The sequence below is a fragment of the Thamnophis elegans genome, chromosome Z, assembly GCF_009769535.1.
Source record: "Thamnophis elegans isolate rThaEle1 chromosome Z, rThaEle1.pri, whole genome shotgun sequence".
NCBI lineage: Eukaryota > Metazoa > Chordata > Lepidosauria > Squamata > Colubridae > Thamnophis > Thamnophis elegans.
In genome coordinates this window covers 108,514,749-108,586,837 of record NC_045558.1, presented here as the reverse complement: position 1 = coordinate 108,586,837, position 72,089 = coordinate 108,514,749, and the positions used below count along the sequence as shown (strand labels likewise).

Genomic DNA, 72,089 nt, shown 5'->3' with positions numbered 1-72,089 from the left:
GACTAGTATAGATCTATTTCAAGCTATTTAGCTCTCATCAGCTAGCCATACCCTTACTGGAATTAGAATGGAAGCAGTAGACTTCCTCCCATATTTGGGCATACCAGGGGTTGTGACTTTAAATATATACCTTTCTCCCTGGCTCAGGGAGAGCCTGTGGCTTAATGGTTAATACATCTGCCTAATATGTAATACAGCCCAGGTTTGAATCCCAGTAAGGTTATGGCTAGCTGATGAGAGCTAAATAGCTTGAAATAGATCTATACTAGTCTCCCTTTATTTATTTATCAGCACAAATACACACACACAGACACGGACAGACAAACAGACACACACACACACACACACACACACACACATTCATACAGAATGTACAAAAGCCAGTGGAAACATGACTTCTGGTCATAATGGCAAGAATAACTGAACAGTTGAAGTCACACATTTTTGGATGTGCTCACTCAGGCTATACCCAATATTTTGGCTTTGGGGGCACCTTTCCCTCCCCCAAAAAACAGCCCCAATGTTAACTGGACACTTTTATATATAATGGGGGGGAGGTGTCAAAAAAATCTTAAAAAATTTAGAAAGGAAAAGGATTGAGATGGATCTGGGGTGTCAAATTCAATTTCATTGAGGGCTGCATCAGGATTGTGTTTGACCTTGGGGAGATCAAATATTTAGATTGAAAACAGCTACGCCAAGACTCAACAGGAAGTTTGTCAGCTGGACAGATGTGGGGGTTGGGGCTCTTAAGAGCATCACAGGAACCCTGTCTGACAAACCACTGCCGAGATCCTTTTTGGATCAGAACCTCCCCCCTGGAGGGGGGTGAAGAAGGGCAACATCTCATCAGACCCAGAGGGAGGCGACAGGTCACTCGCAAGTCATAGATTTGCCCTATGAATCGGACTTGGGGCGGCAGCCTCTAACATGGCTGACAAGATGCTGGCTTCTTGTCAAAGTAGATGAACAGGATGGTGTGGAAGAGATGAAAGACCGGTAATAAAATTTATCCAACCCACAACCATAAATCAAACCTGGAAAAGGCAAAGAAATCTTGTGAACATAAATAATATTGATGGTCAGATTGTGATTTTTTCAGAAAGAAAGAAAAAAGAAGGAAAGAAAGAAAGAAAGAAAGAAAGAAAGAAAGAAAGAAAGAAAGAAAGAAGAACGAAAGAAATAAACAAAATAAAATAAAATAAAAATGGAGGGTTGAAACACCAGCCTCTCCCAAAAGCTAATTATTTGAAATAATTTCAGACAGAAAAGGAGAAAGCAGAGAAGTGACAAACCCTCTCAAATATAAATTCTAAACTTGGGTTTGGATTTGAAATAGAAACCAAGCATTCCAAAGGATTTACTCTGTTTGAATTTTTTCCAGCTAATATATCTTAACTTTTAAAAAAAGCATTTCTTACTGATAACTGATAACCTAACCTTGACTGTGCAGGAAGTTTTAATTAACCAACTGCCATAAATCAGAATTTGGAAAAGTAGGAGGCAATGAGAAATACCCTAATCTGGCTGTTTGCAAATGGCCAGACCTGGAAGGTGGCAAGGGAAAGAATAATAACAGAAAAATAACAGAATCAAGAACTGGGAAATACGAAGGGTTTTTTCTTCCTTCTTCTTTTTTTTCTCTCGGCAAAGGATTAAGATGCCCCCAGTTTCTCTTCCAGTTTGAATTAAATTTATGGTGGACCAGAATTTTAAAATAAGACTTGTATAACTAACTGCAATTTTGGAACTGGACATTAAGGAAGAACAAAAGACCCAGGATAGTTCCCATCATTCTTCACCACAGCAACTGAAGTAGATAAATTTAAGGTGGAACAGAACTCTGAAATAAGAACTGTATAACTAACTGTAACTTTGGAACTGGACATCATGGAAAACTGGGAATTTGAAGAACTATGGAAAATTATAAAAAAAATATGCATAAATCATTAATATCAATCCTAAATAGAACTCTGAATCCAGAGAAGCAGATATCTAAAGAAGTATTCAAAGAAGAAGGGGGGCAAAACAATGAAGGGGTAGAAATGGAGGAAAATAAAAAGCAGACAAAAAACTCCATTGGTCCTGGCAGTGGCGTAAGGAAAATTATAAAAAGGGGAGGTGTCCCAACAAAAGGGAATAAAAAGCCACAAAACAACCCCACTCTCCAGCCAGGCAGAGCTCCACTAACTGACCTAGTGGTATCCCAAAGGTGCCAAGCCATGGGAGCCAGGGGCACCTTCGGGATACCACTGAGTCAGTGAATGGTGCTCTGCCCAGCTGGAGAGGGGCATTGGACAGGTGCCAACTCTCCCTGCAGAACCAGGGTGCCGGCACCACCAGGGCAAAGACTCTTCTGGCAGTGGCTGCTCTGGAAATGAGCTTCCCACTCTTTGATTGTAGGGTGGCTGCCAGAAAACTCTGCCCCGGTGCTGTGATGTCAGCAGCGGTGCCCTGGCCCTGCAGGAAGAGCTAGCCCAGGTTGTGGTGAGGCTGGGAGGCATGTGAGGGGGGGCAGAACAGACAGTCACGTAACCCCTCTCTCCAGCCAGGCAGAGTGTCATTCACTGACCCAGTGGTATCCTGAAGTCACCAAGCCCGCAAGTGTATGTGTCCCCACTCCCATGGCTTGGCGCTTTTGGGATACTGCTAGGTCAGTGAGTGGCACTCTGCCAGGCTAGAGAGGGTGGTTGCTGGGCAACTGCTCATAAGCATGGTCACCTCATGGCTGCTGTGAGGCACTGCTGTGATAGTGCAACACAGCCATTTGCCCTTGAGGCTATGCCCGCATCTTCCCGTCCCAGCAACAGGCTCTTCAGGAACTTTCTCACAAGAGAGCAGCCACTCGGTAACCCCAAAACAATAAAGGTCCTCTCCAATAAAGCCAAGGCCATATTTGGGGAGGGGTCAAAAGAAAATAAGACCCTGTGTTTTCAGGACAACTCCTCCTTCTCTGCAGTTTGACAATTGGAACAGTCTCCTGCCGGCGAGAGCCTATGAACTCTCCTCTTCTCCTGCTCCAATCTGGCTGAACCAACAGTTTCTTCCCCGTTCTCAGTGAAGTCTGAGTGCATAAATAGAAGCATCAGCAGAGGAATAAAGGAGGGTATAACAAGCAGCAATAGTGGTCATTGCAGAGACTGAAGACAGTAATTGGAAAAAAAAGAAAAAAAACACTAAGCAATTCAAAACTGTATTCAAACATGCTGAACTGTACTTCCAAAATCCAGCCTGCTCACAACTTAAGTGCAGCTCAAAACTCCTAGGACTGCAACCAACCCAATCCACTCCAAATGAATGTCCAGCCATGCCGCTGTCTAGACTAAACCCTTTCCTCCTGTGCCTGGTGTCTGAGGAAGAATTGAGAAGCACCTTGCTCTGCCTATTTTGCCACCCTCCATCAGCTTTCTGTGATTGACAGGAATTGGACAGAGGGCATCCTGCTTCTAAGCAGCTTTGTAGCAGCAGGACAGATGTTCCATTCATACCATCCCATTTGTCATCTAGGAGAGGGAGAACTTCAAGGAAGCTGGACATGATTTGAAATTGTGAACAAAGATGTCAAGAGGGAGTTTCTGTCATCCAGCCTGAAGAGATAAATAGCTTTAAAAATGTAATTGAACGGATTAATATTTGCCTGCAGAAAGGAAGGGAAACATTTCAAAAATGAAAAGTTTATTTTCTGTGCTACGGGAAACATGCCCTTCTGAATAGAAAAGTAAATATTTAGGTTTTCTATTCACTGTGTTTTTATATATGATTCTTACATACCATTAAGTTAATATTGATTTTTCACAAACAAATTGACGTTCTCCAGCATTACTCAGCCTCAACCTGACCTCTTAGATTACACAGCATTGTACCCATGGCCTTTGTAATCAAATCTCTCTACCTTGTTGTTGGTCTTCGTCTCCCCCTCCCTTCCTTTCCATTTTCCCAGCATTATGAATTTCTCAAAAAAACTACATCTTCAAATAATACGTCACAAATATAATTATCTGATTGTGGCTATTTGAGTTTCTACTGAAATTTGTTTTGTGATGCATTAGTTTGTTTTCTTGGCAATCCATTTCATTCTCACCTTTCCTCAACAAAAACATTTAAGATTCTTTTCACTTTGCTTCCAACTTTTGCTTCCACAGACTGTTACAGGTAAAATCATTGCCTGCACATTCTGATCTTTGTAGTAACAGATGCATTAAAACCTCTGAATACCTTTTTGAAAGCCTTCATGGATAGGTGCTAGTCTGCAGTCTATTCATTTACTGTCTTTTCCCTTACAGTTGATAGTCAATTCTAAAATATCATTATTGTAAATTTTAAGACTTGTTGCTATACCCATTGTCATTGATTTGGTTTTTATATATCATTGTAATCCTTTTTACTGGATTCCTTGACTTTCATCACTACAGCTTCTTGATAATTTGCATTTTTAGCAATGAAAATTGTATCATTTATATTTCTCCCTCAAATGTTATAACTATACACATCTTTTGATACACCTTCCCTTGTAAAAGGAGTTTAAAAAATCCAAAACTAACACATATGCAGGCAGTGGCCTCTCTTATGCTCTTTAGTGAAATGTATTTAGAAGAATGGAATAGATTACAAGAATCCCAGCAATTAAAATTTTCAGGTTAAAATTAACAGATACCCCATACACTAAAATAAAGGGTCTTTCTAATTGACTTCCAGCAAACTAGTGAGGAAGCAGGTCCTTCATTCATAATAGAAAAGTTTGCAGCTGGCTGTTAATAAGTTAGGAATATAACTGATGCATGGCAGGAGCTTCTACAGTTCATCACGGGATTAGCTCTGTTATCTCTCAATCATTATGTTGAATGGGGGCTTCCAAGGGTCCCATGAATTCATAAATCCTATGCCAGATTGGGTTTATGTAAACTTTAGTCACATAGGTGTTTGTTAGAAATTTTGTCTCAGAGCATTTGGTAGCCGATCTAAAGATGGAGAACATTGTGGTAGGTCCTTTGCTATGATTAGTTCACCCCTTAACGATTGAGAATAGCCACAACTCCAAAATATGAGTCAATCATCAAAATGGCCCTTCCCAGATATCTTTTCAATCCTACTGAATTCTACTGAATTCTTGCAGATTTCGCCAGCAACTTGATAAGCAGTTCTGTCAAGTGTAGATTTCTGGAATATTGAGATAATCAGAGTACTTGATTGGAATACGCCTGAGCTCCCCACATCTGGTGGAGGCAGTATTGGTTTACCAAGGAACTAGAGAGATGAAATGGCAGAGGAGGTGATGCCTGAAATGTTGTCAGAGTAATACTGAAAGTAAATTTGGCCATGCACAGCTTTGAGCTCATATTTACATCTACACTGTAGTGTTATGGGAGGTAAGGAATCTGTCTTTTTCTGTCTGTCTATCTCAGAATTGTGCTCCCTTGTGAGCTACTTTCCAATGCAAGAATGAAACATAGCAATGCACCAGAAGAGGCCAGAAATAAAAATGGGATGATGAGATAGTACATTCCATTATCCAATATTCTATGATGGGCAATACCTCTGGCTCAGAATGGTAGGAGGGGGAGGATTAATGGTAGAGATGTGATGATAAGTAGGGAGATATATTGTGGGAATCTGAGGGTGGGACACATGGGGAAGTCAGAATCAATGTTTGAAATTTATTCAAATTATGGACAGACCGGCTCTGTTTGGGGGAGTACATCATGGTAAAAAGGATGGAAAATTATGTTTATTTTTCCTTTTTATTGCATCTGTAGATAGCAAGCCAGTAACATTTTTCCAAGATGACCCACCTTCTATTTGGAGGGAGGCATCTGTGAAAAACATTTTAGGCATCTTCTGGAAAAAGTCACTCAGATCCACCCCCACTTGGACTACAGTTGGATGAATCCATATGAATTGATTGAGGAACTATCTTGTCTTATTATCTAAGAGGTATTCGACCCATTCACTACTGAACAAATAATTGAAATTATTGGACAACTAACTCAATCATGTTTACTTGGATACTAGCATCTGCTTTGGATATACGTAATACTTCTCCTCCTCCTATTATCCCAACAATAAGCCTGTGAAGTTAGTTGGGTTGAGAGAGAATTAATACCCAAAATCACCATTTCGCTTTCATGCCTAAGGCAGGATTTCAATTCACAATATAGCCTGCTTCCTTAAACATTAGTTATGAGACTGTATAATCTACCCTTCTTATTTAAAAGGGGCTAAATTACTGTTACTACTAGCTATCCCTACATTCTTCATTTTAGAAGCCTTGACTATATCTTTCTTAAATTTCCTGTTCCTTCTTTTGACATAAGAGCAATAAAATAAGATTTTGTTGGTAGTCCATTCAGGATATAAATGAGTCTATCCTATGAACACAAGTTAAAGAAAGCTAAACTAAAATGGGAAACATTGCTTATTCTTACTAGTTATTAGCAAATGTAATTGAGCACAGAAGAGGAAGATAAGCCCCTTTTTAATCTTTAATGCAGAGCAACTGGTAGAGAAAAATAGAGTTCACTTCTTCTCTCCAACATTTGATATTTATATATAAATCAGTCACTGAAGAAATAACATACTTACATTTAACTTTGTACTTAACTAGTGTGATTCAAACTACCTGTTGAATGGCTATGAATATATAGTACTGAGCAGATGTATGTAATGTATAGTCACTGTGCTTTACCCTTTTTGATAATAAGAATCAGGATAGTTTTTTTTTAAAAAATGTACTATTTCTAGTGGCACATAAGTCTTTGAAAGGTGAAAACTGAGTAGGAACAAAAGCCCTGAAAAGGCTGAATTTGGTTGAGGAATGAGTATTAAAATTGTCTATCATAATACAGGGTATTATGCAAATATTGGAAAAGGACACACTCTTTAAAAAAATTACAAACATGTAAAATACACATTCACTACAAAACTTAGATGTAAACCACATTTACACCATACAATACGGAGAGGAGCTTCCTGTCCTTTCTAATAGCAATTTCCAATCTACATCGCTCACCTTATATTGTTTCCCCTTCTATTATATTTCATTTGCATTTCACCATTCTTAACCCTCTTATCTTACTCATCTGTTTGCTATATTGGCTGATTACCCCTAGTAAATTTAAACCACTTGGATACATATATATGTGTTAATTCTCCTTAACTACTATTTTTGGGCTTTGTTGTCTTCCTTCATTGATCCTTGTTTCTTTCCTCCATCCACCTATACCATTTATCCCATATCTGGTAGTATTGTGTTTCTTCTTTTCCCTGGATTTCTTTGGTTAATTTGTCCATTTCAGCACCATACATAACCTTTCTTATTATTTCATCTTCACTTGGAATTAATTTGTTTTTCCATTTCTGGGCAAAGAAATGGCCATAATTATATGTAATACTAAATACTGAATTTCTTTTTTATATTTTGCAGTCATTATTCCTAATTAAAAAAACTTCAGGTTTCCATTCTATTTTAACACTTGTTATTACCTCTAGCCACTTTTTGATCCTTTTGCAAAAAAATTTAGCCTCCTCACAGGCAATGTTCCCTCTAATTTTTTTTCAGTGTGAGCAGAAAAGTATTGTGATTGAGCGGCATATTTTCATGCCTGAGCACCTGAATTTTTTTCACAGATGTCACCCAAGACAACAACGAAATCAGTATTATTTGAAACTCAAAGTTATGTTTATTCAAGGTACTCGCTTAATTAAAAGTGTTATATAATATCAGTATCACTTAACAACGGTCCTGCTTAGCAACCAAAATGTTGGCTCCGGAACTCTGGCATTGAAGTGTGCAAGTCTTAAAGCTGTCAAGTTACAAGATCTTTGCACCCCTAACCCTTTAGGGAAAAAAAACCCAGGGGTCTTCAAACCTGACAGCTTTAAGCCTTGTGGACTTCAACTCCCAGAATTCCTCCTCCAGTCATATTGCAGCAATGTCATCTGCGTGGATCTGCTCCATCTTCGGTTTTTTTCACAGGGGGCAGGGCTGCCACTGAAGATGCCAACGAGCCCCCGCCGCCACTAGAATAGCTGCTGCCTCCTCCTCCTCCTCCTCCTCCTCCTCCTCCTCCTCCTCCTCCTCCTCCTCCTCCTCCAACAGCACCAACATATTTGCTGCCCAGCGCTGCAGCCGAGGTGAAGCCTCCAAAGCTCCCACAGGCACCCCGCCCATGGCAGCAGCGGTGGTGCCTCCCCCTCTGCTCGGAGCACCTCAGTTGGGCTCTGGGTCACCCCTGCCGCCGCCTCCACCTCCACGGTTTTTCAGAAGCCATGAGGCCTTTTTCCTGCTCCCCCCCTCCGCCCCCTTCCTACTAGCTCCCGTGGCCAAATGGCTCTTCAAAAGCACGGCGGAGGAGGGAGAGGGAGAGGGATAACGTGGGGGCCAGCTCAGGTGCTCTGCGTGGAGGCTAAGTCAAGGACTGACTGTATTGCAGAGGAGCTGGGAGCCACCCAAGGATTTCACGGCGCTACGAGGAGGAGAGCGAGCCTCTGAGCAGCTGCAGGGAGCCTGCCTGGCCAGGAACAACCTTCGGCTGGATGGAAGGGCAAGGGCTGCCTGGAGAAATAGCGAGGGCCCTTTTGAGCTAGTGAGCAAGAACATTTGTGGAGCACACTGGTTATATGTGGAGGCTCCACGCAGAGCACCTGAGCAATTATTCTTGTATGGGGAGTGCATGTGGTATGTATGTATTTGATTGAATGAGCCCACACTTTTTAACTTTGTAATTTGTTTAATTCCTTTTTATATTATATTGCTGTATTTTAAATTTTTGTAGGGGTGTGAGTGAGTGAGTGTTTGGGTGTGTAAGCGAGATTGGGATGGGAACCATGTTCCCCCACTCTGAGTTCTTTGCAGAGGTGTTGGAGGGATCTGGGCCTACTCCAATCTCAGGATGACTGATTCGAAGGGCCTGTCAGGAAATGCAGGGGCTATGGGGGTGGGTGGAGGGACTACGGACACGGGAGTGGGCTGGAGCATTACGGTCTTAACAGGGAGGGGCAGATATAGCGGGGACTTTAGGGCTGGCCATTACCGGGGAAGGAAGGCTCGCTACGTCACAGAGATCCCTCCTTCCGGCCCTATGAGTCCCATTCCAAGGCCAGATGGCGTGAGTAATCAGGACCCTGGTCTCAGGCTGCTGTCGCTAAATGCCAGGTCTGTATTTCACAAGGCTCCCCTTGTCCAGGACCTAATTTTAGATGAGAGGGCAGACCTGGCATGTATTACTGAAACCTGGCTGGGCCCGGAGGGAGGAGTCCCCCTCACTGAAATGTGCCCAGAGGGTTTTCAGGTGCTTCATCAGCCGCGACCCCAGAAAAAGGGGTGGGGGTGTGGCTATTGTTATCCGAGAGTCTCTAGTACCTCTTAGGATCCCTGCTCTGGAGCTTGTCGGGTGTGAGTCCTTGCTGGTGAAGTTGGACCTCAAGGGTCAAGTGGGCTTGCTGTTAACGTACCTGCCTCCCAACAGCATTGCAGCAGCCCTCCCCTCACTCCTCGAGTCAGTAGCTGAGCTGGCAATTGAGTTCCCCAGGCTTATGGTTCTGGGGGATTTCAATTTGCCTTCACTCGGGAAACACTCTGAGGGAGTGCAGGAGTTCATGGCTTCCATGACAGCCATGGGCTTGACCCAAGTAATTCGGGGCCCGACTCATTCGGCGGGTCACACACTCGACCTCGTATTCATCTCGGAGCAGTGGAGTTGTGATCTTGGTTTGAGGGGTAGTGAGACCTTACCCCCGTCATGGTCGGACCACTACCTATTGAGGCTTGATTTTCGGAGACCAAACCCCCACTGTAGGGAGGAGGAACCAATTAGGTGGTTCCACCCCAGGCACCTTATGGACCCTTTGGGCTTTCAGACGGAGCTTGGGGTTGTTCCTGATATCCTCACTCGCAGTCTGGCGGAGACTCTGGTTGCTACCTGGAATTCAGCAGTGGCAGAGGCTCTTAACCAGATTGCGCCTTTACAGTCGATCCGAGGCAGTGGATCCAGGAGGGCTCCTTGGTTTACTGATGAACTCCGGGAGATGAAGCGCCGTAAGAGACGCCTAGAGCAACGATGGAGATCCAGTAAGTCTGAGTCAGACCGAGCGCTTTTAACATCCAGCATCAGAGTCTACCTCCAGGCAATTAGGACGATCAAAAGAACACACATTGCCTCTCTGATTGCTTCCGCTGAGTCGCGCCCAGCTGCCTTGTTCAGGATAACCCATTCCCTCCTAAACAGGAGGGATACGGGCGACCCTTTGCAAGGCAGAGCTGAGGATTACGTCCAATTCCTCGCGGATAAAGTTGCTCGGCTTCGGATGGACCTGGACTCCAATTGCGCAGAACCAGCTGAGGCACCAGGGGAGAATCTGGATGGACATCACTGGATTGATTTTCAAGCTGTTACCCCTGAGGACGTGGACAAGGCCATGGGAGCCGTAAGTGCCTCCACATGTGTGCTGGACCCGTGCCCCTCCTGGCTGGTTGTTAACAGCAGGGAGGTGACACAGGGCTGGATCCAGGCGGTTGTTACTGCCTCTCTTCGGGAGGGTTTCTTTCCCCCCGCTTTAAAGGCGGCGGTGGTGAGACCCCTCCTGAAGAAGCCATCTTTGGATCCAGCTGTTTTAAACAACTATCGTCCAGTCTCCAACCTCCTCTTCATGGAGAAGGTTGTTGAGAAAGTGGTGGCCTTTCAGCTCCGGTGGTCCTTGGAGGAAACCAATTATCTAGATCCCTTCCAGTCGGGATTTAGGCCTGGCTACAGCACGGAAACCGCTTTGGTCACACTGATCGATGATCTCTGGAGAGCCAGGGATGGAGGTCATGCCTCCGTCCTAGTGCTCCTTGACCTCTCAGTGGCCTTCGATACCATCGACCATGGTATCCTTCTGCGACGACTGCGGGAGGTGGGGGTGGGAGACACTGTTCTACGGTGGTTCTCCTCTTACCTCTCGGACAGGTCGCAGTCGGTGTTGGTTGGAGGGCAGAGATCGACCTCTAGGCCCCTGAACTACAGGGTGCCGCAGGGTTCGGTCCTCTCCCCCCTCCTGTTTAATATCTACATGAAGCCACTGGGTGAGATCATTCGACAGCAAGGGATAAAATACCATCAGTATGCGGACGATACACAGTTGTATCTGTCCGCCCCGTGCCAACTCAGTGAAGCAGTTGACGTGATGTGCCAGTGCCTCAAGGCTGTTAGGGACTGGATGGGGGTTAACAAGCTTGTACTCAATCCGGATAAGACCGAGTGGCTGGTGTGTTTCCCTCCTACTAATTGGCCAAGTTTTCCATCTCTCAGGCTGGGGGGTCAAACAGTACGCCCCTCAGACAGGGTTCGCAATTTGGGAGTCCTCCTGAACCCACAGCTGACTTTTGAACACCATCTGTCGGCTGTGACCAGGGGGGCATTTGCCCAGATTCGCCTGGTGCGCCAGTTGCGTCCCTACCTGAACCGGGAGGCCCTCACAACAGTCACTCGTGCCCTTGTGACCTCTAGACTGGACTACTGCAACGTGCTCTACATGGGGCAGCCCTTGAAGAGCATTCGGAGACTTCAGCTTGTCCAGAATGCAGCCGTGCAAGTGATCGTGGGTACACTTCAGTTCACCCACGTAACATCTATCCTCCGCGAGCTGCACTGGCTGTCTATTGGTCTTCGGATATGCTTCAAGGTGCTAGTCGTCACTTATAAAGCCCTTCATGGTATTGGACCTGGGTACTTGAGAGACCGCCTGCTACCAATTACCTCCAATAGACCGATTAGATCCCACAGATTAGGCCTCCTCCGAATTCCATCCGCTGGCCAATGCCGACTGGCGACTACCCGGAGGAGAGCCTTCTCTGTGGCTGCTCCGACCCTCTGGAATGAACTCCCCTAACCCTAACCCTAACCCTAACCCTCACCACCCTCCAGGCCTTCCGCAAAGCCCTTAAAACCTGGCTATTCCGGTAGGCCTGGGGCTAAAGAGCTTCTGCCCCCCCCCTTCTCGAATAGTATGGTTGTTGTGTGTTTTAAATTGTGTATTGTTTGTTTGTCTTTTATCCCCTGTTTGTACCTCCTTTCCCTTGACTGAGTTGTGAGCCGCCCTGAGTCCCCTTCGGGGAAAAGGGCAGCATATAAATGAAATAAATCCTAATCCTAATCCTGAGCTGGCCCCCGTGTTATCCTTCCTCCTCCGCCGTGCTTTTGAGGAGCCATTTGGCCACGGGAGCTAGTAGGAAGACGGCGGAGAGGGGGAGCAGGGAAAAAGCTGCTATGGGCGGGGGCACCTGCGGGAGCTTTGGAGGCTTCACCTCGGCTGCAGCATTGGGGGAAAATCTGGCAGTGCTGTTGGAGGAGGAGGAGGTGGCAGGAGCTATTCCCCTCATCTTCCGGAACCTGTGGCAGAAATCACTGCGCGCAGTTAAAAACGGCTGTGCAGTGTTTTCTTTCCACGTGCGCGGCCGCGCAGCCGCGCACCTTAGAGGGAACAGTGCTCAAAGGTCCACCATAAGTGGTAGTATGTTCCATGTATTGATTCACATTTCCAGCATTTTGTGGAGGTGTTTGTTGAGATTTTAGCTAACCTTGTTGGTGCCAAGTGCCATCTGTAAAACATTTTGTACTGATTTTCCTTGTAAACTGATAGTGTCATTTTTAAGTTTGTTCCCCAAAATTTTTCCCATTTATCCAATTCAATATTATAGCCAAAGTTCTGTGCCCATTTTATCATTTGTTCTTTCACGATTTCCTCTTCCGTTTTATGCTTCAGAAAAAATTTATACATTCTCTCTATCATCTTTCTATCTGAGTTGTGAATTATTTTATCCAATTCATGTGGTTCTATTTCGATGTCATATATTTTAGTATCATTATTGTGTTTAGTTTTGATTTGCAAGTAGGTTAGCCAGTCAACTTTCATGTTTTGTTCTGCCAATTCTTCAATTGTTTTTAAATTTTCCTGTCCGTCAATTATGTCTCTGTATCTTAGCATTTTATTCATATCTATAAAATTTGGATGGATCATTCTTTCTGTTGATGATAGCCAATTCAGGAGTTTCACATAGTGAATTTTTTTTATTTTGAGCCAGTTTTTCAATAACGCTCTTCTAATTAAATGTTTTTTAAAGAATTTGTGCATTTTATTTTTATCATCCCATAGGGATGTATGCCAACCTGCTTGCAAATCATGGCCTTCTAAGGTCAATTTTTTTTTATTTTTTAGCTCTATCCAATCTTTCACCCATGTTATTGTTAATGTGTATAATTCCCAATTTGGTAATGCTAAACCTCCCCTCTCCTTGCTATCTTGCATTGACTTTAGTTTAATCCTTCCTTTTCATCCTTGCCAAATGAACCTAGCGGTTATTTTGTTTAATTCTTGAAAGAAAGTTTGAAGTTTTTCTATCATTTTCATCCTGTCTGATAATGTTATTATAAATTTCCAAATTATGTTGTCGAATGCTTTTTATGCATCAAGGAAAACCAGTACCATTTGTTTATCTGGATGTGCCTCATAAAATTCTATTATGTCTAGGATGACTCTTGTTTTATTTTTAATGTGTCTGTGAGGTAAAAATCCATTTTGGGCCAGGATGTATTCGTTCATTTAAAACCTGTTTAATACTTACTGCCATAATTGCTGCAAATATTTTATAATCAGAATTTAGTAATGAAATTGGTCTGTAGTTTTGGATTTTTTGTAGATTGGTTTCTTCTTTTGGGATTAGCGATATTATTGCTTCTGTCCATGATTCAGACATCTTGGCTTTTCCTAAAACTTCGTTAAACATTTCCACTCCTATTTCTTCCAATATTATTTTATTATAATTGTATAGCTCCACCGGTATTCCGTCTGGTCCTGAGCTTTATTATTTTTCTGGTTTTTCAAGACTAATTCTACTTCAGCTAATGTTCTTGGCTTGTTTATCATCTCCCTTTATTCTCTTGAAATTGGTGTTAAATTTTCTGTGTTTAAATAATGTTTTATTTTGTTTTCCTCCATACTATCTTGCACATATAGTTTTGCGAAGTATTTATGAATAATATGCTTTTCTTCTTCTGCTTTGTATTGAATTCTTCCCTCATCATCTTTTAATTGGTATATCATCCTTTTTTCTCTTTCATTCTTCAATCTGTATGCCAGCCATCATGCAACCTGTATACAGGAAGTGCATATTAAAATGGAACATTTTAACAAGTCTTAAAATTTACAATAATGATATTTTAGAATTGACTATCAACTTTAAGGGAAAAGATAGTAAATGAATAGACTGCAGACTAGCACTGATCCATGAAGGCTTTCAAAAAGGTATTTAGAGGTCTTAATGCATGTGTTTCTACAAAGATCAGAATATTCAGGCAATGATTTTACCTGAACAGTCTGTGGAAGCAAAAGTTGGAAGCAAAGTGAAAAGAATCTTAAATGTTTTTGTTGAGGAAAGGTGAGAATGAAATGGATTGCCAAGAAAACAAACTAATGCATCACAAAACAAATTTCAGTAGAAACTCAAATAGCCACAATCAGATAATTATATTTGTGACGTATTATTTGAAGATGTAGTTTTCTTGAAAAATTCATACTGCTGGGAAAATGGAAGGAAAGGGAGACGAAGACCAACAACAAGGTGGAGAGATTTGATTACAAAGGTCATGGGTACAATGCTGTGTAATCTAAGAGGTCAGATTGAGGCTGAGTAATGCTTTGTTTGTGAAAAATCAATATTAACTTAATGGTATGTAAAAATCATATATAAAAACACAGTGAATAGAAAACCTAAATATTTACTTTTCTATTCAGAAGGGCATGTTTCCCTTAGCAGAGAAAATAAACTTTTCATTTTTGAAATGTTTCCCTTCCATTCTGCAGGCAAATACTAATCAATTCAATTACATTTTTGAAGCTATTTATCTCTTCAGGCTGGATGACAGAAACTCCCTCTTGACATCTTTGTTCACAATTTCAAATCATGTCCAGCTTCCTTGAAGTTCTCCCTCTCCTAGATGACAAATGGGATGGTATGAATGGAACATCTGTCCTGCTGCTACAAAGCTGCTTAGAAGCAGGATGCCCTCTGTCCAATTCCTGTCAATCACAGAAAGCTGATGGAGGGTGGCAAAATAGGCAGAGCAAGGTGCTTCTCAATTCTTCCTCAGACACCAGGCACAGGAGGAAAGGATTTAGCCTAGATAGCGGCATGGCTGGACATTCATTTGGAGTGGATTGGGTTGGTTGCAGTCCTAGGAGTTTTGAGCTGCACTTAAATTGTGAGCAGGCTGGATTTTGGAAGTACAGTTCAGCAGGCTGGAATACAGTTTTGAATTGCTCAGTGTTTCTTTCTTTCTTTTTTTTTACAATTACTGTCTTCAGTCTCTGCAATGACCACTATTGTTGCTTGTAATGCCCTCCTTTATTCCTCTGCTGATGCTTCTATTTATGCACTCAGACTTCACTGAGAAGGGGGAAGAAACTGTTGCTCCAGCCAGATTGGAGCAGGAGAACAGGAGAGTTCATAGGCTCCCGCAGGCAGAAGACTGTTGCAATTGTCAAACTGCAGAGAAGGAGGGAGAGGTTTGCAGAGAGGAGAGTAAATGACAATTATGTGTCATGAAAAGAAGGACTATTTAATGAAAAGAAAGATTAGAGATATGATAATAGTACCATGTTTTCCTGAAAAAAATACCGGATCTTATTTTCTTTTGACACACACACACACCCCAAATATGGCCTTGGCTTTATTGGAGGGGACCCTTTATGTTTTGGGGTTACCGAGTGGCCGCTCTCTTGCGAGCAAGTTCCTGAAGAGCCTGTTGCTGGGATGGAAAGATGCGGGCATAACCTCAAGGGCAAATGGTCATGAGGTGACCATGCTTATGAGCAGTTGCCCAGCAACCACCCTCTCTAGCCTGGCAGAGTGCCACTCACCGACCTAGAAGTATCCCAAAAGCGCCAAGCCATGGGAGCGGGGACACACACATTTGCGGGCTTGGCAACTTCAGGATACCACTGGGTCAGTGAATGATACTCTGCCTGGCTGGAGAGAGAGGTTGCGTGACTGTCTGTTCTGCCCCCCCTCACACACCTCCCAGCCTCACCACAACCTGAGCCAGCTCTTCCTGCAGGGCCAGGGCACTGCTGCTGACATCACAGCACTGGGGCAGAGTCTTCTGACAGCCACCCTACAACCACAGAGTGGGAATAGCAATAGCAATAGCAGTAGACTTATATACCGCTTCATAGGGCTTTCAGCCCTCTCTAAGCGGTTTACAGAGAGTCAGCATATTGCCCCCAACAATCTGGGTCCTCATTTTACCCACCTCGGAAGGATGGAAGGCTGAGTCAACCCTGAGCCGGTGAGATTTGAACCGCTGAACTGCTGATCTAGCAGTAGCCTGCAGTGCTGCATTTTAACCACTGCGCCACCTTGGCTCATAAGCTCACTCCCAGAGCAGCCACTGCTGGAAGAGTCTTTGCCCTGGTGGCGCTTGCACCCTGGTTCTGCAGGGAGAGCTGGCACTTGTGGGGAGAGGGGCATTCACTGACTCAGCGGTATCCTGAAGGCACCAAGCCACATGAGTATGTATCCCCTGGCTCCTGTGGCTTGGCGCCTTTGGGATACCACTAGGTCAGTTAGTGGTGGTAGCCTGGCTGGAGAGGGGGATTGCCGGGTGGCTACTCATGAGCATGGTAACTCATGGCTGCTGTGTTGTGCTGCTGTGACAGTGTAACACAGCTGTTCGCCCCTGAGGCTGTGCCCACGTCCTCCCATCCCAACATCAGGCTCTTTGGGTGTCCACTTGCAAGAGAGCAGCTACCCGAAAACCCCCCTCTCCAGCTGGGCAGAGCACCACTCACTGACCTAGTTGTATCCCAAAGGTGCCAAGCTGTGCGAGCATCTGTTTCCCCCAACTCCTGTGACTTGGAGCCTTCAGGATACTCTACATCAGTGAGTTGCGCTCTGCCTGGCTGGAGGGAGGGTTGTCCAAGGGGCTATTTTGGGGGGAGGGCTTATATTTTTGCTCATCCTAAAAATCTGGTATGGCCTTATTTTCAGGACATGCCATGTTTTCTGGGAAATATGGTAGTGTTCCATTGGCTACGGTCGCTATCACAAAGAAGAGGGGAGAGTCAATCTATTCTCCAAAACTAATCAAAGAGAGGAACCAGCTTCAAATAAAGAAAATTTCCTGAGAGTTAGAGCATTATTCAGTAGAATAGCTTATGTTCAGAAGTTGTGGGAATCCCATCACTGGAGGTTTTTAAGAAGAGATTAGAAAATGGTATACGATCTTCTGCTTGAGCATAAGTAGAAAACTTATAGATAAGTAGCAAAAGTTTTTGTATTCTGAACCGGCAGTAACACTGGCTGCAATCCACCCCTGGAGTTACTGCACTGACACAAATAAGATCATTGGAAGGCATTCATTTAGAGAGCTTATCACAATGTGGGACATTTGCATCTGTTTTCAGAGAATCTTAGGCAAATATTTGGCACTCCTCCCAATTTTATTCTCAAGAGCAATGACATGAAGCGAGGCTGTGTTTATTTAAAGGAGAAATATTAATCACCTAGATTGATAAAAGGGCCTAGCTGTTTTTTTTTTCTAATAAAGTTTTTTATTTTTTCATTTTCATAACATATACTATTACATAACCAACATCATATTGTATTATTAAATGTCTACATCAATTCATCTTACTAACAACTCCCCAAACCAATTATTCTGCTCTCCATACACCATATTTGTACTTTACTTTCTTCTCCCTTTCTCCTCCCCCTCCCTACCTCCTTTCTTCCCTCTGTTGTCCTTCCTTTCTCTACTTTCCCTTCCTCTCCCCTTTCCCTCCCTCCCCTTACCACTCCTCATTTCTCTCCCCCTTCCCCCCCCTGCCCTCTCTCCTATCCCTCTCTTCTTCCCTTATCTTTCTCCTCAACTTCCCACTCTTCATCTCATTTACTTGGTATATTTCAGCTTCTGATCAAGCTCCATTTTGATGGTATTTATAATTCCTTTTCAATGCAATATTTTAATTTTAACCTGGATTCTCTTCCCTTTTAGTAAAGAAATCCAATATAACAGAAAAGTATACATATATAGTCATGGTGTTTTTAACCACCCTTCATCCTAATTTTGGCTGAGATGTAGACCTGGTTACAGTTTTCCGCTATTCTCATCATTATCTTTATATAATGATGCATCCTTACATGCCTCCAATTTGTGATTCTGTCTTTTTATCTCAATAGTTTCCCATTGTAGGTAAATTTCACATTCCCTCTCCATTTTTCCATATCTTGGATTAGATTACCCTTAATTGTCTCTAGATGGCAATCCTCACTGTTCAATTTTTGTTACACTTCTGTTAACTTATCATATATAATAACAAGCGGTAAATCTCTCACTTTATTCAAAATCTTAAAAGTTCTGTATATGACCATGTTTCATATATTATGACCCATGCTTAGTTGGCCTTCTATTATCATATTCAATCAATTCAAACTCAATTTAATTATCATGTATGAAAGTGGATCACAATCCTTTGCTTTACAACCTCCCCATGTCAGTTTAATATTTATCTATATTCATATATTTTAACCTTTATTTAGCTATCTTTCCATTAGCATATTCAACAAGTTAACAACTCCATTTTCTTGTCATATTTAGGAATAAAGCCCTTATCTTAACTTTATATTTTCCTATATAATAGTTTCTAATTATCTGATTTTTCCCCTAGTAAGTCTTTTCTCCCACTTCTCTGTTCCTGTCTTTTCCCTTTTCTTTATTTTGACACATCCACTCTCTTCAATTTTCCCCAGGTCACCATCAAAAGGATATTTTGTATTTCTATTTGTTGGGGAATAATATCCTACTTCAATTTTCCTTATGCCATTAACAACCACCAAAACCACTTTTGTCTGCTTTTTATCCCCTTTTGTTGGGACACCTCCCCTTTTTATAATTTTCCTTACACCACTGCCAGGACCAATGGGGTGTTTTGTCTGCTTTCTCTCCATTTCTACCCCTTCATTGTTTTGCCATCCCCTCTCTTCTTTGAATATTTCTTTAGATATCTGCTTCTCTGGATTCAGAGTTCTATTTAGGATTGATATTAATGATTTATGCATATTTTTTTATAATTTTCCATAGTTCTTCAAATTCCCAGTTTTCCATGATGTCCAGTTCCAAAGTTATAGTTAGTTATACAGTTCTTATTTCAGAGTTCTGTTCCACCTTAAATTTATCTACTTCACTTGCTGTGGGGAAGAATGATGGGAACCATCCTGGGTCTTTTGTTCTTCCTTAATGTCCAGTTCCAAAATTGCAGTTAGTTATACAAGTCTTATTTTGAAATTCTGGTCCACCTTAAATTTATTTCAAAGTGGAAGAGAAACTGGGGGCATCTTAATCTTTTGCTGAGAGAAAAAAAGGAGGAAAAAACCCTTCGTATTTTCCAGTTCTTGCTTCTGTTATTATTCTATTATTATTCTTTCCCTTGCCACTTTCCTAGTCTGGCCATTTGCAAACAGCCAGATTAGGGTATTTCTCTTTGTCTCCTACTTTTCCAAATTCTGATTTATGGCAGTTGGTTAATTAAAACTTCCTGCACAGTCAAGGTTAGGTTATCAGTTATCAGTAAGAAATGCTTTTTTTTTTAAGTTAAGATATATTAGCTGGAAGAAATTCAAACCGAGTAAATCCTTTGGAATGCTTGGTTTCTATTTCAAATCCAAGTTTAGAGTTTATATTTGAGTGGGTCTGTCACTTCTCTGCTTTCTCCTTTTCTGTCTGAAATTGTTTCAAATAATTAGCTTTTAGGAGAGGCTGGTGTTTCAACCCTCCATTTTTCTTTTCTTTTATTTCATTTATTTCTTTCCTTCCTTCCTTCTTTCTATCTTTCTTTCCTTCTTTTTTCTTTCTTTCTGAAAAAATCACAATCTGACCATCAATATTATTTATGTTCTCAAGATTTCTTTGTCTTTTCCAGGTTTGATTTATGGTTGTGGGTTGGATAAATTTTCTTACTAGTCTTGCATCTCTTCCACACCATCCTGTTCATCTACTTTGACAAGAAGCTAGCATCTTGTCAGCCATGTTAGAGGCTGCTGCCCCAAGTCCGATTCATAGGGCAAATCTATGACTTGTGAGTGACCTGTCGCCTCCCTCTGGGTCTGATGAGATGTTGCCCTTCTTCACCCCCCTCCAGGGGGGAGGTTCTGATCCAAAAAGGATCTCGGCAGTGGTTTGTCAGACAGGGTTCATGTGATGCTCTTAAGAGCCCCAACCCCCACATCTGTCCAGCTGACAAACTTCCTGTTGACTCTTGGGCCTAGCTTTTAATCTAAATATTTGACCTCCCCAAGGTCAAAGAAAACCCTGATGCAGCCCTCAATGAAATTGAATTTGACACCCCGGATCCATCTCATTCTTCTTCCTTTCTAAATTTTCTTAGATTTTTTTGACCCTCCCCATTATATCTAAAAGTGTCCAGTTAACATTGGGGCTGTTTGTTGGTGGGGGAAAGGTGCCCCGAAAGCCAAAATATTGGGTATAGCCTGAGTGAGCACATCCAAAAATGTGTGACTTCAACTGTTCAGTTATTCTTGCCATTATGACCAGAAGTCATACTTCCACTGGGTTTTGTACATTCTGTATGAAATGCTATAGTCCATCTACATTAACTATAATTATATATCTATAATTATATCTATATCTATATCTATATCTATATCTATATCTATATCTATATATCTATATCTATATCTATGTCTGTCTGTCTGTCTGTCTGTCTGTCTATCTATATCTATATCTATATCTATATCTATATCTATATCTATATCTATATCTATATCTATATCTATATCTATATCTATATCTATATCTATATCTATATCTATATCTATCTATCTATCTATCTATCTATCTATCTATCTATCTATCTATATATATATATATATATATATATATATATATATGCACATAGACACACATACTCAAAAAGACACACCCATATAAAATAATTGGCTTATTGAATTTAGAGTGTAAGAGACTAGCACCTCATAGAATTGCCTTGAGTGCCTTTGAAAAGATAGACAAATGCTTTGATGCATTTATAACTACAAACATTAGAATATGCAGGTCATGGATTTCCTCTGATAATCTATGGAAGTAAAATTCTGAAGGCTAGAAAATATATTAAAGCTTTTTGGACATTTGTGCTAGTGAAATCTTCTGAACATGCCTTGAGCAGCCAAGAAAAGAAAAAAGTCTTTTCAAGAGACCAAGGAGATTATAGAATTTCCAGTGCTGGTCAGCTCTATAACTTGAAAAAAGCAAAAGCATGTTGTGCCCCTTGATGCTGCTGTTAGAAACATATTGTTGGTTAAATAGACAAACTGTTTATCGTTTTGCAATGTTCTGAGGTAATGAAGTAATTACTTTGGGGAAAACCTCACTCCCTTTTAGAGGTTCCCTAGTATGATTTCCTTGTGGGCTCCACAGTCTACTAAGAAGCTCCCTTTTAAGGATTATCTTTATTTGCACTTTTGGTTGTTTTTATTCAGTCACTAAATTGTATCTGACTTTTTTCGATCCCATGGATTATGGCATACCAGGCCTCACTGTTTTCTATTGTCTTCCAAAGTTTGCACAAATCCTTGTTCATTGCATCAATGACAATATCTAACCATCTCATACTCTGCCATCACTTTCTCCTTTTGCCTTCAACTCTTCCCAGCATAAAGGTCTTTTCCAATGAGTCCTCTCTTCTCGTCTTTATTTGCATATAAGTAGCAATGTTCACAAACAGAATCAAAATTAGCAAGATGATGGCTAGAGTAGATGGTGACCTCTTTGATATATGTTCTGATAACATGTTCAGAGGAAGTAGAAGACAATAATCTCTCTGTCATTTTACTAATTTTGACATCTATTTGATCCCCAACCCAGAATCTTATTTCATCTCCTTGTAAGTTACCATCTTATACAACCAGTTGCTTAGCATTCAGATTCTTCATATTTCTGCTGAGAAAAAGGCATTTCCTAATGATGCCACAACCTTCTAGATTATGCTTCTTTTGCAGATCTTGGGCAAAACTATAGAAATTTAATCCAACATATTTGGAGGGTTCTAGATTTTTCGGGGTGGAGTCTGATTTAAAACCTTTGATGCAACAGCAAGACACATATTGTAACTGGAATAAGCTATGGCCCTTTTACAGCAATATCTGGATTTTGACTCAATTCAAGGAAATCATATTACTTGTTTGCTCTCAGCATTGAATGTCTGGTGGGAAAAATAAATTTATTTCTAGTGAGAAGTTGGTCACCTTGAATACATTTCTGAGAAAATGCTCCTGTATAAAGAAAAAAAGCCACAGTGGCTGCCAAATCACATGTCCTATTCCTAAAGGTTATGTAGACATTGGAATCTGAGATACCTTTGTAGAACATATAAAAACATGGTACTCTCCAGGGCTATCAAGTGCATTTAGAGAGAAAATGGTCTCAACCACAGCATTCCTTTTGTTCTGCACTCTTTTTCAGTTGCTCATTGCAGCAGGTAAGGGAAATATTCAAAATTTCAAATATTGTGGGTTGATTCATTTCACTTGGGATAGTATATCCATAATGTTTGCATTAAAAGATTAATTTTCAGAGATTATTAATTTAGAAAATTTATATGCTGCTTGGATCAATTACATAGCTTGTTTCCTGATTCCAAATCAAAGGAATGAATGAATACTTAGCAAATAGTTTTTTCAGTTCTGATCGTGTCTTCTTTTACCATTTTAGACCCTCGTCACTGTGTCTTCCCATTTATTTACCGTGGGAAATCCTATTATACTTGCACTGAAGTTGATAGCCAGAACCATCCATGGTGTGCCACAACTGCAAACTATGATAAATCTCCTCAATGGAAATATTGTGCCAAAACAGGTCTGACAAAGATATTTATGAAATAGGAATTTTACTGATTTTAAGAGATATAACAATTGTCTTGAAATAGTCAACTGATTTCCAGTTTAGGGTTTCTGAGCGTAATCTCATATAGAATTGAAACAAAAATTAAGGGTGTCTGTCTGCACAAGAACTATATAATATTTAGTGAGAAAAAATGTTTTGCCACATTGGGAAGTTTAAATGTGTGGACTTTTAAAGCCCTCTGAGACATTCTGGGAGTTGATGGCCACACACCTTAGAGTTAATAAGGTGAAGAAACTTGGCTTAAAAAATGAATGGCATCCTTCCCTGTGGTCTCAGGAAACTCCTCTAACTATAAAAGATGGTTTAGGGGTTTTGCTATTTTGAGTAAAACAATTACAAAAAAAACTGAAGTGTTTTTGTATAATTTTTCTGTTTTGTGTCATCAGTTCTGATCGTGTCTTCCTTTATCATTTTAGACACTCCTCCCTGCGTGTTCCCATTTATTTACGGTGGGAAATCCTATTATACTTGCACTGAAGATGCATTTATACGGAGGAGCCACCCCTGGTGTGCCACAACTGAAAACTATGATAAATCTGGTCAATGGAGATATTGTGAAACTACAGGTTTGACAAAGTTACATTTATGAAATATATTATTCTGTAGGTTTAGGAGAAATAACAACTGTCCTGAAATAGTTAACTGATTCCTATTATAAAGTCTATGAGACTAATCTGGTATAGAATTAAGAAAAGCATTGCAGAGTGTTTGTGTGCACCTTTAGTGAGCTTCATAAACTATACATTATAATTACTGATAAAACTACTAAAAGTTTTCCATGATGCCTTCCTAGCATTACAGTCAGTACCCTAAAATGACATATATTGGGGCTTCAGTATACATTGAATGCATTGGTCTTTTACCTTTCTGAAAAGCAAGGAATGTGTTTTACTAATATGAAATTAAAATCTGAAGTTATGTGACAAATATTGCTAAAACAATTTATATGTTTTAATGTTTTCCTTTGTGTTTAGAATATGGAGGTAATTCTCTTGGGCAACCTTGTGAATTCCCCTTTAAGTACAAAGGCTGTATGGTTTACTCTTGCATCAATAAAGATAATGAAAGTGGAAGATTCTGGTGTGCAACAACCAGTAATTATGATAAACATAAGCTATGGAACTACTGCGCTGATACCAGTAAGATAGCTCTGTGATGTTAGCTTTTTTTGTTATTATTGGCAAGGTTAGGCTGCCTGTACACAAAGGAAAATAAGGAGACTTTTTAAGTCATAAGAAAAAGCAGAAACAAAATTTCAGCAAGATGTAGAAATAAGGAAGGTTTTTAGGAAAAAAGGAAGGATATAGTTTAGAACCAGGGTGTATAATCAAGGTCTGGGATCGTTTCAATCTTCGGAAGTAGGTTCAATAAAATCATACCAGCTGATAATGTTCAATGTAAAAGGTCAATGTAAAAACTTGAGTTATATTAGTGTCCCAGACCTGAATGGTTATAGATTAAGAAACAGGTTAATAGATCAATTAGCCAAAAAAGAGAGAGAGAAATATCACCTAGTTTTATATTCTCATGTTCTCCTCAGATTGATCAAAATAGTTCTGGATACAATAGCTATGAAAAGGAAAGAGATCAAGAACATTAGCAAAGTCACTTGACAATGGAACAAAACAATTATGAGAATAATTTATATTTTGAGATATTTTAGAAGAATTAGTATAGACTCAAATCAATTAATGCAGCATCTGTATCAATGTAGCCATTCCTACTGCTACATTGTAGCAATAGGAAATAAGAAATTCTGTTTCTTTTTTACTTTGAAAACTGCTGAACTGTATTTGTGCATATTAAAAAAAATGACCAGTTACCATTCTTTCTAGGACTAGGTTCATATAAACCAATGTGGCCTGTCAAAATATAGTTGGGATTCCTCAGGTAAGACAAAAAAAAAGGAGCTTTAGTGGCTCAGTTCGGGTGGCTATGGAAGTTTCTCAAATGCTAATAGATTGCTTTCATATGAGATATAATGTATTACAATCTTTCTAATATTGTTGCCCCCCCCCCCCAATTATCTCCTATGTAAGATGGGCAAGTGCTGTTGTTTGGCAAGGCTCATGAAAGTTTCTAGTTCTCATTTTGCAAACACCAACATTCCCCAAGTTTGCAGCTGATGAAAAGTCAGAATTGTAGTCTATGCACTTAAGAAGCTTAGCGCTGGAACCTGGAACATTAGCACTGGAACAAAAATATCTGTCTGCATTTTTCTCTTCTATTCCGTAGAACAGTTCTTCTCTTATATAATAGCACTAATATAGTTCAGATATCTGTTTGAGGCCAAAACAGTCTGAAACATTGACTTGACATTTGTACAAAATGGATTCTAAGGTGCAACTGATAGGATTGACTACAAGGAATAAAATAGTATATAATATAGGTTGACTTCTGTCCACAAATTCTTTTAGCGCTCCAAGTCTCCCTTTTAATAAAATACATTCATCTAAAGATTATTAATTCTCTAATCATTTTAGACTTTTTGCAGTGTGAATCTTTTGAGTAGTATAGTTTCCTTAATGCAGCTGGATTTTGCCAAATTCTGCAGCAGATAAATTTAAACTGTATTATTGGAATCAAAGCAATAATCTCCAGAGCAGATTGCATTCAAGACCAGCCTTTCAAAGTTTGGTTTGAGCACAACTCCATGTAGTGCCCCCAAATCATTCTAAAGTATTAAATTTATTAAATATTTCATTCACTTGTAGGCACATTTCTTGCCATTAAAAAATAAAAATAATAGCAATTTATATCTGTGCTTCATGCACTTCCATTATGTGGTACACAATTTGTATATTGCATGTGGTAGCCCAGCTGGACATCTCTGTGATGGTTGAGTAATAATGCAAATCACTTCTTGCCTTTTGTAGTAAATGCAACCTAGGTAGCATATTTATCCCTTCTAACAGAATTGGCTATGATTTTTGTTTCTGTGAAATAAAACAGATTGCAAAAAGTCTCTAAACTGTCTTTGAGTTATCATAATTTCCTATAAGTAGAAATCTTGAACTCTCTTGAACTTTATGATGTAACTGTATTGTTTTCCCTTTTCCCTCAGATTACCAAAATCAAGGACATTTGGGATGATTTGATTCCAGAGATGACAATTTTCTAATCAAAGCTATGATATTTGCCATCTGATACCTTTGCTAACATTATTAGTCCAGGCTTTCTAGAAGCTAGTAGACTTTGTATTACTTAAGAAATTATTTTATTGCCAGATGTGACCAGATTCCAAACTCCACGTGTTTGCTGTTATCATTTTAAGCAGTTTCCAGGGAACCTTCTTCTGTGCCATCAAACTTTGGAAAAAATCCATGAATTTTCTGCCATTTTATGGTTAGATTAAAGTTATTATCTTCAGAATATTGTAGCCTTAATGGTTTAAGATATAGATTTTTTTAAAAAATGATTTGCCATATAATGTTTAAAAAACTGGTTAAAATGTTTTTATGTGGCTTTATTAATTGTGGGACTCAACACTGGAAAGCATAACAGAAGGAATGCATATTCAACTCCTGAAGTTTTTATAGCTGAAGTTTAAGCTATAAACTTGATTGCTCAATCTGTCTGAATGTCCATTTACTGGCATTTATCCATTCTTATGCAAATACATGTGATTATGGTGTTTTCTTTTTGCTTTGAGTTGCTGTACTGTTCCTGATCATTTCTGCATTGATGATTCTTTGTAATAAATATTCCAAGCATCAAACTAAAGTGTATATATTTTTGCATTGCCTGGATTGGTTTACATGGCCTCCTTAAATGACCTTCACAAATAGGAGCCAGTAAAAAAGCTGCCATGGATGTGTTGCCAGTATTAAGACTATATCCAGGAAGATAAGACAGGAAAATAACGCATGCCAAAAGAGAGACACTCTCAAAAATATAGAATGAAAATTAGAATGGGAAACGTAGCAGTGGCTGGGAGGAATCAATTGATCAAAAAGATGAATTTGCTACAGTTGATTCCCCCCCCCCCCCTCAAATGATGCTCCAGACATAGATCATTTTCTTCAGTCTTTGGCTTTTTATTTAGATGAAAAAGTAGTGTTAGTATGTGTGTCTTGCATAACTGAACCCAAGGGAGATCTATGCTCTGGCCACATAACCTGGGTAAGTATGACCTTAGAAGACCTTTTGAACTCCACTCCTCTAAAACAGCACATCTTGAGATAGTTTCATATCTGCACAATGAAACTTGAATCAGTCCTGCTAACAGATTTTAAGGTCAGCCATAAACTAAAAAAGCTGAACGTAATCAACATACATCAAAGCAATACTTTGACAAGAACTACAAGAAAATAACAACGAAAACAGCTGAGAACCGTTGGCTGTTTTAGCAACTATAGCCAAAACCAACCCAGGTTCAAATATTTTCATTAAGAAAAAGCATTTAAATCTTAGTTTTTACAGAAAAGAGGGAGCTGGTACATGAAACATGAACAGAACAGACTATGGAAAAGACTTTTTAAAAACAACAACAACAAAATTATGATTTTCCTGCTGAGGTTAAAATACAATTCCAGAAAAAGAAAAGAAAGGGGGTGGGGGAAACAAAACAGAATAGGACAAAATCGGAAAAATGTGCATAAAGACAAAGGAACAAAGATACACGTAGACTCTTCCTTCTGGTTGAATACTGATAAATCTTTCAATAGCAATAGTTTTCCCCCTTTGTAAATCACAATTTAGGAACTTCTACATCTCTGTTTCATAAATTACTACATGTCATTAAAATATTATAAATATGAGACTATATTAACCACCAACCAATTTGACCTACCACAAATCTGTTGTAAAAAAGCAATTAATAGGCAACTACAGCAACAAGCTGAACTTCATAGTCCTCTGTTGAGATCTATTATTGCATTTAAGTTGCAGAGAGTCTACCAACAGCTTCTAATCTACCATAAACCCATTGAAATCATAATATTTGATCTGCCCAGAATTAACTGATTTTGATAATAAAAATTTTCCTTGAAATAATTCTGGGATCTTTCCAAATAGTTGCATCACATTCCCAAAATCTTGGTTGATAATATTTGTGCAGCATTTGCTGCTCAGTAGGCTTTCCAAACATCCCCCCAAAGTTGCCATCTGGCTCCATATAATGAGTCTATTCTGCAATCTGCATCAGCTTTCCTAAGAAGATCCAGTCTCCCACCTGTAGACTCCATCATCTATGATTACATCTTTTAAATTGATGCCCCTGTCAGCCTCCTCTAGGAAGTTTCCAATTCTCAAACAAAATTTCTTCTCTTTCAAATCTGTTGGGAGGAGGAGCCACCATCGCAATGTTACTGTCAGCGTTCCAAATATCATGCAGAATTAAATCAGAGTCAAAGGCAAAACTATGCTTAAAGTTCCAATTTAATAAGGCAGGCATGTTGGCATTGTACTGTGGGCTCCCAATTCTGGAAGTTACATCAGAATCCCACCCAGTTAAAAGTTCATGATCTTATCCCCACACCCACAGTCCATCACATGGTCCAATCTTCTTCTTCCATGCTAGCACCTACAGCCAACTGCTTCCAATCAGGTGCAAAAGTTTGGGAGACAAAAGATGACCTTGAACTTCTAGGAAGGATTTTTTTATTTTGAAAATAACACATTCTATCCCTTCCTAAATCCCCCCCTTAATGAGAGTGTGGCAGGCCAAAGATTCTTAAAGGAACTGCTACAGGCCTAACAGATACATTGTGTGGATTCAACTGTCCAAATCCGCCGATGACACTTTTGCCCCTGGACTGTCCGGCAGGACCTAATCCGTCCTGAAGAGATAGTGACTGGGAAGACAAGTGTAAGCTTTCCAAATACCATGTAAAATTAAATCAAAGTGGAAGACAAAACTATGCTTAAAGTTCCAATTTAATAAAGCAGGCATGTTGGCATAGAGCTATGCAATTCCGACTCTGGAAGTTACATCAGAATCCCACCCAATTAAAAGTTCATGATCTTGCCCCCACACCCACAGTCCATCACATGGTCCAATCTCCTTCTTCCACGCTGGCGTCCATGACTAACTGCTTCCGCCCAGGTGTTCAGATTTGGAAGACAAAAGATGACCTTAAGCTTCTAGGAAAGAATTTCTTATTTTGAAAACAACACATTCTACCCTTTGCTAAATCCCCCCCTAAATAAGAGTGTGACAGGCCAAAGATTCTTAAAGGAACCACTGCAGGCCTCACAGGCAGCCTCTCCTCAAAAGAAAAATATTTTCTGGAAAATTAAAGAAAAGTTACTAATATATATATACATACATATACATATACATATACGTGTACGTGTACGTGTACGTGTACGTGTACATATACATATACATATACATATACATATACATACATACATACACACACACACACACACACACACACACACACACACACACTCCTTCCTCCCCCAGGGGGACCCTTTGACTTATCAGGGAACTTCTCATGGAATTGTTTCACCAATTCATCTGCTTTTAAATCCCAACTTTTCACCCATGTAGCTTCAGACAAAGGGTTACCCTTCCAATACACCAAATATTGTAAACGACCTCTATACATCCTGGAATCCAAGATTTTTTTCACTTCATAATGTGTTTCCCCTTCTACCACTACAGGAGGAGGGGGAGCTTGGAAGGATGGCCTTATGCTAGATCCCCTTACAGGTTTTAACAAGCTACAATGAAATACTGGATAAATTTTTCCTAGAATTCTAGGTAGGCTGACTCTAACTGTAACTGGGTTAATTATCTTTTCTATTGGGAAAGATCCTGGGAATTTTGGACCCAGTTTTTTACTAGGCATCCTCAATCTTATGTATTTTGTAGATAAAAAAACTTTGTCCCCCACCCTAAAGGGGAGTTGGAGGGAACAATGTTTATCGGCTTGCTTCTTGTAGGCTTCTGGCGCATCAGTTAGAGACTTCTTCGTATTTTCCCATCCCTTCTTCAGTGTGTCCATCCATTCATTTAGAGACATGGAGGAAGGAGGTTCTTTTGGTAGCTCAGGCATGGGAACAAACTCCATGCCACCTGTAATCTAGAACGGAGTTAAACTGGTACTGCTGTGGACCGCATTGTTGTATGCCGCTTCAGCGAAGGGTCTGACCAGTTGTCTTGCTGATAGTCCACATAACACCAGAGGTATTGTTCCACCATCACATTGGCCCTCTCTGCTGCGCCATTGGTGCTGGGATGAAATGCTGAGCTGAGCCCCTGCATGGAACCAATTGATTTGAGGAACTCTCTCCAGAACTTAGCGGTGAACTGAACTCTGTGATCTGAAATGACCCTTTTTGGCATCCCATGTAGGCGATAAATGTGTTTCACAAACATTTTCAATAATTTCTTTGCAGATGGCAACCCCAAGCAAGCGATGAAATGTGCTTGTTTGGAAAACAAATCAATAACTGACCAGATTACTTTATTACCGCCGCTGTTTGGAAGCTCGATGATGAAATCCATGACGATCTCTTCCCCTGGTCGGCTGGGGCTGGCCACTCGTTGTAGTAGTCCAGGGGGTTTTCCCGGCCGGGTTTTCATTGTGGCACAAGTAGCACAGCTTTTGACATAATCTTCCACTTTCGATTTCATCTTTGGCCACCAAAATTGATGTCTGGTGAGGTGGAGTGTTTTTAGTGATCTGAAGTGGCCTCCTAGTTTCACATCATAGCTCTGCTGTAGCACTTGCAGCCTCATCTCTGCAGGAACATATAGCTTGGACCCTTTCCAGGCTAAGCCCTCGCTCACCGTTAGGATGTCCTTGTTGTTGTTGAACCATGGGTCTGCCTTCAACTCAGTCGTCAACGTATCTTGGATCCGAGTGGTGACTAGAGCTGCTTTTTGGTGAGAGGGAGATATGATGGGGTGGATGACTTCTTCCTTCTTACTTCATATTGCAGTTTCCTGCAAGGGGATAACCTCCGATGGGCTAAAACTGCTTCGAGGTTTTTATTATCAGTCCTGACCTCAAATGGTATGTCCCCCCCTTCTAGGAGATGTCTCCAGGTGGCCATGCTCCACCTGATTGCGAATGCCTCTTTCTCCCAAATGGGCCACCTTCTTTCAGTAGGGGTGAGTTTCTTGGAGACATACGTGCAAGTCAAGAGGTGGCCTTCTTTGCTTTTTTGTAGTTATACTGCGGCTATTGCTACATCACTGGCATCCATCTGGATTATAAAAGATCGTTCTGGGTCAGGATGTTGCAAGATGGGCTCTTGGGCAAAGAGCCGTTTTAATTTCTCAAAGGCTTTTTGACAGTCCATCATCCACCTTAGTCGTTGGTTAGCTTTTGGCTTTGTTGGGGAAGGACCCGTCTTTAGTAACTCAGTTAATGGTAGAGCGATTTCAGTGAAAGTTGGGATGAACTGCCTATAAAAATTCACAAATCCAAGAAAGCTTTGCAGTTGTTTGCGAGTACTGGGAGGTTTCCAATCCAACACCACTTTTACTTTGCCTGGATCCATTTCTACTCCTTCATTGGAGGTACTGTACCCCAGGTAATCTAGTGAGGTCTTGTGGAATTCACACTTTGACAACTTGGCATACAGCTTGGCATCTAGAAGTTTTTTCAGAACTTGACGCACCAGTTTTACATGTTCTTCTAAGGTCTCAGAGAAAATCAAGATGTCATCCAAATAAATGAGTACTCCACAGTACAGGTGGTCATGTAGCACCTTCGCCATCTTTCTTTTCTCTGAAGAGCACGTGGGCCGCTACCTTCAACTTGGCTGGTTCAATAAAACCCCTTTTTAAATTGGTATCGATGTACTTCCTCAATTCAGTCATCTCCTTAGGAGTCATAGAGTACATTTTTGGTTTTGGTAAGGTTACCCCTGGTTTGAAGTCTATCGCACAGTCTGTGGGGCAGTGAAGGTAGTCTCTGTCTTCCTCACTGAACACACCCATGTCCCAATAGACCTTTGGCACTCGTTGGATCCCTGGAGGTTTGGTGTCTGCTATGGGGGCTGCAGGTTCTGGATGGTTTGGGCTGTTGGTTCTAATTGTTCCTAGGTGGCTTAGACTCCACAGATGGTAACGGCCCAAAGTCAATGATCAATTTTCTAACACTGTCCTCCCACTTGATAGTCAGTGCCCACTTGTCCAACCATGCAAGTCCCAAGATAATTGACTCCTGCATTTTTGGGGCTACAATGAATCTGATGAACTCATAGTGTCGGCCTATCTTCAACTTCACTAATTCAGTGATCTTTGTGGCCGGGGTGCCTCCAATTAGGGTTCCATCTACTTGCTCGAACCAAATAGGGTGGGTTAGGGATCTTATGTGTATACCTAGCTGCTCCACTATTGACATGCTGATTAAGCATCTGGTGCAGCCAGTGTCTATGATCGCCCCAACTTCCCCTTCTACCCCTGTTCTGGGCACTTGGAGTTGGGATTTTATGGTAAAGGAGGGAATAGGTACACTCACCATTGGGTCATCTTCAGCATTTTTGTCATCCTCCTCTGAGGCCCCAGGGGCTTTTTCAATAGCAGGGTTCTCCACCTCCACTGGCTGCTGTAATAAGCGGCTCTTTTCGGCTGGCTTTTTTGTTTTTTTCTTCATTGCGCTGGCAGGTGGTTGGCGCTGTTGTGGAACAGGAGCTGGAGCCAGGCATTCTGTTGCTCTGTGGCCCATCTGACCGCATCTATAGCACTTTATGTAGGCCTCATGGGGGTTGGTAGAGGCCTCTCAGTTCGCTGCCTCTGCATACGTTGGCCCAAAGGCTTTTTGGCAGGGGTTCTGGTACAAGGCTTTCGATAGATGTTAATCTCGTGGTCTAGTATGATTGCAGTGGTATACCAATCTTGGAGGCGTTCTGGAATCCCCCTTATGGCACAAGCTTCTTTAAGTTTGGGATCTAAGGCTTTTTTTGAATGTGTAGCCCAAGAGTCTTTCTGGCCAATAGCGTAATCTCCCAGCTATTCTCTGGAACTCCCAAACTAATTCCTTCATGGGACGACCAGCCTGTCACAATTTGTGGATCTGGTCTTCAGCATCCACATTTTGGGCCACATAGCTAAACCTGGAATGCATCAGTTGGATGAACCCATTTATATCATCCAGCTCAGGAGCCGCTTCCTCATGGAGCTCCGCTATCCTCCTTTTCATTCATCCCCTCCTTTTCATTCATCCCCTCTGCTATCTCTTGGATCAACTCTCGATCAGATGGGTATTGAGGCCCCACTTGATCAACATACGCCCATACTCGATTCAGGAAATAAGCCAGCTTATCTGGGGACTCATCAAATGTTGCACGGAACCGTGGAGGTGTGGGAGGAGGGGCCACTGGTGGTTGAACAGGGGCAGCCTGTTGGTTTGCTGTTGGGGGTGGTAAGCCACTCCGTTGACCCACACCCATCAGTTGGGCAAAAGCCTGGGGAGGCATTGCTGGGAGGCTGGACCTGGTGGAGGTCCCATTCTCTGGGTTTGCCAAGGAGCAGTTATCTGGGAAGGCGTCATCTGCTGGAAGAGGGTAGGCATCCATTGACATTGAGCCCATCCATGACTCGGGATGAATGCCCACCCTTGGTTTGCTTGAATCATGGATTTGGAGTCACCCCTTTGCCATTGTAGGGAGGTGTATGTGTTCCAGGCCTCTTTCTGCTGGCTGGATAGACTTCCCCTAATTGGAAGATCTAACGATCTTTTGTGGATTGAGTGTTTGCAACGTTTAAATTTTTTCCGCTCGAGGTGAAGGGATCTTTTTTTCTCTATTTCCCTTCACTACTTTAACTTTTTTGGCTTAAATTAAAACTCTTTTTACTTTAATAAATTTCTTCTTTTACTTGTTACAATATTATATTAACGATACTTAAGGAAAGAGGTTTTAAAATAGTTGAATCTGCTACTTGGAAACCCAAGTCTGAAGCTTTTTTTCCTTTGTTGTTGTAACACTGTTTCCTTTGTTCACTCTTATCTGACTACACAGACTGTGCAACAGAAGGGTTTGGAACTTCTCTTTAAAAACTGATAACGACCCAAGGACACAAACAGTGGCGTGTGGAAAATATTTTGGCAAGAATTGGAAAAGGAAAGAAAAACTTTAGAACCCTTCTTCTTTGAAAACCATAAAAGAACATTTGTCTAAGATTTAAAATAAAAATAGATATATTCTTCAAAATCTGTGACAGGCTAGAGTGGCAGATAGTACCAAATTCTTCTTCTTGCTTTTTCTTTATATTTTTCCTTACCCTAAAAAATGGAGCAATACTCAGATGAAGAAAACTTGATAATTCAAAACATTTTGGCTGGACTTCAAAACATCTCAGAAGGACTTGAGAGATTTGACAAGAAATGGGACAGACTATGGAATATCACAAAAAAAGATGATGGGGTTACAGCTGTCTAAACAGTATCCATCAACACTTTGACAGTTTGATTACCTCTTCTCCGAATATAGGAGGAGGAGGCGAGTAAGCTATGTTTGGGCAGTGCTCCATTTAACCCCTCCAGAATATAAATCTGGGGTGGAAAGAGGGAGCCACCCAGTAACATAGTGGATTCTCCGCATCAAGGACTTCTGCTTTTTTTGCAGAACGAAGGCACACGTCCACCCTCAGCTCAAGGATTGATTTTTACTGATTCCAAAATGGGCATAACTGATACTGGTAAACTTCTAATTGTATTTATAAAGACTTTAACTCCATTTTTTAAAGAATTCCTTCTGACAAATTACTTGCTAGAAATACACAGAAAATGGCACCGAAGAGCTTTGTAGGAGGGGTCAGGCCCTGATGACACAGATTTCTATAGAGCTCAGAACATTTAAAGATCATTAAATCAGTAGTGATTTAATACCAAGCTAAATAGTAATTGCTTGACAAGCTGCTTGCCTGGATTTAGTAATTGGGTGGAAAATATTAAATGTGGAATGGCTTCTAAGCAGCAAAAGCTTGCCCCTAATGCCTCTAAAAGCTCTGGGGATTCACCTGCCCCAGAACTAAATTACAGTCACTACTCCCCCCAAAAATCCCTTTCTACCCCTGCAGGGGAACCTTTGACCCAAGAAATACTGCAAAAAGACTTAAGCGTTGCCTTAGCCGAGGCCTTAAAAAATCATGCAGCTGCGATGGAAATTAAAATGAAGGAAGAGATATCTGCTGCTCATAAGGAATTGTCAGAACAACTTATGAACAACTTATGAACTCAGTTCAGACTTGGAACCAACAAATTAGATACAATATTCTTGAGGCTTTTAAGTGCCTATGTAGTTATGTCTCTGGAATCGAAGATAAATTGGAAGATCTTAGTGATTCCAATATTAATCTGGTAATGAAAATGGATGTGGTTCAACAAAAGGTTGGTGATGCAGAAAATGAAATTATAATGCTGCAGTATAGACAGAAGGAATTTGCCTTAAGGATAAGAGGCCTCAAAGAAAAAAATCAAGAAAATGTTAAGCAGATTTTCTCAAAAGCCTTTGATCAATTGATGGGAAGGTCAGGTGGGAATTTTGACTGGCAGATTGACAAGATATATCATGTTAATTCCTGGCTCGCCAGACAAAAGCAACTCCCAAGAGATATTGTGGTGTATTTTGCTACGAGAGATATGATGAATTTGATATTGCAAGAGTGTATTACAATTAAAATCTTTGAATGTACTAAAAGAGGAAAATGCAATTCAAACATGGTTTCAGTATAGGCAGTTACAGGCCAGATGGAAAAAAGATCAAAAAAACGGTTTTACGCAAAATGAGGATAATTTATTAAAACAAATTCCATTTGGAATTTGGGATCAAAGTCCATTGCTTATAAAGAGACTATATAATGCATTAATAGAAATGGATTCCGAAACAGAATTAGTTAATGACTGTATGCTAAAGTGGGCACAACATTTTGAAGAACCAATAATGTTGGATACATGGGGAAAGATTTGGGTAAGAAATGTAAAGTTTACACAAGCCCAAAATTTGAGAGAAAACTTTTATAAGATGTTTTATAGATAGCATTTAGATCCTAAAAAACTGGCCTCTATGTATCCGAATTTACAACCTAAATGCTGGAGATATGATTGCGCTGATGCTACATACCATCATATATGGTGGACTTGTAAAAAGGTTAAAGCATTTTGGATAAAAATATGGTGGATTATGCAAAATGTTCTTTAAAAAAAGGATAGTTTTCCCCTCAGTTATTTTTGCTAGGTATAATTACTGATTGTACAGTTATAGAGACTAACTTGATTTTGCATTTAATAACTGCAACAAGACTTTTGGTGGCGCAATACTGGAAGAAGGAAGATTTGCCTACTATTCAAGAATGGACATTGAAGAAGGCGGGGCTTAGCAGTGAGAAGATGGAGTTTCAGGCTATTCCTGAAATTCCTCTATACCGAAGGATTTTTGGACGGGTTTTTGAACCCTAGCTGTCCCGTAGACGACAGTGAAAGGTGAGGGGAGACCCAGTGACCTCAGAGACATTCGCAAAGTCTCTGAGGGGGGGGGGTATTAACCCCTCTTGCCAATTCCTTTCTGGATTAGCTGCGTGCTAAATGAAACTGCAGGTTGCCCCTAAGAATGGTAGAAGTGATGTCATCTGGTAAGCTGATTTTATTATTCAAGAGAGACTGTCCGCGTTAAAGCCTAAGCTAATTGAAACCAAAGAATAGAAGAATTTAGCGGCGAATTGGTCTCCTTTTTATGGATTTATGGTTGGTGGCTACTTTATTTCTTAAAAGCTTCAAGGAATTCTTCGACATCCCCCCCCTCTGATTCTCTCTAAGTGGATCGTAAAGTTTACTCTCTACTAATTAGCCTTTCATGATTTGACATTTTTATTACTTGGTTGTGTTTACGATCAGATAAGATTGCACAGTTTTCAGCGTCTTTTTACTTGTAATTTTTAACTGCGACACATCATGGCTTCACTCCAGATTCTTTTTTCCGCATGTCGAGAGCTTTTTGACTCTTATCAGAGATTGGAAAGACAATTGGATCTGACTTTAAAATATGAAGGAAAAACTGAGATCGTTGAATGTTTGAATGTTCCTGAAATACAAATGGAAAATGTGAGAAATGGCGTCTGGTCTATCTCAGAGGAAGAAAGGAGGGGGGGAGCTATAAAGAAGATTCATTTAAAGAGACAGAGTATAAGAGAAATGAAAACTCCACCCCTGAGAATTAAAGTCAATTTGAAAAACTTTACAAGCCCGGGACAACACTATTATTTCATCACCGACATTCAGAGCCCAAAGGTGCGAAGATATCTTTGTTTGGACTTGCTTATAAAAACATTTGGTAAATTTATCCAACGCGTGGCAATTGGTTTGAGAAGATTTTGCTATTGGAGAGACACAGGCTGACAGATGGAAGAACGCAACTTAAAATTAGCTAAATCTGATTACCCTAATTTGTAATAGATATAGCTGAATAATGACTGATATGGATAGTAATGTATATAATTTGGAACTGGCTGATAGATTGAAGAATACAATTAAAAACTAGCTAAACCTAATTGCTCTTTTTTGTAACAGATATAGTTGAATAATAATTGATATTGATAGTAATGTATATAATGTGGAGTTGATATGATAACTAACAATCGGATATGAGAAAACATTTTTAGATTATACATAAAGAGTATTAGCTACAATAATTATCACTATTAAAAAAACTAAATAAAATACATACAATCAAATGTTAATCAATACTGGGAAAATGTTATGATATATGATATAATTAAATATTATGGATGTTCAGCTAAAATAGGACATGAGGATTTGATGATAATAGAGGATTTTACAAATAAGTAAATGAAATGCCAGCATGTGTTATGGATTAATTCTTTGGCATAGCTAAGGATGAAGGATGTTTAAATAACCATAGGTAATTAAAACTGGAGGTATAATGATGTTGATATGGTAAATATTTGAGTTAAGATATTTGAATTAATATGAGTTAATGGAAGAGAAGCACCAAAGCATGTTGTAACCAGTTGATATACTTCTTTTTTTTTATAATAGATACCTGTGTTTTGTTTTGTTTTCCTGCCTTGTCTCTTGTCGTTTTTGTCTTTTTTTTGTATTATTTTTATTTTTTATTTTTATTTTTTTGCCCTTTCTTTTTGATTTTTTCTTTTCCCACCGGTGTGGGCAGGTATTATTCAAGATACCTGTGGGCAGGTATTGTTCAAGAGCCGAGGTAGCGCAGTGGTTAAATGCAGCACTGCAGGCTACTGCTAGATCAGCAGTTCAGTGGTTCAAATCTCACCGGCTCAGGGTTGACTCAGCCTTCCATCCTTCCGAGGTGGGCAAAATGAGGACCCGGATTGTTGGGGGCAATATGCTGACTCTCTGTAAACCGCTTAGAGAGGGCTGAAAGCCCTATGAAGCGGTATATAAGTCTACTGCTATTGCTATTATTACTTTTATTAATATCTCTAAATAATAATTACAGTTAAATGAAAATGCATATATAATAATGCTTGAGTTAATATGAGTTATGTTGGTTGACTGTGGAGGAGATGTACCAAAACTTATCTGTAATTGATTGACACATTTTCTACAGATGTAAAGAAAGATGCTGTACCTGTTTTAAATTAAAATTAAAAAACATTTATTAAAAAAAAAGAATGGACATTAAAGTAACAAACCTAGCAGAGATGGCTAAAATATCAGCATAGGACCATTAAAATGAGAGATATAAACTGGAATGGAGAAGATGGATTGACTATCCTCAAAATATATATGGGATTAAGAAATTCCAGATAGTTTATGACTGAAGAAACAAGGAATGATATAATCTGTTTAGAGCTAGCCTAGCAAAGAGGAGTTAAAGCTCAATAAAAGGTAATACTAACTTTTTTTAAGTTTATCTTAGAATATCCTTGTTAAAGATTTGTACCCTGTACTGGTTCTGGGAAGCCAGGGGGGAAGGTGGGGGGAGGATAGAGGGAGGGAGGTAAATATTTGTAAAAGTTTTTTTTCAAAATTTTCAATAAAAAAAAAGAAAATACAGAAAACAAAGATAAGAACTCAGGTAAACTTATAAACGGAGTAAACGTGAGTGAAGGTGGAAAGAAGGGAAGCTGGAAAAGTGACTTGGATAATTTGGTGCTCCACCCCAAACTCCAAGATGTAAGAGAAAAAGAAAGAGGGAAAAAGATGGAGTTAATAAGACAAATCTATTCAGAAACAAACCTGACAACCAAAGTTAAACTTACATTAATAACAACTCAAGGGCAACAAAACCACATGAGAGATCATTTAAGCTTCAAAGTGCAGAGAGAAGTCTTAAACCTTGGAAAGGCTCTGGACAGAGAATTGATACAACAACTGGCGAGAGATGAAAGACACTTTTGTTACTGGAAAGATACTGGTTAATAATGCCAATTGATGGGGAAAAGCTAGTTAATTTTTGATGATTATTAAGTAGAGATTTTAGTACCTTATAGACTGTTTTAGATTACCATTGAATGTTTATCCATTAACATAAATTTACTATGATTCTAATAGATAAATAATAACCCTAGTTAGGATAAATAACCAGACCCTAGAAATGCTAATGCTATATCTTAGATTGTCTTAGATGTCTAGTGTTTATTTTCTTAGCACGTAATTAACTAATTTGGGATTAAGGAAAAAGTCCTATAAATCTTATTAATAAATCATTGTTTAAAGACGGTTATAAAGTTATAATATTGTGTGGGCCTGGAGAGGAGAGGTGAGATAATCAGTAAATAACCTTTAGTTAACTACAATAATAACAATGAAGTGTTAATGGACAATATTTAATGATACCTACAGGTGTATTACCGGGGGGGGGGGGGGTGTTTAGATATCTTATTTAACCAAACTAATTTAAGAATATGTCATAAAGATGCAATGGTATTGGAGATCTATTGAAATTGCAAATGAACGCCAGTAGGTGGCTGTGTCTTCTAATATAAACAATTCTAGATAAAAACATGTTTAAACAATGGTAACCAAATGAGAATTATGGTACAAGGATAGTAAAATACATAACTTTTCTTTCTTGACTTAAAATGTACAACATGATTTGAATGAAGTATATGTAAGGACTGTGGAAGAAATGCACGGAATATATTTGTAACAAATCGATACGCTTTCAACAAGATGTAACGAAAGATGATTTTTTTCTTGGGTTTTTTTTTTTTTTGTTTAACTAAAACAATAACAAAATTTCTCAAAAAAAGAAAAGAAAATGGAGCAGAACCCTTTTTTACCTGTAACATACAGATATTTTGGTGCATTCTGAGAGATCAAGGAAAATTTGACTATCTTCACTTGACAATTTGTGTGAATACTAAAATTTTGTGAAGTTTTATGGTCTTGTACAATTTCTGTTGTTGTCTTTCATGTTGCGGATCCTTGCCCAAATTCTATAATCTTCTGTCACATCTGCTTCATGGACTGACTTGTGAATGATAGAATGTGATATTATTCTTATTATTCTTACTATAACATTTATATTGCCGCCTATTCGCATATGGTGACTTACAGGAGTATAAAAACCATCCTATATAAAAATTAAAACTAATAAAAGTAGATAATCAAATAATAAATTAATAAAATAATATAATAGGCCCCATCCTGCACCCCAGTCACAACACATTATACCAACCATTTAATGCGCTCCATCCTGCTCTGGGTTCCCCAGGCCTGCTGGCAGAACCAGTCTTCAATGCCTTCCAGAAGAATGTTACAGTTGGGGACAATTTAATCTCTGGGGGAAATGATGTTCTGGAGAGAGGGAGCCACCACTGAAAAGGCCATTCTTCTGGGTCTCATCAGGTGTATCCCCTATGGGATGGGATCCAATGGGATTCCTTGTCTCCACGTTCTAGTGGGTCAGATATATGTGACCAGCAAGAGATGGTCCCTCAGATAACCTGGTCCCAGGCTATGAAATGCTTTAAACAACCAGCCCTTGAATTGTACCCAGAAACAAATAGGCCAGCAATGCATCTCCTGCAGGAGGGGTGATACATGTGCAGATCAAAGTCTGCACAAAACCATGTGGGCCACTGCTTTTTGCACCAACTCGAGCTTCTGGAGGCTCTTCAAGGGCAGCCTCATGTAGAGTGCATTGCAATAGTCAAGATAGGAAGTCACTAGGGCGTGAGTGACTGTGAGTGATTGTTGGTCCAGGAAAGAGCATAACTGGCACACAACCACAGTTGTGCAAAGGCCTTCCTGGCCACGGCCGCCACGTGTGCTTTGAGCAGGAGTCACCCGTTCAGGAGAACCCCCGGATTATATGTAGGGTCTATTTGGGGTAGTGGCACACCATCCAGGACCAAAGGAGGCAATTCTCCATGGGCCAAAGAATCCTAAACCCAGAGCCACATATTATTATATCCAGGAAGTATGGCTAGTGGGAAAATGTAAAAGAAAAGCCACACACCACTTTTTATCAGCCATTCTCTCCATAATACTGGACAATGTTTTCATTGCCCATAGCAGCCACAAGGTCAATTCAGGCACATTTTGAAGCACATCTTTCAAATCATTTTTTAAAATATGCAGAGTTCTAGTTTGTATCCCAGTATTTTGTATAATCCCATGAGTATCCTGGCATTTTATCAATAATGTTAGCATGCCAGTGTTAGCAAGAGGCAACCTGTTTACTCAGATACACCAAATCTGGCCTGAAAAAAATGCAAATGACCATCAGACATCAGTGGAGATGCAAGAAAATTCTCTTTGCTGCCACCTGCATTTCACAGTGCAAATATATTATCTTGCCTGGAAAAGGGGTAGTATTTGCAGTTTTTAAATTCATTCTGCATAGAGTGAGATATGAAGGTTTTTAATTGTTTTCAGGGCATTTAGTAGCTTGAGACAGGGCATTTCTACAGTGATTCCCCACCCCTGATTGTGCAATTAGTTAGACAGCATTGATTGACTTATATTTCTGAAACATGTGAAGAGAATCACAGGTTGCCTTCAATGAGGTTCACAAAGGGTTGGAAACACTTCAGAGTTGGGTACTCTATTTGCAATTCACTATATTTAGGTGTAATATCTAGCTTCTCCTCTCACCATTACATTTTAGGTTATGCTTTATTATGCTGTTGACAATCTCAGTATTATAAAAGAACCTTCTCTACAATCCAGGTTTCCATGATTCCAACTCTTATCTCTCCCAAGTAGCACAGCCAATGTCATGGGACTGTGGGGATAGTAGTCTAAAATATCTGAAGAACCTTAGTTGCTCACTCCTATTTTAGATAAAGACAGCAATAAATTATTACCAACAACTGTATTTATATTTATACATTGCTCTAATATCTATTTGCATATTGCTTTTCTCTTTGTCTAGAGTATGGAGGCAATTCAGGAGGAAAACCCTGTGTCTTCCCCTTTCTTTATATGAGTCATGTTTACTACACCTGCGCAGGCAGACCTGACCATAAAGGGCCATTCTGGTGTTCTACAACTGGGAGCTATGATAAGGATAAAAAATGGAGCTACTGTGCTGATAACAGTAAGTGAAATTGATGATTATTAGATTAGAAGTTGTAGTTTATGATAGCAAATTAAAACCTTTTATCCAGAATATCCCTTTCTGGTTTGAGCTAAGCATCAACAACTATTAGGTACTTGCATGTAAAATAGAATAGAAAAGATCAAAGATTCTACTATTTCCATATATATTAAAGCAAATCAAAGATACAGTACGTTTAAATATTTTGTGAGATACAATTTTGTTATTCATCATTCAAAAGTTAGTTGTGCAGTATAAAATCAAAGGGCATTCAGCCAAAAATAAATATTTTTTCCTACTAATCTCAAATTTTCCTTAATAGAATCAATGTTAGGATGTAACCTTACAGGCTATTACCCATAGTACTAACAGAGTTACCTCTGAGTAGATATGCTGAGGGTTACACTTTAAAAAAATACTCACTGTACTAATTGATGGATTTTAATAGTATGAAAAATAATCATTCTCCTTTTATCTTCTTCTTCCAGGACTTGATGCAAATTATCCTACTAGTCCATGCATCTTTCCTTTTATCTTTGAAAATAAACTTTATTCAACTTGTACAATAGATGGAAGATCTGATGGAAGGCTTTGGTGCTCTATTTCAAGTAATTTTGATATTGAGCCTATATGGGCATACTGTGAGCCTTCACATAAGCAAAATAGATAATGGAAATAACCAGACAAAACATGGATGTAACTTGAATCCAGGTTTTGTGAAAAAAGGACAAGCTTTGGGAAGAAGAATAGTTTAATAGTCAAGAAACAACCCATTTCATGGCTGTGGGAGTTGTAGTAAAAACAAAAATCAATTGATTACCATATCACCTCCCTATTATTAACTCTCCCTTCTTCATGTGCTTTGTTTCCAGTTGTTACCTATTTTATATGGCTGCTTGTCTATGCGCTTTAGGGGAAAATTTGAGAAGTCCAACTTTGGACCTAAGTATTTGTATATAGTATTTAAATACGATAACAATATTGCAATTCAGCAGAAAGCAAGTCAAGTGCTTGAAATTCAAACAATATGCTAACAAGTGAAAAAGCTAACCACTAGATTGCAAGAGCAAGCACAAGGAACTGAAGATTTTTAAATAGTGACTAAATAACAATTACAGAATTTTAGGCCTTTCATTTTCTTTGCGTAGGAAAGTTGCAAGGTTAATTTGTCAGTTAGAGTGATATCATTATGGTTTATCTCATAATTAATGGGTAGTTGCAATTGTCACATGACAATTAAATAAAGATAACATCTGAATATATCTATAAAGAGGGTTTGCTATCCCCCCTTCTTTAGTCTTCTCTTTCCAGGCCTTGGAAACTGAACCTGTCAATTTGTACTTCAATGTTATTATATCTTGGTTTCCTCTTCAAAAATATCCCTTTGGAAAATGCTGCTTAAATGCTGTGTTCTTCACTCCCATGCCACAATATGGAAGGAATGTGGTTTCTAATTATTTATATTACTTGCTATTTTGCTACTGATACATATTATGTACGGAATTTGAACATTTGATCATTTTCCTTTATACCTGAAAAGAATATTTCTGAGTACAGAATGAAGTTAATCCCTCTTCATTCTTAATTGTCACATCAATTCTTTCCTTACATTGCTTCAATGCTTCTTCCTTTTTGCTGGGTTTCATCTTTAGAACCTGCCCCTTGCAGTTTTCTCTTCATATACAAGAACAAATCCTATTATTCCTGCACCACAGAGGGAGATTTATACAATCAGCTATGGTGTGCCACAACCCCAAATTATGATAAAGACAGCAGGTGGAAATCATGCTCCTTTCAAGGTAAGAGAGTGAGAAGGAATTGGCCAGAGTACTTGTGGGTGATCTCAAATCCTCTCCTTGTCCAAGAGGAATTATTGAAGAGCTGGTTTAGTCACTGACCTTTTCTTCAGTTGCAGTCATCAGCTCCACTTGTTGTGGTGGCATTTCAGTGTGCCATTCTTCCTCAGAAACTCTGCTTTTTTATAAAGTGTTGAAGATCTGTACTGGATGTTCTCCTGGACATTGGGATGGGCTGCCAGATGGAATGTTTAATGTGTTTTTTTGGGTTTGTTGGATTGCAAGTCTCAAGCACTCTTTATATTTATATTGGTTTTTGTTGTTCATTTTTTGTTTGTTGTGGGTTTTTTTGTCAATTAGCCTGAAGTCACAAGTGTGGGTTAGACGGACATATGAATTGACATTCTAAATAATGATTTTTGTTTTAACCCCTTTCCCAAAATTGCAAGAAGTGGATACCTTGACTCTTTTGGTGAGGTCATTGCATCATATGCCAAGTAATCTTCAGTTCTTGGAGCTTCTCTGCTCAATTAAAGCATGAAAATGTTCCATTGTGATACTCTTATGATGCAACATAAAGTTCCAACCCAGAGTTCTAAATTCTTGCATTGTTTCCTTTTGTTGGACAACTGAACTCTCTCCCAGTGTCACTTTGTCCTTCCTACATTCAACAGAATATGGTGGGAACTCCAATGGCCAGCCTTGTGTCTTCCCTTTCAACTACAAAGAAGAGGCGGTTACTACTTGCATTGATGAGGATGAGAAGAATGAGACGAATGGGAGATTTTGGTGTGCCACAACAGAGAATTTTGATGTGGACATGAAATGGACTTTCTGTGCTGATACACGTTTAAACAAGAAAAAAGGTAGGTAGCTCTTAGATATCCAGATAGTAATAAATGTTTGGACTTAGGGATATAGAACAATTATATTTACATATACTTGGAAGTAAGCTACATTGGAGCCGATTCTGAACCCAAAAGGCTATTGGTTTATTATACATAAATATTTTCTCCATGAAATAATCTCTCTTTAATCTGTTTTTTTACACATCCCCCAATGATGTACTCAACACCAGGGTAATGGAGTCATCCACCTTGCTTCTGGTCATCCTCTTTTCTTTCACCTTTCCCAGAGACCTAAGTCTTCATAGAATTTGTTTGGCGTAGTTTATTTATTTATTATATTTAGAAACTTACTCATTTCCCTCATAGAACAACTCTGGGGCAGAGGTGGTATTCAGCCAGTTCTGATCAGTTCTGAAGAACCGGTAGCAGATATTTTGTGTAGTTCAGAGAACCAGTAAATAACACCTTTTACTGGCCCTACCCCCATCTATTCTATGCCTCCCGAGTCCCAGCTGATCTGAACAGAAATTGAGCTTTTACAGTATCCTTCCCCTGCCACACCCACCAAGCCATGCCCGCAGAACTGGTAGTAAAAATATTTGAATCCCAATGGGCAGTGTCCAAATGGACATAAATAAAAAAAGTATATGTAAATATTATAATAGAAGACAATAAAAAACAAAAATAAAATAATTAAAATTAAAAAGTCAGGAGAGGGGCTTTGGGGCACGAACCAGTTTTATGATTGCATATTCTTCTGTGAGCCCCAAGTGCACTGGCAGGGTCAGGTCTTTAGGCATTTTATATACATACATACATATATACATACATACACACACATTTGTATATTTAATTTATGTATTTATTACATTTCTACACTATCCATCTTACTTAAGTGACTCTCACCGTTTACTACAACATAATAAAACAGTATAAACATCTAAATAAAAGCATAGATTAAAATTAGGATTAAGAATAAATTAAACTTGCAAATTAAAAGTAAAAAATCAGAGTTAAAATTTCAGAATGCTTAAGTTTTAGCCATCTCCAGTGTTGCATCATACTCTTAGATCTTAATAGTCTTTTGGAAAACCAGAAGAAGTGGGTGCTTGCTTCACCTCTGAGATTGAGATGTTCTAAAGATTTAGGGTACATACCATAACATCCTCAAATGTGGAAGTCAAAACCATTGTATCGTAAATTCTTGATAATTCCTGCTTACATAAGTAAGTAACGCAAAAATATTTCAGCTATTTTGCGTTTCCAATGAAGCTTCATTGCTTTTAACAGTTTACACCCATGTATGTGAGCCAGAAATTATAAATCATGGGGGAGGGGAGGGGAAATACTGTATTTCCTACTACTAACTACATGCCAATCAAGCTTCTGAAATACCATCAAGGGCAAAACTCCCCTTAAATTATTCTGCATACTAAAAGATTTAGAAACTTCTTATGTTTTTAAAATAATTAAATACCTAGCAATGTGCTGGATTAAAAAAAAACACTTTGCAAATCATTAAGGGATTAAAGAAATATATAGAATACACACAGACATATAACCACATCAGTAGGGAGATATCAAGTATAAAGAGTTTAATTTTAAGAGTTATATCTATTTTATGTGAAGCTAGATGATGATTAATCAAAGTCTAACTCAGAACCCCATACTCAGCCATTCAGTCTCATGTAAATACTCTTCTTCATATAACTAAAAGCCTAAAGACTAAAATGTTATTAGCACTGATGTAAATCATCCACAAACATCAAGATCCAAGTGAAATACAGACCATTGGCTTCTTAAAGATTTAGAATAGAATAACAGAGTTGGAAGGGACTTTGGAGGTCTTCTAGTCCAACCCTAGTTATCCAATCTCTTCTTTAAAACTTCCAGTGTTGGAGCATTTACAACTCCTGGAGGCAGGTTGTTCCACTGATTAATTGTTCTATCAGGAAATTTCTCCTTAGTTCTAGGTTGCCTTGATTAATTTCCATCCATTGCTTCTTGTCCTGCCCTCAGGTGCTTTGGAGAATAGCTTGACTCTCTCTTCTTTGTGGCAGCTCCTGAGATATTGGAACATTGCTATCATGTCAACCCCAGTCCTTCTTTTCATCAAACTAGACATAACCAATTCCAGCAACCATTCTTTATATGTTTTAACCTCCAGTCCCCTAATCATCATTGTTGGTCTTGTCTGCATTCTTTCTAGAGTGTCAACATCTTTTTTACATTGTGGCAACCTAAACTGCATGCAGTATTCCAAGTGTGGCCTTACCAAGGTATTATAATATGGTATTAAAACTTCATGTGATCTTGATTCTATTCCTCTGTTTATGCAGCCTAGAACTGTGTTGGTTTTTTTGGCAGCTGCAGCACACTGATGGCTCATATTTAAATGGTTATCCATTAGGACTCCAAGATCTCTTTCACAGTTAATACTATTGAGTGAGGTACCACATGTACTGAACCTGCGTATTTTGTTTTTCTTGCCTAAATGTAGAATATTACTTTTTTCACCATTGGATTTCATTTTTTTTAGATAGCACCCAATGTTCAAGGGTTGTTTTTTTTTTGTTTTTATTATTAGTTTTTATTATTTCACTTGTGGTATCAACGAAAATAAATTAGAATCAGAAGTACATGGGTTAAATTCTGCTGCCAAGTTAAAATACAGTAGTAGAAATCACAGATGCCCAAGATATTGGTTGAAGGATTTTGTAATCTGGAAAGAGAGGCAAATTGTTCAATCACACTCATGTATATACTTACATCTAACAGAAAATGGACAAGACCAGTAAAACAAGGGAGGCTAATGATGTATCCCATAAACATTCCAAATGGCAAAGTTCCGCTTTGCAAATAAAAGACATTCTAGAATACATCATCAACATCAGATGTGCATATTATAGAGTTGAGCAACATAGGAAGATATTTTTATGAGGCTCCTTGGTAATTAAGTATTGAAAGTTTTCCTGACATGTTTTAATATAATACTCTGGTTACCTTCCCCCACCCCCACCCAGTAACTAGGGAATGGGATGGGGGCTAACAGGAACTACAGCATAATGCATTTAAAGAGAAATCATCTTTAGTGAAACGAGCATAGAAATGTTTAAATTCAGTACCAGAGTTTAGATCTCAGGGTGAAAAACCAACCTTTTTCATTTTTATTATTTAATTGTTGGGGTGGGGCCTTTAGTATTTTTAGGGAGATTATAAAAAAGGCTCTACTGAGCCCTAGAAAAGCCAATAAGAAATGTCTCTTCCCTCACCGAGCAGCTGGAGCATCGCAGGGCAGTGGTTGCACATGCATGCGCAGCGTGCATGCATGTGGTGGATGCCCAGCCCCGTCGCAGCGTACCGGTTGCGATGGGATCTGGAACCCAACACTAAAGAGGATGTATAAAAATCACACAGGATAGAGAAACTGGGGAAAGTTGGATATTTTTCCTCCTTGTCTCCCTCCATGTACAGTATAGCTCAGGTTAATTCACTGAAATCAAATACCTGAAGATTCAAGACCAATCAAAAGAAATGCATCTTACATAGTATATGTACAGGGATTTGCTACAGGAATTTGCTACCAATTGAGCAGTTTTTATAGGAACAATAAAAAAACCAATGAAGGATCAGCTATCAATGTCTATCAGTTTGGTGGGCTGTTTAGGGCTTCTGAATTTCAAGCAACTTTAATACTTTAAATAACAGCTGTTAAGGATCTTTGTCCCTTTGCCAAGGATGGGAATTTTCTGAATATTCTGTTATTATGTGATACATATTGCTGGACACAATATTGCTATTGTATGGGCCCACTAACATATAAAATAAGTAATGCTTTGATATCTACCTAAGTGGCAGATTATTAGTCACTTGTTTCAGTCTTCATGGATCTTCACTTGGTAAATCTGTTAAATAAAAAATAAAATTTGTGTGAAAAGAAGAAAAAGGAAAAAATAGAAACAAAACTGTCCCAGTTAGGGAAATGAGCAAATGATAAAGACAAAAAGCAATTATAAATGTGTCCTCCCAGTTTTCATGTGGGAATTATTTTGCTCTTACCAGTCAATATTTTTTCTTTGCACTCGGGGAAAGAGAAATATCTATCGCTAGCTAGGGTGAACTCTCAACCTTCCTAACAGAGGCTATTAGCTTCACTGCTAGGCCACCAAAGTAATAACAACTTTCTGTTCTTACCTGAAGGTTCACAGTACTTCCACTTATGATCAGTATTATAATTGGCAGTGAGGGAGCACCAGAGTTTCCAGCCATAAGTACCATCGGTTGTACACGCTGAGTAAACCTTTTTTTTGTAGGCAAAAGGAAAAAAACAGGTCTCTTTTGATTCCATATCTTCTCAGAAAATTATTGAAGACAAATGCATGTGGGAAAGAAAGAGGAAAAGCATAAGATCAAACTCTAAAAGCAGAGGAATGCAGTTCCAGTCATGCTATATTCACTTAAAGCTGTGCAGTACTTGATTGCAAAAAGATACCATGGAGAATATGGGGGCACAAATATAATGTAATTCCCATTCACAACTCTTTAAATCATCTTTTTTTCCACAGAACTTATAATAGCTGCCAATGGGACGTGCAATCTTGGGAAAAGTTTTGATGTAGGTGGGTGGTTTGTGTCCCAAAAATCCTTTTAACTTTCAATTTCAAAGTGATGCACAGCCCCCTTAGTGATTTTCCCCCCACTATCAACAAGAAACAAAATTTAAAATTCAGACTGTATTAACTATCTTCCATTTCGTTTTAACAACATATACAACACACACACAAAGTAATAACAAAATGGAGATCTTAATATTACGTAATTAGTTCAAGACTCAAACTATTAACATATAATTAAAACTTTGATATGAATTGCAGTGGTTCTTCTTTATCTTATACTCAACATAGACTGAAAAGTTAAATAATATATTTGCTTGTAACACTGACATCCTAAATGGCAATTAATATTCAGATAATATTTATATTTCTCTTTTATAGAATCAATAAACAAAAGGCAGGAAGTGGTGATGCTAGAATTGAAACTGGCCTAAGTACAAGGATTTACTTACAGCTTTCAGTGTCTAACAGCCAGGGCAGCACCAGAGACTTGCAATATTTGGGGTACAGCTAAGCCATTGGCATAGGACTTCTATTGTTACCATTCTTAGTATTACTTTTTGTTTATCTATTATCTCAGAATATCAGACTAAATGAGACATTATAAAGGCTTGGGACATAGCAATCCTTAAATGCAGTTAAACTTTGAAAGGACATAGTGGAGATGTATGATCGTTACACCTGTGTAAAGAAAAAATGTAGTTGCATAAACCAATAGCCTTTTGGATTCAGAATCAGCTCCAATGTAGCTTACTTCTAAGTATATGTAAATATAATTGTTCTATGTCCCTAAGTCCAAACATTTATTACTATCTGGGTATCTAGGAGCTACCTACCTTTTTTCTTGTTTAAACGTGTATCAGCACAGAAACTCCATTTCATGTCCACATCGAAATTCTCCGTTGTGGCACACCAAAATCTCCCATTCGTCTCATTCTTCTCATCCTCATCAATGCAAGTAGTAACTGCCTCTTCTTTGTAGTTGAAAGGGAAGACACAAGGTTGGCCATTGGAGTTCCCACCATATTCTGTTGAATGTAGGAAGGACAAAGTGACACTGGGAGAGAGTTTGGTTCAGTTGTCCAACAAAAGGAAACAACGCAAAAATTTAGAACTCTGGTTGGAACTTTATGTTGCATCATAAGAGTATCACAATGGAACATTTTCATGCTTTAATTCAGCAGAGAAGCTCCAAGAACTGAAGATTACTTGGCATATGATGCAATGACCTCACCAAAAGAGTCAAGGTATCCACTTCTTGCAATTTTGGGAAAGGGATTAAAGGAAAAATCATTATTTAGAATGTCAATTCATATGTCCGTCTAACCCACACTTGTGACTTCAGGCTTATTGACAAAAAAACCCACAACAAACAAGAAATGAACAACAAAAAAACAATATAAATATAAAGAGTGCTTGAGACTTGCAATCCAACAAACCCAAAAAAACACATTAAACATTCCATCTGGCAGCCCATCCCAATGTCCAGGAGAACATCCAGTACAGATCTTCAACACTTTATAAAAAGCAGAGTTTCTGAGGAAGAATGGCACACTGAAATGCCACCACAACAAGTGGAGCTGATGACTGCAACTGAAGAAAAGGTCAGTGACGGGGAAGAAGGCGGGGCTTAGCAGTGAGAAGACGGAGTTTCAGGCTATTCCTGAAATTCCTCTATTCCGAAGGATTTTTGGATGGGTTGTTGGACCCTAGCTGTCCCATAGAAGACAGTGAAAGGTGAGGGGAGATCCAGTGACCTCAGAGACGATCGCAAAGTCTCTGGGGGGCATGGAATTAACCCCTCCTGCCAACTCCTTTTTGGATTAGCTGTATGCTAACCGAAACTGCAGGTTGCCCCTAAGAATGGTATGAATAGATTCAACTGGTAAGCTGATTTTATTACTCAAAGAGAGACGGTCCACACTAAAATTTAAGCTAATTGGAACCAAAGAACAGAAGAATCTAGCGGTGAATTGGTTTTTCTTTTTTTTTAATGGATTTATGGCTGGTGGTTATTCTATTTCTTAAACGCTTTAAGGAATTCTTCAACATCTCCCCCTGACACTTTCTAAGTGGGTTGTAAAAGTAACGATCTGGCACTTTTATTGCTTGGCTGTGTTGGTCTAAGATCAGATAAGATCGTACAGCTCCCAGCGTGTTTTTACTTGCAAATATCTTAGAGTCTTTAACTACGACACAACATGGCGTCGAATTATATTTCCAAGGGCTCGCTTCATACACTTTTTTCTGCATTTCGAAAACTGTTTGATTCTTATCAAAGATTTGAAAAAAAATTGGATTATTTGACATTAAAACTTGAAGGAAAAGGTGAGAACGCTGAATGTTTGAATGTTCCTGAAATACAAATGAAAAATGTGAGAAATGACATCTGTTCTATCTCGGAGGAAGGAAGAAATGCTATGCTGGAAAGGGGGGGAGCTAAAGAAACTCCACTTTATGAAACATCATTGGCAGATTCCATAATTCCACCTTCGAGAATTAAAGTCAATTTGAAAAGTTTAACAAGCTTAGGACATCATTACTATTTCATCAGAGACATTCTGAGCAAAAAGGTGCAAAGATATCCCTGTTTGGACTTGCTTATAAAAACATTTGGTAAATCTATTGAACGAATGGCAATAGGACTGAGAAGGTTTTGTTATTGGAGAGACATAGGCTGACAGATGGAAGAATACAACTTAAAATTAGCTAAATCTAATTACTCTTATTTGTAATAGATATAGCTGAATAATGATATTGATAGTAATGTATATAATGTGGAGTTGATATGATAAATAATAATTGGATATGAGAAAGGAAGGTTAGAAATACTTTTGGACTATATATAAAGGTTATTAATTACAATAATTACCACTATTAAAAAATAAAATAAAATATATACAGTTAAATATTAATTAATATGGGGAAAATGTTATGATATATGATATAACTACATAAAGAAGGGAGAATGATAATAGACTATACTGCATGGAAGATGGACTTTTTGGTATTAAATATTATGGATGCTCAGCTAAAATAGGATATGAGGATTTGATGTTAATAGAGGATTTTACAAACAAATAAATGAAATGTCAGCATGTGGTTATGGACTAAATCTTTGGCATAGTTAAGGTTAAAGGATGTTTGAATAACTGTAGTTAACTAAAAGTGGAGGTATAATGATGGCAATATGGTAAACATTTGAGTTAAGATTTTTGAATTAATATGAATTAATGGAAGAGATGCACCAAAACATGTTGTAACCAGCTGATATACATTTTTTTTATATAATATATACCTGTGTTGTTGTTGGTTTTTTTTGTTTTGTTTTTTTGTTGTTTTTTCTTCCCTGCCTTGTCTTTTGTTCTTTTTGTCTTTTTTGTTTTTTCTTTTTGTTGGGGTTTTTTTTTTTTTTGATCTTTTTTTTCCCCACTGGTGTGGGCATGTATTGTTTAAGAGTATTATTATTAATAATATTTTAAAATAATAATTACAGTCAAATGAAAATGGATATATGACGATGGTGATACGTATGAATATCTGAGCTAAAATGCTTGAGTTAACATGAGTTATGTTTGTTGACTGTGAAGGAGATGTACAAAAGTTTATCTGTGACCGACTGATACACTTTCTATAGCATGTAAAGAAGGATGTTGTACTTGTTTTAAATTAAAAATTAAAAAAAATTAATTTAAAAAAAAAAAGGTCAGTGACTAAACCAGCTCTTCAATAATTCCTCTTGGACAAGGAGAGGATTTGAGATCACCCGCAAGTATTCTGGCCAATTCCTTCTCACTCTCTTACCTTGAAAGGAGCATGATTTCCACCTGCTGTCTTTATCATAATTTGGGGTTGTGGCACACCATAGCTGATTGTATAAATCTCCCTCTGTGGTGCAGGAATAATAGGATTTGTTCTTGTATATGAAGGGAAAACTGCAAGGGGCAGGTTCTAAAGATGAAACCCAGCAAAAAGGAAGAAGCATTGAAGCAATGTAAGGAAAGAATTGATGTGACAATTAAGAATGAAGAGAGATTAACTTCATTCTGTACTCAGAAATATTCTTTTCAGGTATAAAGGAAAATGATCAAATGTTCAAATTCCGTACATAATATGTATCAGCAGCAAAATAGCAAGTAATATAAATAAAGAATTAGAAACCACATTCCTTCCATATTGTGGCATGGGAGTGAAGAACACAGCATTTAAGCAGCATTTTCCAAAGGGATATTTTTGAAGAGGAAACCAAGATATAATAACATTGAAGTACAAATCGACAGGTTCAGTTTCCAAGGTCAGGAAAGAGAAGACTAAAGAAGGGGGGATAGCAAACCCTCTTTATAGATATATTCAGATGTTATCTTTATTTAATTGTCATGTGACAATTGCAACTACCCATTAATTATGAGATAAGCCATAATGATATCACTCTAACTGATAAATTAACCTTAACTACGCAAGGTTAATTACGCAAAGAAAATCAAAGGCCTAAAATTCTGTAATTGTTATTTAGTCACTATTTAAAAATCTTCAGTTCCTTGTGCTTACTCTTGCAATCTAGTGGTTAGCTTTTTCACTTGTTAGCATATTGTTTGAATTTCAAGCACTTGACTTGCTTTCTGCTGAATTGCAATAATGTTATCGTATTTAAATACTATATACAAATACTTAGGTCCAAAGTTGGACTTCTCAAATTTTCCCCTAAAGCGCATAGACAAGCAGCCATATAAAATAGGTAACAATTGGAACCAAAGCACATGAAGAAGGGAGAGTTAATAATAGGGAGGTGATATGGTAATCAATTGATTTTTGTTTTTCCTACAACTCCCACAGCCATTAAATGGGTTGTTTCTTGACTATTAAACTATTCTTCTTCCCAAAGCTTGTCCTTTTTTCACAAAACCTGGATTCAAGTTACATCCATGTTTTGTCTGGTTATTTCCATTATCTATTTTGCTTACCTGAAGGCTCACAGTATGCCCATATAGGCTCAATATCAAAATTACTTGAAATAGAGCACCAAAGCCTTCCATCAGATCTTCCATCTATTGTACAAGTTGAATAAAGTTTATTTTCAAAGATAAAAGGAAAGATGCATGGACTAGTAGGATAATTTGCATCAAGTCCTGAAAGAAGGAGATAAAAGGAGAATGATCATTTTTCATACCTCTGCTTTGCTGCTGCTTCGGCTACCATTGAAACAGGGCGGGGCATGGTATTTGGGAGGGATTTACTACTTGTGCTGGAGGAAGATTCTGGAGTTATGCTGCCTGTCTTACTGCGCATGCGGAGCAGGTTTCCCGCCAAGGCCAACGGCACCGACATTCCATCTTGGTGATGCCTTTCGAAGTTATCTCACACCTGACACTTGGGAGAATTATGATTGGACTGTAACTGGGATGCCAAGGGGTGGGGAATGGGATATTCTATGTATCATTCGCTTTTGCGCCTAAATAATCAGTCTTTGCTTTGCTACGCTTCTGATCATTTATAATTAGTAAAAGTACACTTGATTTCTAACAATGGAGTCTCGTGGTTTTCTTTCCTAATTATTCAATGCAGGAGTGCTGACAGTAAGCGAAGACTCACTCACACTCCACCAGGAGTTTTCAACCTACCGTGGGGGGTGTACTCACAAGAAGGAATGGAGAAAATGTCATTGCAAGCGAGCGATGATGAGGAGACTGGAAGAGAAACTGCAGAACCATCTTTACCTGAAAGGCTAGCTGGCCTACGGGTAGAAGAGCCTGCGGTTCGGCCCCGATAGACCTTGGGAGTGGGGCAAAAAGAGGATTCCGTGAATTTGGATGCAGGAGTTACCAGAAGCAGACAAAAGAAAAAGCCAGCGGACTGGGAAGAAGCTATGACCGAGTGGAGGTCCCGAGAGAGAGAGATGGAAAGAGAGCAAATGGAAGAATTTGAACAAAGATACTCCATGCATAAATTTAGGGAGGGTGAAGAGGCCGAGGGGGGATGGGAGCAAACAAACCCAGAAACAGCCTCCCCCGCCAGCCAGGGCTGCTGCCAGAGTAGGGGGGGGCCCAGAAGACGCAGAATGGCAAAAGTCCCTCCCTTACCAGTAAAATATAACGGAAATGCCAGGGACCTGGGTCTTTTTGTTATTCAGATTTGGAACTATATGGAAATTTATGGGCCCGATTTAGAAACAGATGAGATGAAAGTGCGAATTGTTTTACTTTCTTTGGAAGGAAAAGCGGCCGACTGGATGGTCAGCTTACACCAATGTAACTCCCCCCTCCTGAGGAATTTTGATGTCTTTATGACTGCACTAAAGAGGAGATGTGATGATCCGCTGATTGAGAAATGAGGGAAGGTGAAATTTATGGCCCTAAAGCAGGGAGATAGACCAGTGGCTGAATATGTTCAGGAGTTTCAACAGCTTTCATCATATATGAGGGGTTGGTCTGAAGAGGCGCTCCTGGATCAGTTTGCATTGGGATTAAATGAGGACATTTACCAACAATGCGTTAACAGACACCTTCCCAAGTGAATTGCGGCTTGGTATGAAAATGCAGCAGATGTTGAGCTAGACTTGATTAGACTTCAATGTGTGAAAGAGGAAAAAGCAGAGAGATCCCCCCCCAGCTCAAAGGGCCCCATTCCGCATCAGGGGTGAAGGGAAAGAAAGCTCTGCCAGCAAGGCCAAGCCTTTCACATGCTTCCGTTGTGGGAAAGGAGGCCATCGAGCCATGAATTGCCGCATTAAACTTCCTCCAACCGACCCACCCCCTACCAAGAGGGAAGGGAAGACTAGCAAGGCCCCGGGGAGGAAGAAGGAGGTTGCCTTCGCTGCTGAAAATACCCCCCAGCGTTTCCAGCAGGAGGCGGAGGAGGAAGTGGACGTGACCACCAGCTCCTCTGATGACTCTGATGATGACGCCTCGCCATGTTGGGTGAGTTCAAATAAAGGCCCCATGTTGATCCCAATTGAGTTAAGGGTGCCACCTGCTGGGGAGACAGAACGGCTTTCCGCCCTCCTCGATTCGGGCTGTTCTAGATGTATGATTAATCCTGCAATAGTTGAGAAACTGGGCTTGAAATTGAGGACTTTGAAAACCCCTATTGTTTTTTGCCAAATCGATGGATCCATTGCAGGGGGGGCAGCCCATTTCTACACTGAACCTCTAGAGATGAAAATGGGTACCCATGTAGAATTGATCTCTTTTATTGTGGCACCTGGGATGGACAGACCCCTTATTTTGGGACTCCCCTGGCTTCGGAAATGGAACCCTCGCATTAACTGGAGGGAGGGGTGGCTATGTGTTCGGACCAGCACAGCCCCAGACAGGGATGCCGACGCCCCAGAGCCTGCTGGCTCCAGCCCCACCAGGGGCCAGGAGAAAATTGAGGGGGAAGAAAATATTCCAAAAGAGTATTGGGACCTAAAGGGGTTTTTAGTGAAAAATCTTCAGATAAACTTCCACCCCACAGACCCACTGATTGCTCCATTGAAATTTTGCCTGGAGTGCCACTTCCAAAACCCCAAATATATTCTATGTCGCCCAGAGAAATGGAAGAAATGAGGAAGTTTATTGACAAAAACTTGCAAAGGGGTTTCATTGAACCAGTCAGGCCCAAGATAGCAGCCCCTGTACTATTCAGGGAGAAAAAAGATGTCTCTCTTCGTTTGTGTGTTAACTTTAAGAACCTTAATTCAATCTCTTCTCATAATCTCTACCCTTTGCCTCTGTTGAAGGACATGCTGGCCCAACTGGAAAAAGGCCGCATTTTTACTAAACTGGACTTAAGGAAGGCACACTATAGGGTCCGCATAAAGGAGGGGGATGAGTGGAAGACTGCTTTCAACTGCCCCCTGGGTTGCTTCCAGTTCCGTGTAATGCCCTTTGGCCTGCAGGGGGCGCCTGCAGTTTTCATGCAATTGATTAATGACATTTTGCATGACCACCTTTACAAAGGCGTTATTGTATATTTAAATGATATCCTTAGTTACACACAAACATATGACGAACACGTCAAGTTGGTCCGCACTGTCCTGAAGAAACTCCAAGCCGCAGAAATTATGCCAAGTTATCCAAATGTGAATTCCACCAGGAGAAGATAAACTACCTTGGGTATCGTATCTCCCCCGCTGGTGTAGAGATGGACCCCGCTAAGGTCAAGGCGGTCACTGAGTGGGCGGCGCTCCGTACACGTAGACAATTACAGAAAATTTGGGGGTTTGCCAATTTCTATCATCAGTTCATCCCTTCTTTTGCCAAAATTGCACTTCCCATCACTGATTTGTTGAAGTCCAAAGGTGGGCCGAAACCCAAGCCTAGCAAGCTGTTGAATTGGACCATGGAGTGTCAAGCTGCTTTTGAAAAGTTGAAGCGACTTTTTGCCGAGGAGCCAGTTCTGAAGCATCTGGAGATGGACAAGCCCTTTGTCATTCAAGCTGATGCCAGCGATGTGGCGGTGGGGGCCGTCTTGCTTCAGACTAACGACCAAGGTAAATTACAACCTTGTGCATCTGCTTTGCTGCTGCTTCGGCTGCCATTGAAATGGTGAGGGGGGCATGGTATTTGGGAGGGATTTACTACTTGTGCTGGAGGAAGATTCTGGAGTTATGCTGCCTGTCTTACTGCACATGCGGAGCAGGTTTCCCGCCAAGGCCAACGGCACCGACATTCCATCTTGGTGATGCCTTTCGAAGTTATCTCACACCTGACACTTGGGAGAATTATGATTGGACTGTAACTGGATGCCAAGGGGTGGGGAATGGGATATTCTATATATCATTCGCTTTCGCACCTAAATAATCAGTCTTTGCTTTGCTACGCTTCTGATCATTTATATTAGTAAAAGTACACTTGATTTCTAACAATGGAGTCTCGTGGTTTTCTTTCCTAATTATTCAATGGAGGAGTGCTGACAATTAAAGTCCATCAATTAGTACAGTGAGTATTTTTTTAAAGTGTAACCCTCAGCATATCTACTCAGAGGTAACTCTGCTAGTACTATGGGTAATATCATGCAAGGTTCTATCCTAATATTGATTCTATTAAGGAAAAGTTGTGATTAGTTGGAAAAAATATTTATTTTTGGCTGAATACCCTTTCATTTTATACTGCACAACTAACTTTTGAATGATGAATAACAAAATTGTATCTCACAAAATATTTAAATGTACTGTACCTTTTATTTGCTTTAATATATATGGGAATAGTAGTACCTTTGATTTTTTCTGTTCTATTTTACATGCAAGTTCTTAATAGTTGTTGATGCTCAGCTCAAACCAGAAAGGGATATTCTATATAAAAGGTTTTAATTTACTATCATAAACTACGACTTCTAATCTAATAATCCTCAATTTCACTTACTGGTATCAGCACAGTAGCTCCATTTTTTATCCTTATCATAGCTCCCAGTTGTAGAACACCAAAATGGCTCTTTATGGTCAGGTCTGCCTGCGCAGGTGTAGTAAACATGACTCATATAAAGAAAGGGGAAGACACAGGGTTTTCCTCCTGAATTGCCTCCATACTCTAGACAAAGAGAAAAGCAGTATGCAAATAGATATTAGAGCAATGTATAAATATAAATACAGTTGTTGGTAATAATTTATTGCTGTCTTTATCTAAAATAGGAGTGAGCAACTAAGGTTCTTCAGATATTTTAGACTACTATCCCCACAGTCCCATGACATTGGCTGTGCTACTTGGGAGAGATAAGAGTTGGAATCATGGAAACTTGGATTGTAGAGACGGTTCTTTTATAATACTGAGATTGTCAACAGCATAATAAAGCATAACCTAAAATATAAAGGTCAGAGGAAAAGCTAGATATTACACATAAATATAGTGAATTGCAAATAGAGTACCCAACTCTGAAGTGTTTCCAACCCTTTGGAAACCCATTGAAGGCAACCTGTGATTCTCTTTACATGTTCCAGAAATATAAATCAATCAATGCTGTCTAACTAATTGCTAATGGCACAATGGGGGGGGGGATCATTGTAGAAATGCCCTGTCTCAAGCTACCAAATGCCCTGAAAACAATTAAAAACCTTCATATCTCACTCTATGCAGAATGAATTTAAAAACTGCAAATACTACCCCTCTTCCAGGCAAGATGATATATTTGCACTGTGAAATGCAGGTGGCAGCAAAGAGAATTTTTCTTGCATCATTTGCATTTTTTTTTGCATTTTTTTTGCATTTTTTTCAGGCCAGATTTCGTGTATCTGAGTAAACAGGTTGCCACTTGCTAACACTGGCATGATAACATTATTGATAAAATGCCAGGATACTCATGGGATTATACAAAATACTGGGATACAAACTAGAACTCTGCATACTTTAAAAATGATTTGAAAGATGTGCTTCAAAATATGCCTGAATTGACCTTGTGGCTGCTATGGGCAATGAAAATATTGTCCAGTATTATGGAGAGAGTGGCTGATAAAAAGTGGTGTGTGGGTTTTCTTTTACATTTTCCCACTAGCCATACTTCCTGGATACAATATGTGGCTCTGGGTTTGGGATTCTTTGGCCTATGGAGAATTGCCTCCTTTGGTCTTGGATGGGGTGTCACTACCCCAAATAGACCCTAATCTGGGGGTTCTTTTGGACTGGCAACTCCTGCTCAAAGAGCATGTGGCGCTCGTGGCCAGGAGGGCCTTTGCACAACTGTGGGTTGTGTGCCAGTTATGTCCTTTCCTGAACCAACAATCACTCACAGTCACTCACGCCCTAGTGACTTCCTGTCTTGACTATTGCAATGCACTCTACATGAGGCTGCCCTTGAAGAGCATCCAGAAGCTCCAGTTGGTGCAAAAAGCAGTGGCCCACATGGTTTTGTGCAGACCTTGGTGTGCACATGTATCACCTCTCCTGCAGTTGAAACATTGGTTGCCTATTTGTTTCTGAGTACAATTCAAGGGCTGGTTGTTTAAAGCATTTCATGGCCTGGGACCTGGTTATCTGAGGGACCATCTCTTGCTGGTCACATATATCTGACCCACTAGAACGGGGAGACAAGGAATCCCATTGGATCCCATCCCATAGGGAGATACACCTGATGGGACTCAGAAGAATGGCCTTTTCCGTGGTGGCTCCCTCTCTCCACTACATCATTCCCCCAGAGATTAGAATGACCCAATTTTTCTGGAAGGCATGAAGACCTGGTTCTGCCAGCAGGCCTGGGGAACCCAGAGCAGGATGGAGCCCATTAAATGGTTGGTATAATGTGTTGTGACTGCGGTGCGGGATGGGGCTTATTATATTATTTTATTAATTTATTATTTGATTATTTTCTTTTATTAGTTTTATTTTTTATATGTGATGGTTTTTATACTCCTGTAAATCATCTTGAGTCACCATATGCGAATAGGCAGCAATATAAATGTTATAGTAAGAATAATAAGAATAATATCACATTCTATCATTCACAAGTCAGTCCATGAAGCAGATGTGACAGAAGATTATAGAATTTGGGCAAGGATCCGCAACATGAAAGACAACAGCAGAAATTGTACAAAACCATAAAACTTCACAAAATTTTAGTATTCACACAAGCTGTCAAGTGAAGATACTCAAATTTTCTTTGATCACTCAGAATGCACCAAAAATATCTGTATGTTACAGGTAAAAAAGGTTTCTGCTCCATTTTCAATGGCCCAGCCCTATCTTGCACTAATTGAAACAGGTTGTATTATCGAAATTAATTCAAAGACTTTCTAATATAGCTTCAGGAATGGAAGTTTGCGCAGTCAATAGTGTAGTAAATAATTTCACATTTCTTAACCAGCAAAACCAGGAGACATATGAAAGAGGAATGCATATATCAGTGATCCCGACTACATTAATTCCAAAACTACTGGATGTAGTATAGGAGTACCAGTTGTATCTCTTACCAGTAACAGCACATTGTTTCCATAGGCGTTTTTCATCATAGTTATCAGTTAATGCACACCAGGAGATATCCTTGCTGGAACCATCTGTGGTACATGAAGAATAAAATTTTCCCTCATAAAGAAATGGGAAAACACATGGTAGAGATGGTGCTGAAAAGAAAAAAAAGGAAAAGAATAACTGAACCTCTTTGAAGAAAATAGTGGGTAAAAATAAAGATGATTGGGATGTTCAATTCTACAGATTTCTTCTATGAAACTAAGGAGTTCTGAGGCTAACAGGCCTGTGGACCATTTTTAGGCAAAGGTTTTTGAGTTGGGTCAAAAAAAAATGAGCAGCAGCCCTGGCTTACGTTTGTCACCTTGAATTGCCATATTTTTTTACTCCAAAAAATGGAGTAAAAATAACCATAAGATGCACCTAGGTTTAGAGAAGAAAAACAAGAAAAAAAAATATCTCCCTCCCCCCCCCAGCGTCCATTGTGTATTCATAGAATAATTGAGTTGGAAGGGACCTTCGAGGTCTTCTAATCCAACCCCTTGCTTACTCAGGAAACCCTACATCACTTCAGACAAATGGTTATCTAATCTCTTCTTAAAAACTTCCAGTGTTGCAGCATTTAAAGCTTCTGGAGGCAAGTTGTTCCACTGATTAATTGTTCTAACTGTCAGGAAATTTCTCCTTAGTTCTACAGTTGCTTCTCTCCTTGATTAGTTTCCACTAATCTGGCTAGCATCCTTACAGCAAACAGCAAACAGTCTGCCTCCTCCGTGTCTGCTGCCTACCGGGAAAAGCTGAAGCCTTCATTTCTGAGCAGCTGATTGGTGGTTGGATTGGCATCCTGGAATACCACCGATCAGCTGTTCCAGGTGGCAGGGATCGCTGCCGGCATTCGCAACTGCTGCCTGTCACCCATATTCACGCCATAAGAGACACAGACATTTCCATCCACTTTTGAAGGAAAAAAGTGTGTCTTTTGGAGTGAAAAATACGATATTTATAAAAATAATAATAGTAGGATAAAAATTAAATAAATAAAAAGGTTTATAAGGGTCATCAATTGTTACTCAACTGCACTACCATCCATGATGCCTTCCCCACACTGAGATATACTGAGAATATCATGTGCTTGGTGCTTCATCCCAGCCTTTCTATTAGAATTTACGTAAGTTTCATGTATTTCTTTAAAATTCTTTAAAGCAACCTTACCTTTTACTAGAAGCATATGTCCACTTTAAATCAAATTGAAACATTAAAAACTGAGCATCAATCAAACTGATTAAGATGATCTCTGTTCAACAAGATGGTCAAGCAAAAACTCTATTTATTATCCAAATTAGATTGTTTTTTTTTTCATAACACATGCAGTACATGTATATTTATATTTGCATTCATGAGATAAACAGAGAATTTAAAAGCAAGAGCAATTATGAGAGATTTTAGTCCTTACTTTCGTATCCCATAAGTAATGATGTGGAAACCCATGTGTACACAAGGAACATTAGAGAAAAGGCCATTTTCACTCTTGGTCAAGGAATCTGACAGATGTGAATAAAACACACTATATTCATTCTTTCTATAAGATCTGCTTGGCCACATCTTCTTCCGAGAACTGCAAAAGAAAGTGATGTTCAAACACTGTCTCAACTGGAAAACAAACAAATATTGAACATGTTAACTCTTGGCACATGAAATTACTGCTCCTACATTCAGCCATAAAACTCTTCATTCCTGCACAGTTAGCACTGTTAATTCACTAAAATAGCACATAGGAATCCCAAGGATTTGTAAATTGTCAGAGGAAAGAAGCCAGGGTGGCAGCTAACTACTTTTATATGTAAGCTTCATTTCAACCATTTTTCATTCAACCATTTTTGCAGTCTGCAGAAATTCAACTTAAAAAAGGGAGCCCTGAAAATTACTGCAGATCAAATTTTTGATGCAGGGATGAAAAATCAGCTTAATAGCTCCCAAAGAAATGGCGCAGACCTTGCATAATACCACATTCCCTCTGGGATCTGGGTAGCATACTTCCAGGAACTCTATATTATATGGACCCTTCTCATGAAAGACGAAGCCCTAATCAAAATACAGAGAATCTATATGCCAATATGGATAGCAGTGGCAGAAATCAAGAAATCTTTTGCCCAACTAAGATCAGAAAAGACCTAGTAGGATGAAGAAGGCGGGGCTTAGCAGTGAGAAGATGGACTTCAGGCAGTTCCTGAGAGACCATCTAAACCGGGTCATCTGGACGATTCATTTCGGATCTAAGCTGTCCCGGAGAGACAGTGAAAGGTGGAGGGAACTCCAGTGGTCCCAGAGATGTTCGCAAAATCTCTGGGAACCTAAGGAAAGCCCTCCTAATCCAGTGATTTCTGGATCAGCCGATGCTGACTATAACTGCAAAAGCCCAGAGAGAGAGTGGATATAAGCATGTCGTTTGGTGTGAGTTTTAAATCTTTTTTTCTTGTTGGAAAGAGAACACTCTAAATTTGGAAACTTAGTTTAAAATAAGGCTGACTAGTGAGAAAGGCGGCGGGGATAAATGTTGCCGATTGAAAGTTTATTTTTCTGTTCCTTTTCTTTATCTTTGGAAGCCGGGCTGGACTCTTTTGTAATTTAAATCGGCCTCTTGTGTTCCTCCTTTTTGTTGTCGATATTTTTAACTTTGAACCTAATGGGGACATTGAATTTAAACCTAAAGTGCTTTGAATATCTGCTTTTTGTTTTTCTTTTAGCCTTTTGGTTGTATTTTAACAATTAATAATTAACAAATGCCACGGAACAACAAGCTAAAGCAAACTATAAACTACAAATCACAAGCTAACACTGCCATTTAGTGGACTTGAACTTTGTTATCAAAATCCCTCCTGTAATGCATTTGATTTACGTATTTACGCAGCTGGAATCTTGCTAGACAAAACAGCAGAGCTGAGAGTGACCTTGGAAGACTTTTATCTTAGGGGGGGAAAAGAATTCGAAAAAACCATTTGTTTTAGCTTGTTGGCATTCTTTCATCTCTCAATACCATTCTCACACCATCTGCTGCGGAGATATTGACATTGATTTTTTCTTTTTTGATCATCCTTATTGACTTTTTAATCTTTTACACTTTTTTTCTGTTTTGATTATTCTTTTTAATCTTTGGATCATTCTTTTTGACCCTTTGACTATTTACATTTTTTTTCTTTTTCCCACTTGTAGCTGAAGCACCTCTCCTTTTCTTTTTGGAGGGGGGGTTCTTATAGATAGATAGATAGATAGATAGATAGATAGATAGATAGATAGAGATAGAGATAGAGATAGAGAGATAGATAGATAGACAGACAGACAGACAGACAGATATATCTTTTTTGTATTCTCACTGTATTTCTTTCTTTTCTGAAGAAATTGGGACATCAACAGATGATCCAATTTAAATTTTGAACAAAATAGTTGGAAGAGTTCCTTTTTTTTTCCTTTCCTTTTTTCTACCTTCTTTTTTCCCTTTCTCTCTCTCCCCTTTTCCTCATCTCTCCCTCCCTTCCCCTGTGTACTCTACGTACTTCATCCATTGTACTTATAACCCTCCACCCTCTAATACTAATTGGCTATGAGTAGAAAAGCAGTTGCTTTTGGCTCTACATCAACCTCCGCCTCCTCACCTGCGGGAGGCCAGAGGACAACACAGACAATGTCCCAGCATGAAAAAGAGAAGGAAGCAAATTTTGAAACACTTATGCAAATGATGCAGAAAATGCAAGCAGGAATTGACAGTAAAGATAGCAAGTTAGACACCCTTATTAAAAAAATGGAGGTAATGGAACAACAAAATCAAAACATAGTGCAAAAAGTTGATAAAATGGAAGGGAAAGTTGATAGCATGCACAACTGGATGCTGAAATACGAAGACAGGATTCAAAAAATTGAAAATAAAATCCAAGAAGGAGAGAAGAAAACTGAGAAGCTAGAGACTAGACTAAGTGATGCAGAAAGAGAGAGCAGTGGAATATTAAGATGGGAGATGGATAGGTCTGAATTCTTCTTAAGATTTCAAAACATAGAAGAAGAAAAAGGAGAGGACTTAGTTCAGATAATTTCAAATATTTTGATAGGGGTCCTGGAGATGTCCCAGGACAAAATAATAGAAAATATAGACAAGAGTTTTAGAGTATACACAAGATATGCAATGAGAAATGCTCTCCCAAGGGAAGTGCATGTAAGATTTACTAAGAAAACAATTAAATCACAAATTTTACAGAAATTGAGAGATAGAAAATTAGAATATAAAGGTAAGGAGATTGTAGTTCTCAAACAAATTCCGAGAGAGGTGAGAGAGAGGAGAAGAGAATAACAATTTCTGACTAAAATATTGATAAAAAAAGGTGTTAATTACAGATGTCTCATACCGGAAGGTTTACTATGTACATGGCAAGGACAAAGACACAGGATAGATACAATTGAGAAGGCAGAAGCTTTCTACGAAGAATACTTTAGAGAAATGGCTGAGAAAGCTGGGAAAGACGACTCAGCGGTACAAATACTGGAACCACCTGCAACCGCGACCGAAAAAATAGAAGGAGCAGTAGGTGGAAGTGAGAAAGAAGGAGCGACAGGGAATGGAAGCCATAAAGAAAAACGAGAACCCAGATCTACTAGAACGATAAATCCTGTATATAAAGTATAAACATGGAAGAAAGAAAAATGATTACAATTAACATTAATGGACTTAATTCGGTAATTAAAAGAAAGAAAATATTTTATAAACTAGAGAAATTACAACTTGACATAATTTGCCTGCAAGAAGTACATATCCAAAAGAAATATGAACATTTATTAACTCAACCAAAGCTTGGGAAATGTTTTCATCATTGGCGAATTGCAAGAAAAGAGGAGTGGTCTTTTATATTAAAGGCAACATCCCAGAAAAAGTAGTCTATGCAGAGGAAGAGGGAAGAATTTTGATGGTGGAAATTATGGATACCAAAAAGACACTCCTAATTGGAATCTATGACCCCAATAAAAAACAAGATGAATTTTACAAAAAACTACACAAAAAAGTTTTGGAACTAGACTATGCTGATATTTGTATGATGGGAGACTTTAATGGCATTGTGAATCAAAATATGGACTATAAAACACATAAAACAAAAAATTAAATAGGAAGCCTCTGCCGAAATCCTTTTTTAGGATGACAGATGAAATAAATCTAAAAGATATATGGAGAGAAAGAAATGCTAAAAAAGAACAATACACTTTCTACTCAAACAGACATTCTTCATTCTCTAGAAAAGATATGATATGGGTCTCAGCGGAGTTGAACTCCAACATAAAAGAAATTGAGATTGGAGCAAGTACCTGGGCGGACCACAATCCAATTTTAATTAAATGGAAAGGCCAAAGGGCAAGACCTAGATGGACACTAAATAACACTATATTGAAAGAAAAAGAGTTTGTACAAAAAATGGAAAAAGAGCTAGTCCTTTTCCTTAAAGAAAATAGGAAAGAAGATACGTCGTTGCAGAATCTCTGGGATACAATGAAGGCTGTTATCAGAGGTTTGACAATAGACTACACAAGGAAGAGAAACCTAAAGAAAAGACAAATGCATAAAGCTCTAGATAACGACTATAAAATACTTGAAAGAGAACTACAGAGAGCACCACAAAAAAAAGATGTCAAAATAAAAATGGACATAATTAAACACAAAATGGACCTATTAGAAAAGGAAGAACTGGCACAAAAAATTAGAGGTGCCAAACAGAATTATTTTGAAAATGCGAATAAGCCAGGCAGGTGGTTGGCATATAAGATGAAAAAAGAGAGAGAAACAAAGAAAATACTTCAACTAAGAGATAAACAAGGAGAAATTCAGTATGGAAACACTGAGAAAAAAAATATTATACAAGACTATTATGCTAAACTCTATGAACAAGAGAAGGTGGAGGAGGGACAAGTTAAAAAGTACCTACAAGATGCCAATCTCCCCCAGGTACCAGACGAAACTAGAACAATGTTAGAAAGTAAAATAACAATGATGGAGCTAACAGAGGCACTTAAAAAACAAAACAATGGGAAAGCTCCAGGACCAGATGGACTACCTGTGGAATTCTACAGAACATTTGAAGAAACATTGACCCTCCCACTCCTACAAGTCATGAATGAAGTGATGTCTGAGAGCAAAATACCGAAGTCATGGTCAGAAGCGTATATCACACTACTACCCAAGGAAGAGACTGATCTAACACAAATCAAGAATTATAGACCAATCTCTTTATTAAATTCAGACTACAAGCTATTTGCATCTATACTAGCTGAGAGACTTAAAAAATATTTAAATGGCTTCATCCACTCAGATCAAAATGGCTTTTTACCTAAAAGACAAATTAAAGACAATATGAGAATGATTTTGAATACCTTGGAATACTATGAGGCCCATCCTGAAAAACAAATGGCACTGATGTTCCTCGATGCGCAGAAGGCCTTTGACAATGTGAATTGGCAATTTATGTTTTTGCAACTGGAGCAGATGAATTTTGGCAAGAAATTCACTCAAACTATACGAATGATATACCAGAAACAAGCAGCAAAGATAATGGTAAATGGAGAACTAACAGATACGATTGAAATAAAGAGAGGTACAAGACAAGGCTGCCCACTAATCACCACTACTCTTTGTTCTAACACTAGAGGTCTTAAACAGAAAGATCAGAGAAGAAGAAATAAGAGGAATGAAAATTAAGAGAGAAGAATATAAATTACAAGCGTTTGCAGATGACTTAGTTTTTATTCTTGAAGATCCATTAGAAACAGCATCCAAATTGCTGGAAAGAATAGAGGAATACGGAGAAGTAGCAGGCTTGAAAATAAACAAAGATAAAACAAAGATCATGACGAAGAATATCCCAGCAACACAAAAGGAAGAGCTGTCAGAAACGTTGCAGATTCAAAATACAAGTAAGGTTAAATATTTGGGGATATACTTATCACCTAGATGTAGCACTCTTAAAGAGGATAACTATACCAGACTAAAACAACAAATAGCAATTGACTTGGAGAAATGGGAAAATTTGCACTTATCAATGATGGGAAGAATTTCTACAATTAAAATGAACATTCTACCTAGAATTCTATACCTGTTTCAGACAATCCCAATCAGATTGGGTAAGGATTTTTTTCAAGATTTAAATAAAATAGTTTTGAAGTTTATTTGGCAAGGGAAAAAAGCTAGAATAAAACTTAAATTACTACAAGATGCTAGATCTAGAGGAGGATTTGGGCTACCTGATTGGGAGCTATACTATCAGGCAACAAACTTGATGTGGATTAAGGAATGGATATTATTAAAAAAAAACTCTAGATTATTGAATGTAGAAGGTCACGACTTACTGTTGGGATGGCATGCTTTCTTATGGTATAAGGTTACTTTAGAAAACATTATATAAGGGAGGCGTTGTTAAACTGGGAAAAGGTTAAAAGACTACATTATTTAAAAATTCCAGTCTGGATATCAACAATTGAAGCATTTTCATATCCAATAATATATAAAAAGGAACAAACAGTTAGATATACAGAATTATTGAATACAGAGGGTGAGCTCAAATCTATTCAAGAGTTGAAACAAAAAGGGATGGAAATGAACTGGTATTCATATGTACAGATACAATCTAGATAGAATGAAGATAGAAAAACTAAAGGTCTTTATAATAAAATGACTGAGTTAGACAAAATTTTAACAGGCACTGATGAAAAAGTAATTAAAAAACTATATGGATATTTATTGGAGTTTAAATTGCATGAAGAACAAGTTAAAGAAACTATGATAGCTTGGGGAAAAAACTTTAGGTATGGGATTGATTTAGAGAATTGGCAGAAATTGTGGTCTCAAAATTACAAAATGACAATGTCTACTGCATATAGAGAAAACTTGTATAAGATGTTTTACAGGTGGCACCTACCCCTGACCAGAATTACAAGAATGTTCAAGAATAAATCAGAAAAATGTTGGAAATGTCACCAGATACCTGGCTCATACTACCACATGTGGTGGACTTGCACTGAAGCTAAAAGATACTGGACTAAAATCCACATGTGGTTGGAGAAAATGACACACAAACAAATAGACTTTAAACCAGAGGTCTTTCTATTGGGGATCATACCAGAAACCTACAACAAAGACTTAAAATATCTGATTGTAAATGGGTTAACAGCAGCCAGAATTGTATTTGCAAAAAACTGGAAAAACGAAACAATACCAAAACAGGAAGAAGTTATCCGAAAAATAATGGACTGTGCTGAAATGAGTAAATTGACATTTGAAATTAGAGAGCAAGAGGATGAACAATTTTATAAGATATGGGATTTGTTTTATCGGTGGCTAGGGGGAAAAAAAACTTTGAAAATGAAAAATGATATACTTATGCCTTAATTGAAGAAAGTAAATGATGATATAATTATGCTGTGAAATAATCTAATAATGACACAATGAAGTATTAATATAAGGTCTGGGGATATAATGTATAAGGTTAAGAACTTATTATAAAGATATTTCGCTGCTGATAAGCAATTCTAATAGGGGAACAAATGAAAACTGGTATATATAGGCAGCGATGTTTTGTTGAAAAATGAAGGAATAAGATCTCTGTTTGAAGGTATGAAATGCAAGGTTAACAATAAATATAAATATACTTTCTGGGGAAAAATAATGCTAATGTTAACTGAATATATATTGTAGAATGAAAATGAGGCCTTTAGTTATATTAGATGCAATATTTGAGATGGTAAATATTATTTGAAGATGCAGATGTTAAAACACTTGTAACCAAATGACATGCTGTATGTGATGATGGTTTTGGGGTTTTTTTGTCTTTTTTCCTCCTTTTTTTTAAAAAAAAAACCCTAGGTTATTGTGGTGTCTATTAAATATACAACAGAGAGATACGGGATGTGTGTATGGGTGGAAACGTAGTAGGGATGCACCTGTGATCGAATGACATATTGTATGGGATGATGGGTTGTTTTATTTCCTCTCCTTTTCCCTTGTTTTTTTTTCTATTGTTATGTGATGTTGTCTATGTAATAAAAAATAAAATTATTTAAAAAAAAAGACCTAGTAGAAGACCTAATCTCACCACAGACCATTAAAAACAACTTGGACTTCTTCCCACCTCTCTCTTTACCTTTATTGACAACTATGGCTGAGGATCCAAAGTCACACAATCATTGTCCTTTTATATATATAAAAAGGGAAAGAGATAATCTTGCCAATTAGCCTGCCCAATACACCCAATAAACTTTATTTACATATAAAGTATATGTTAATTCATTTTACTGTTTGTACCCCAAACATAGATTAATTTGGCAACTAGGTTAAACATACTGTATCTGCACAATCAGCATGTGGCCTTGAATCAAACAATATATATTCTCCCAACCTACTCAAAAGCCTATCATGTAGAGAAGAGTCAAAACTAAATATACTACCTAGTATAAAAGGTTGGTTCTAATAAAATATTCATATTTGATATCCCTGTGGATATTTGAGGGAACTCACTTTTCTGCATGGTTTTGATCTTGGAAAGTTCTCCATCTGCTTCCAACTGTCCAACTGACCCCTAGAATTCTGATATCCAATCAGATGTCTGGCTTGCAAAATGAGCTAATCCTGTGCTAAATTAAAAAGCAGTTATTAATCTACATTTTATGGTATTTTCTCTCAGGTTGTTGCTGGGATAGCTGCAGCCTCTTGTGGGATGTCTTTGTATGTGTTTTCTGTTAGCTGGATGGGCCTGGTTTTTTGGTTGTTGTTGGGTTTTTTTTGCTTTGTTTTGTTTTGTTATTATCTTGTTTCTTATTTGTATTGTATTTTTATTTGTCAGTTTTACTATGAGTCTCTTAGAATTGTTCTGGAGTCAGGCAGTACCTGGATCAAATAAATTAAGATATATATGACACTACAAATGTAGACACTTGGAATATGGTTTCTGGGGAAAGAGTAAAAGACTAAAAATAACAGATGAAGTAATTTAAACAATGTACATAATGATTATCAGGGAACAATTGGAACAAATATTGAAGTGGGGGAAAGGGATGAAAGATATATATTTATCAAGAATTCTGGATGCTCTCCGACCTTGGATATTTGCTTATGCAATTGTGTGGTTTCTGAGTAAGAATTCAAAACAAAGAATAATTTGTGGAATTGTTGGTGCTCTCCAAATTTAGTTTTTTGCTTATCTATTTTCATTGCCAAATTAGAGGACATTATCATTACACAATCACACAAGCAAGCATCCAGGCTCAGAGGTGGTTAAGAACTCCAGAGTTCAGTTCTGAGCCACAGATATTGTTTTCCCTTTGGGGGAATAAATCATTTTTTCTCTTTCTCTCCCGCTCCCCCCAATTTTGATCTCGTACTCTAAAATTTCCCTTCTGACTCTCTGAATCAACAGTTAATTTTAATCTCATTTGGTACATTTATGAAATATTACTTCATTGTGTTTTTCTCTGTATTTCCTGTTTTGCTGATCTAGTTCCATTGAATATCCCCTTTCCCCACAGAAAATCAAATAATATTCATATA

At 38.7% G+C, this 72,089-nt stretch overlaps 2 protein-coding genes across 2 annotated transcripts; one reads left to right on the top strand and one right to left on the bottom strand.

Moving 5' to 3' along the window:
• The first annotated feature begins 22,463 nt into the window (after positions 1-22,463).
• Positions 22,464-47,837, top strand: LOC116521273 (epididymal sperm-binding protein 1-like). The gene is made up of 7 exons (XM_032235958.1): positions 22,464-22,524; positions 22,758-22,901; positions 42,231-42,395; positions 42,884-43,052; positions 44,064-44,194; positions 44,866-45,057; positions 47,818-47,837. Exons 1-7 carry the CDS (start codon positions 22,464-22,466, stop codon positions 47,835-47,837), a joined length of 882 nt encoding a protein of 293 aa, XP_032091849.1.
• Positions 47,838-48,921: 1,084 nt separating this feature from the next.
• LOC116521272 (epididymal sperm-binding protein 1-like) lies at positions 48,922-63,042 on the bottom strand. Its single transcript, XM_032235956.1, has 8 exons — positions 62,976-63,042; positions 61,528-61,677; positions 58,994-59,158; positions 54,614-54,778; positions 53,457-53,603; positions 50,489-50,680; positions 49,234-49,389; positions 48,922-48,944 (listed from the first exon to the last, which is right to left on the bottom strand). Exons 1-8 carry the CDS (start codon positions 63,040-63,042, stop codon positions 48,922-48,924), a joined length of 1,065 nt encoding a protein of 354 aa, XP_032091847.1.
• Positions 63,043-72,089: the final 9,047 nt, after the last annotated feature.

Coding starts and splice junctions, on each gene's coding strand:
- LOC116521273 (XM_032235958.1), top strand. CDS start 22,464: ATGGTCTCAACCACAGCATTCCTTTTGTTCTGCACTCTTTTTCAGTTG. Junction 43,053..44,063: donor TACTGTGAGCCTTCACATAA/GCAAAATAGATA, acceptor TGCCCCTTGCAG/TTTTCTCTTCATATACAAGA. Junction 44,195..44,865: donor GAAATCATGCTCCTTTCAAG/GTAAGAGAGTGA, acceptor TACATTCAACAG/AATATGGTGGGAACTCCAAT.
- LOC116521272 (XM_032235956.1), bottom strand. CDS start 63,042: ATGGCCTTTTCTCTAATGTTCCTTGTGTACACATGGGTTTCCACATCA. Junction 54,779..58,993: donor GAGCTACTGTGCTGATACCA/GTAAGTGAAATT, acceptor TCCTTCTTTCAG/GACTTGATGCAAATTATCCT. Junction 49,390..50,488: donor ACGTTTAAACAAGAAAAAAG/GTAGGTAGCTCC, acceptor TTTTCTGAGAAG/ATATGGAATCAAAAGAGACC.